The sequence below is a fragment of the Quercus robur genome, chromosome 4 (genome assembly GCF_932294415.1).
Source record: "Quercus robur chromosome 4, dhQueRobu3.1, whole genome shotgun sequence".
Taxonomy (NCBI): domain Eukaryota; kingdom Viridiplantae; phylum Streptophyta; class Magnoliopsida; order Fagales; family Fagaceae; genus Quercus; species Quercus robur.
In genome coordinates this window covers 7,107,384-7,179,472 of record NC_065537.1, presented here as the reverse complement: position 1 = coordinate 7,179,472, position 72,089 = coordinate 7,107,384, and the positions used below count along the sequence as shown (strand labels likewise).

Sequence of the window (72,089 nt, the reverse complement as noted above, 5' to 3'; positions counted from 1 at the left end):
GGGGAGATCTGGAAGCATTTGTTAAATACGCTTCTTTCCTTTATCCTATGATTCCTATCCTATCCGTACATTTTTCTTCCCAAATTCAAATAGTTTTATAATAAATTAAATAATAGTCCGAATAGGTCAAACAATGATACCGATGATTGAAGCATACATATATATATATATATATATTATTTTTGCATTATATAAGTTTTAAACCCAACTTTTATATATAATAGTATTATGCCCATGTGATGAATGACTTAATCAAAATTCATATGTAAATAGTTTTTATTTAATAATTAACTTAAAATTAGATAATAGAATAGGTAAAGAAAATAAATGAGTATTTTACTTTTTAAGTTATATAATAAATGCATATTATGTGAAAGTAAGGTATTATGAAATGCATATATATATATATATATATTGAGGTTTAGGGCTCAATTAATCGCCACCATATATTTAAATAGAAAAACATTGAATTGAATAAGTAAAAACTATCCAAAATAATGGTTTCAAAAAGAACTATCCAAAACAATAATTGAAATCATATTTAAGTGGAAACCTCAATTCAATAATTAAGAACAATCTAAATTATAAAATATTTTAAGTAATGACAAATTTTGAAAAAAAAAATTAATGAAGTAACTTAAATGAGGCATCGAAAATAAAGAAATTTAAATCAATACATAAACTCAAAGTTACGAAGAAGTTATTATTTAAAATAAAAAAATAAAAAAATTTATAGAGAAGAAATTGAGAGAATGAAGTCTAATATATGTGCAATGTTAGGAAAAAAAAAAACTAATTTTTTGTACTTATCTAAAAAATTGATAGAGATGTGTAGAATAAAATCGATAAGAATAATTATAATTTTGTGTTTATCTATGAGGTCTTTTTAAAAAATAAAAAATTAAATTAAATGTTGATATTAGATATTAAGAAATGCTATATCCACAACAAATCCTATATGGCATGTTGTTACGGGTTATTATTGGTGGGTTAAAAAAGTAATTTCATTAGCAGGTTCAAATTAGAAACAATAACAACTAAATACCTATAATTTGTTGTGAAAATGTTGTAGACGTAGCACCTCTCTAGACTATTAGTAGTTGTATACATGTACTATGATTGTTTTTTAAAAAACAATTAATGTTTATATGAAATATTAATGTGAAACCAAAATTCAAAATAAAGTAATAATAAAAGGATTATTAACTAAAAATTTATTCTATAACAGAAATCCCTAAGGTGAGTATTTGAAATATACTTCTTTGATAAAAAGGTTGTACAATTTTGTTGATTTCAATAACCAAGAGAAAAGGTTTGGATTGCTATATACATCTTTGAAATGTAAATTTTTTTCTTGATTTTTTAAGGACTTATAAATTATAATAATAAAAGGATTAAATAAAATTGAATTATCAACTTATAGAATTGTATATGAAGAATTTGGACTGTAATCAAATTAAAATTTTTATCAACTTAGAAATGATAGGAGAAGAAGATAGGGACATAATATGTGTGTGTGTATATATATATATATATATATATATATGTAATGTTGTGATTTACAACTATATTTTTATATTAGCTTTAATTCCGTATCAAATTTGATTATATTTTTGTTCAATAATTTTCCTGTATTTTCTGTGGGATTTAATGTAAGAGTTGTGTGTAAAAGATTGGTGAAGTTCTATGAAGAAGAAGATTTCGCGACTAGCTTACGATTGGCTCGCAAGTGCCAACCCATGAAAGGCCACTTGAAAAGCACATGTTGGAATCTAAAGAGTCTCTATGCCAGGCTGGATTTCACAAGTTACTTTGCGACTCAGACCAAGTCTCGAGTGACCCGCGAAACTCTCTGCCTAGAGCTTTTTAAGTGTGCTTTTTTAAATATTTTTACCAACTCTATATAAGCCCTCATTACCCACGAAATTGTAAAGAGTTTTTCTAAGGAAATTTTGTGAGAGAAAACCCTATCTACACACTTGAGAGATAGAGATTGTATACCCACAATCATCTACACCATTTCTCTAAAGTTTACCTTTACTCTTACCTCTCCATCTACACATCCTTAAAAAGTTCTTAGTCCAAACACTTACCTCACCCAATCTAAGTGTTGAGAGAAGTTTTGGTGCATATGGGAAGCATCGGAAGAAGTCATTGATTGGTGGATGCAATTTGGAACTAATTGCAGGATCTAGATAACTAGTGAAGACATGGGTCCATGAAGTCTGTTGGTAGTTGGAACTTAGAGGGTCCAAGTACATTGGGTAGATTTGGCTTAGAAAGCTTTTTTGATATTCTTGTACTCCAACTTTATTCACTAGTGGATTCATTTTGGCTTGGAGGGCTACAGAGAGGTTTTTCGTTGAGTACTTCGGTTTCATCTTTGATAACACGTCTCAATGTTATCTTGTATTTACATCTCTCTTCCCTACTTTTTAAGTTTTACATTTATTGTTTATTGTACATGCTTATACCTTAGAGTAGTATTCTAGTTTTATTACGACTCATTTAATTTTGTTTCGCATTTAGTTAAGTTAGAGTAAAAGTAATTAAGTCATAATTTAAAATTGGGGGTCTAAATTAGCTATAGTATTTCACACTATTTGAGCTTCCAATATATATATATATATATACATATATATAAGTTGGGTGGATTTACCAAATTGTTGTATAGACTTAGACACCTTGCACCAAGTGTATGTATGTTTTTTTTAATAAACATGCATCCTACTTGGTTGGTGCCTATACAATACCTAATGGAAACCATTTTAAATTATATTTTAATTTTACTATTAACTTTTAATTAATAGTTTTTTCATATAAGACTTTATTCTTCAACTTTTAAAAACCATTTATTTCTCTATTTGTTTATATCATGTTAGCTTCCTTTAAAGTATTTGTCGAGGATGGTAAACAACATGAACAAGGCAGCCATGGTGAAATATTCGGATTCTAGATTGGAGGTGGAGCTGGTGGTCATTAGGACTAGCCATACGGCATGCTTTTGTACTTTCTTGGATCACAATTGTTTGGTAGGTGGTCTCAGGCACTCTTAGTTATTGTAAGACAATGCTTTTCCTATTCCAAAACTTCACCAACCTTGCTCATCCAATGCGGGCATCTCTGTCTTGTTTTTTATTCTTTTTGCATGAAGCTCTTTTGTATTGTTTTGTTATTTTTTCATGGTATGCTGCTAAAACAATAAAAAGCATAAAAGGCTCCCTTAGTCTTACTCTAAAAACAAAAACAAAAAATAATAAATAAATAACAAAAAGGAAAAAACTCACTGCTTTAAGCCCACATGGCCATGGGTCCATGACATATAGACCTTTCTGTTTTTTATTGTATATATTTTTATAAAGCATCATTGACAGTTAAAAATACTGAATGATTGTATTGTATTTCCCAAGTAATAAAATATACAAGAGTATCTTTATATAAGCAGCAAAGTGTGTAGTACAAGTATGTGTGTAGTACAAGTAAACAAGGTGGGCCTAAAGCCCACAACCTATTACACATTAACAGGCCCCCTCTTACTCAAGGTGGGTATAAGACCAACTTGAGGTTGTTAACCAAATTACAAAGGTGTCCCTTAGGATGTGACTTGGTGAAGATGTTTGCAAGTTGATCTTTAGAGAAGACCGAGAACAGCTTGAGAGCACCATGGACAAGATGATAACAGATAAAATGACAATCGATCTCAATGTGTTTAGTCCGTTCACGGAAGACATCATTATGAGCAATATGAATGGCACTCCGGTTGTCACAATAAGAGAAGTAATAAAGGATGTGGACACACCTAAGTCATTAAGAAGCCATCGTAGCCAAAGGAGTTCAGATGTAGTATCAGCAAAAGCATGATATTCTACTTTAGTACTAGAGTGAGCCACAAGGGTTTTTTTTCTTACTTTGCCAAGAAATCAGAGAAGAACCAAGAAGAAAGAAATAACTAGTGGTGAACCTGTGATCAATGGGATCTCTTGCCTAATCAGCATCAGAGAATGCACGAAGAATAAGAGGAGACTGAGCAAAGTAGAAAAAGGCCATGGAAGAAAATGCCCTTCATTTATCGAAGAATGCGCAAAACAGCAGCATAGTGAGTCGATCGTGGAGTAGACGAACACTAGCTCACCTAGTGAACTACATAGGAAATGTCTGGATAAGTGACAATGAGATAAACTAGGCTGCCAGCCAATCGTTTGTAAAGAGAAGGATTAGACAATGGTTTTTCCTCGGAGAGAGTCGGATATGCATTAAGTTCAATTGGAGTATCAACAACCTTGCTATTAGTGAGTCTAGCTCGAGACAAAATTTCAAAAGCATACTTGACCTGAGTAATATAAAGACTATCTGTGGAATGAATGATTTCAAGACCCAAGAAGTAGCTGAGATGTCCAAGATCTTTCATATCAAACTGCTGACTGAGAAAATCCTTAAGTTATTGAATGCCACTAAGGTCATCACCAATTATGATCATATCATCCACATATAGGAAAAGCAAAATGGTGCCTTTGTCAGTACAACAAAGAAATAAGGCAAAATCATAATAATTGGCAATGTAACCCAAGTGAGAGATGGTAGAGTTAAACTTGGCAAACTAAGCTCCTGGAGCTTGTTTAAGGCCATAAAGTGCACGTCGACGGTGAGAAACCTTGTTCGGTTCAATAGAGAGACCTGGAGGAGGTTGCATATAAATTTCTTCACTTATTTCCTATTAAGGAAGGCATAATTGATATCCATCTGAAAAATGACCCATTTACTAGTAGCGGCAACAGCTAAGAGGGCACAAATAGATGAGATTCGAGCAACCAGAGCAAAGGTCTCTTCATAATCAATCTTATACTCTTGTGTAAAACCTTTTGTAACAAGATAAGTTTTATATCGCTCAATGGACTCACTAGAGCAAATCTTGATCTTGTAAATCTACTTACAACCAGCCACAGATTTCCTAAAGGAAAGAGTCACCAAATCCCAAGTATGGTTTTTAGATAATGCATCAAGTTCCTCTTTCATTACAATCTACCATAAATGGTTAGTGGAGGCCTTACAATAGGTGTGAGGCTTGTGCAATGTAGCAAGGGTAGTATAACAATGATAGTCAAGTAAATGTGCAGGAATAGATCTTACCCGAGTTAAGTGATAAGGTGGAATGTCTTGTGCAAGATCTTCAGGCGAAACAGGAGTAGGGGACCCAAGCTTAGGGTTTGGTGGCTCATCTTCGACCTATTCATCTTTGACCTGTTCTTTAAAGGGTGATCTAGGAGAGGCATAAAAAATATCTGGTGTTAGAATAGAGAAGTCTATAGGAGGATCAAGAGTAACTATAGAAGGAATACGTGGCTCATCTAGAAAAAGATCTAAGACATAGGAGGTAGATAAGGAGGCATAGAAGTGAGAGAGCTCGACAAAGAAGCGATGTTCCCAAAAGATAACATTGCGGGAGATACAAAGAAGATGAGAGACGGGATCATAACACCAATGCCCCTTTAGAGTTTCGCTATAGCCAAGAAAACAGTAAAGTCTAGAGCGAGACTTAAGTTTGTTATGCTCATGTGGTTGAAGAAGAACAAAACAGGCAGAACCGAAGGAGTGAAGGTGGTGATAGTCTGGAGGTGACCCAAAAAGGTGCTTATATGGAGTTTTATTTTAGATGAAAAGACTAGGAATGCGATTAATAGCATGAATAGCATGAAGAGCAACTTCGCCCCAAAAAGGAACAGGAACTTTGGCAGAGAGAAGGAGAGCACGAACAGTGTCAAGAATATGATGAAGTTTTTGTTGGGCTCTACCATTTTGTTGAAAGATACCTGGACAAGTTAGTTGATGAACAGTGCCATAAGAATGTAAAATAGCTTGGAAAGCATATTGAGTGTATTCAAGAGCATTATTAAATCAAAATTTTTGATACATTTGGAAAATTGAGTTTTAACCATTTTTGCAAAATTAGAATATATTTGCAATAATTTAAAATAATATTTCATATGAAAAATCTAGCTGTAGAGGGAATAATTATCAACAAAGACAACAAAATATCAAGATCCACCAATACTAGAGATAGAGGAAGGCCTCCAGATATTAAAATAAATTAGGTCAAAGATATCTGTGGACATTGATTCATTAGTATTGAAAGGCAAAGATGGCTGTTTTCCTAACTGACATGAAACACAATCAAAATTTTCTACGGACATTGAACTTAACAAACCTCTAGAAGCCAAGTGTTGTACCTGAGAGGAAGTTGCATGACCAAGTCGGACATGCCAAAGTGCAAGGGAAGGAATAGAAGAAACTACAATAGTAACAGAAACAGGAGCAACAAGTGGAATACGAAGGTTGTCCACGAGAAACATATGCCCAACTCTAGGACTAGTCCCAAGCTCTTGTCCCGTCCTCGAATCTTGCACAATACACCTAGAATAATCAAAGGTAATGCGATAATCCAACTCAGCTGATTGTCCTACAAAAAATAAATTGTAAGAAAGGTTAGGAACATTAAAGACCTTATGAGCCGAGAGATTGGAGGTCGAGATAGAAACTATATTACGACCCTAAGCTCCTATCCCGTCCTCGGATCCTACACAATACACCCAGAATAATCAAAGGTAATGCGATAACCCAACTCAGCTAATTGTCCCATAAAAAATAAATTGTAAGAAAGGTTAGAAACATTAAAGACCCCATGAACTGAGAGGTTGGAGGTCGAGATAGAACCTATATTATGACCAAACATTGTAGAACTATTAGCTGTGCGAATATTAAGAGGCTATGGTGCAGGTTCAAGTTGAGAAAATATGGATGAGTGAAGTGTCGTGTGGTTACAACAAGTAGAATCCATAAGCCAAGAAGAAGGAGACATACCAGATGTAACTGAAAGAGAAGATGAATAAGATGTATTACCAACCATATAAATGGTATTAGAGATGATGTTTTGAAGGTTAACTATTGAAATGGTGATAATGGATCCATAAAACTTAGACTTTACAGAGACGGGAGTCATTAGTTGGATACTCTCAATGTTAGCAACAGTAGTAGTAGAAATGGAAACAGTTAATTTGTTACGTTGATAGCAAGTCTCAATATTATGGCCAAGACGTTTGCAAAAATGTTTGTTGGATTGTCGGCGATGATTGTTGCAATAAAAAGAAGACCTATACTTATTTTTCACTTAGAAGCAAAATATGCAAAAATGGACTGCAAAAATGAAATCTATGTGAAAAAATGGACAAGGAGCACCTGGACTGCAAAAAGTCGACGGTCAAACCTACCTCAAAAGCCAACGGTCAAAGTCAACCAAGGAGCGATGATGTCAGCAAGATGACGCGGATGATGACATAAGCTAGGGCTGACGTGACGGTTGACGTAAGCAGGATGACATCATAGATGACGTTAGTAGGTTACTGGAAGCGTATGCAGTGTGTGTGGCGTGTGAAGCGCATGGATGAAGCGGAATTTATGGTGGTGACTAGTGGTTCGAAGCAGAATTTATGGCGGCGACTAGAATGGCAATGGTCTTCAGTATATAATGGCAATGGCGACGATGATTCTAACGATGACGTCGATGGTGGAGGCAGCAGAGAGCACTAAGAAGATAGGACTGTAGATTGCACACCAAAAAATTCAGAGGAGTGGCTCTAATACCATGTTAGAAATATTGAATGATTGTATTGTATTTCTCAAGTAATAAAATATACAAGAGTGCCTTTATATAAGAGGCAGAGTGTGTAGAATACAAAGCATGTATAAAGAGCAAGTAAAATGAGAACAAGATAAACAAAAGATATAAGAACATATAGCATAACTTGATCAAACATGAACAGTTATTAAAAAATGACCACAATGAACATTTAACTAGTAAATGATCATCCAGACACGCAAGCAATTAAGAGCAATGCAAAAATTAATTGCATTTCCAACAAGCACATGATGCATTAAAGAAACTAAAGAAAGAAGCAATAGATAACTAAAAGCATCAAGAAACTGCTATAAAAACCAAGATACACATAGTGTCCGCACGTTTTGCTCTTTCTTCTTCCTCAAGACCATAAAGACGAGCTTTGCTCTTCGTCATCATTTGAGTAGAAATCTGGTCTTCCTTATTCATCACTGGCAACCCGGGGGGAATCTAGACCCTCTCATGTCACATGATAGACATGATCAATCCTGAGAAAGGTAGAGTCATCCGGGATGTCTTCTTACTGACACGCTTCTCAAGAAGATGGTAGATGTGAGCATAGATGTCTATGTCCTTCTTCTGGAATAATTCATGAAGAAAGAATGCTCGTGTTTGGGAGAGATTCGTCAAATTCCTTACTGGGAAGAGGTTGAAGAGCATAATGTACTCCAATGTTCTCATGTCAGGAGAGAAAATGGTGGTGAGCAAGCACTTTTTCAACTGTTCTCCCCCAAGAACTGGTACTATCACTAATACTGGAGTTGTCCTCTTGTCATATCGAAGAGAAGACTCTAGGATTACCAGCCTAATCTGAAGGAAGTTCTGAATTGACATGGCAGAAACTATGAACTCCTTCCCTCTCACCCAACAATTTAGGTGATTTCCCTCCACAATCGCATTCGAGAAGAACTTCCAAACCAAGATATGGTGCACATCCAAGGAGCCTGTGAGGAGTGGAGCCCATGTGTGATCTCTAAACACATTGGGGATGAAGGTGCCCTTAAGAGATGGAAGATCCACCTCTCTCTCCACAATTATGATAGCATTCTTGTAGTACTCCGAGAATGCCTCAAATGCATCTCTATCCCAAAAGCGATCCTCTTCATAACATTGACGCTTAAGAGGTTTCTTGACAGTGGTTGTCTTGCGAAGAGACATCTACAAAAGTGAGCAAACACAAAAAACATACAAATAAATGGTAACAAACTTGATTAGATACAAGTTAGTTCAAAAACAAGCAAATATAGAAGAAAATGCTCTAAAATAAGATCAAACGAGCATAACAGAGACACCTGAACATGTTATATGTGCTATTAGGTCTAGAAAGACTCAACTAGCATGAATGTATGCAGAACATGTCAAGTGGCAGGATGTGTGCATCAAGGGTGCACCAAATGTGCATATGCAATGCATGATCAATGCATGAACAAGCACTCATGGGGAAAAGTGTGTAAAACACACAACCAATGATCAAAACATGTTAAACATGAATAAATATGTTAAAACCCAAAATTTGATACTTATTGGAGTGCAAAAAAAAAAAAAAAAAAAAAACACCAAAGAGGCATTCTATCAAAAACCTAATGTGCACACACTATACACATATGATAAACAATGCATGAACATGTGAAAATCTTGCCTAAATACATGTTAAAATGCCACATGGGGCCAACACAATCAACAAGAAACAAAATGGGACTAAGTCTAATCAACAAAATTGAAAAATTTTGCAAAAATTAAGTTTTCCTAACCCAAACACAAAAAATAACCCCAACCCTAGGTTTTAAGAAATTTAAAACAAATTAAGGAATTGAAAGATTAAAAGAGATAAGAAATACCTTGAATGAGTCTTAGAGATGAAATCCAAGAGGGTTTTGATGGTTTTTGAATGAAAATATGTGTTTTAAAGGGTGGGAGTCGCAGAGTCCAAAAAGACAAAGCACTTTGAAAACTAACATTTCGAACCCTTTAAAAACTATCCTTTTCTACATTTCGTGAGTCAGTGACTTGTGAGCCAGTCACGAGCCTACTCACGAAATATGCAGATGCATAGGGTAGATTTTCGCGGGTCAGATCTAAGTCGTGAAGTACTTGCGAGGGACTCACAAAACTCTTTGCCTGAAATTTTTAAGAAATTGAAATTTTTTAAGAATTTCGCGACTAGAGGCCACTCGCGAAAGTAGTCGCGAAATGGCCAAATGGAAAGTTTTTCAACACTAAGAAATTTCACATTTTGGGAAAAACTTTAAGGACCAAAGTTACAAAAATCACTTCTAGAAACACATGAAATACTCAAAAATCTTTTTGAGTTTGACCATCAAGCAATTGAGTATACAAAAATCACATTTGAACACATACAATCACACAAATGAAATAGGCATTCATTGAACATTAGATTTGTGTGCAGTGTGAGGGAATCAAGTATGAATTAGCTCATAGTCTAGTATGAAACTTCAATGATTAATTTAATCAAGTCATACACAAATAGCACGAAGTTAGGTGACCTATCTCACTAGTAGAAATGAACATATATGACTCCTCACCAAAATGTTTACATTGATTGAAAGTTTTTCATTTGGCTTCCATTTTTCATATTTTTTGATCAATACAACTCAATTTTTAAGCAACGATGCCATGAAATTTTTTATATTTCTTTAAAGAATAAGCCTTTGGTTTTGGCATCATACATTTTGCTCCACCTTTTCCTAGTGAAACTAGTTTTCTCCTTTTAGAGATTGACATTTGAAAAGCTTTTTGACATAAAAATAAATGTGAGAAGATATATAGGAGTAAGTCTACGCATGTATCAAGATCAAATAAAACTATTGGCTAGTCATTCATGACAAGCTTGAAGATCTATTTACTACAATCAAACATAAATTTTTAGATTTCACTCACACTTAAAATGTGCATACATAACAAGCTAAACTCATAAATGCACTACGCCATTAGTATGAAGGTACTAAACCAAACTTAACATATGATATGACACTACACAAGTGATCAAACTTTTTGAGACTCAATACTTTTTATGATTTTTTGGATTTGTACTCACTCAAAACAAAATCAATAAAGTAAGATCAACAAAAAAAGCAAAAAGCAGTAAAAGAGATATCATAATTGCATGAGTGACCCCTTCTACATGAATGCACTAATGATAGAAATGTAAGGGTCACATCAAGGAGATGAGTCAAAGAATGGTACCATAACCGATGGTCTTACAAAGAGACTCAAACCTAGGACCATTAAAGGGTTTAGCGAAGATGTTAGCCTTTTGATTTTCGGTGTTGATGAACTCCAACCATACTACTTTCTCCTCCACCAAATCACGAATGAAGTCATATCCAGTTTTGATATGCTTTGACTTTGAGGTTGAACAAGATTCTTGGATAAGTTAATGGCACTTGTATTATCACAGAAAACGCACATGGTGTCTTAAGAAATCCCATAATCATGAAGAAGCTTCTTCATCCATAAGAGTTGGGCACAATAACTACCTGTAGCAATGTACTCCACTTTAGTAGTCGATAATGACACTGAGTTTTGCTTCTTGCTCATCCATGACACCAAATTGTTTCTGAGATGGAAACATCCTCCAGAAGTTTTTTTTTTTTTTTTTTTTTCCTGTCATCAACACACCCAGCCCAATCAGCATCTAAGTAACTGGCTAGGAAATCATTTGAATCTCTAGAATACCAAATCCCATATTTGGATGTTCCCTTGACATAATGAATGATTCTTTTAACTGCTGTCATATGGGACTCCTTTACTGCTGCTTGAAAGCATGCACAAACTCCAATACTAAAAGCTATGTCCGACCTACTTGCGGTGAGATATGAGAGGCTGCCAATAATGCTCCTATATTGGGTTGGACCAACTTCCACGCCATATGGATTTGAGCTAAGTTTGGTGGAAGAGCTCATTGGTGGATGCATGTTTCTTTGAGTCTAAACCAAATCTTTTAACTAGATTTTTGGCATACTTCTCTTGAGATATGAAAACCCTATCTTTTTGTTGCTTCACTTGAAAGCCAAGAAAGTAGTATAGCTCCTCCACCATGCTCATTCCGAATTCTTTCTTCATTTCTTCAGAAAATTCTTGAGCAAGTGCATCCATTGATGAACCAAACACAATGTTATCAACATAAACTTGAGCTACAAGAAGAAATTTCTCATCTCATTTGACAAGCTATGGATCGAAGAATCCGAATGGACTCAAGTCTTGCTACCAGAGCAAATGACTCATCAAAATCTATACCTTCAATTTGAGTATATCTTTGAGCCACTAATCTCAATTTGTTTCTCATAACCTTACCATCCTCATCGATCTTGTTCTTGAAGATCCATTTGGTGCCAATCAAATAAGTGTCTTTTGGTCTTGGAACCAATTCCCACACATCGTTTCTAACAAATTGATGTAGTTCTTAGTGCATGGAATCTACCCAATTTTCATCTTGCAAAACTTCTTCTGCCTTCTTTGGTTCAAATTGAGCAAGGTAACAATGATAACTCACATGATTTACACATCCAAATCTCCAATTATATTACTTTTGGGATGATTTAATCTCACTTTTAATGATGGTTTCTTTGATATAGAAGGCTGATCATCATGAGATATTGGAGGTTGTACTTTTGGTGGAGTGAGCAAACTTAATGGCGCTTGGGATGACTTAGTTTCCCTTCTTGATGTGATAGGAGTAGTTTCCTTTTCCAATGATTTTTTTTCAACATCACCATTTTGAGAGGAATTACCATCATCATCATTCTTCTTGAGGCTTGAAGCATCTCCACTTTCATCAACACTCTTTTTTGGAATGGCATCATCTATGACCACATTTATTGACTCCATAACCGACTTGGTTCGTTTGTTATAGACTTTATATGCTCAGCTATTCATAGAGTACCCAAGAAAAATTCCTTCATCACTCTTGGCATCAAACTTCCTAAGATTTTCTCTATCATTGAGAATGAAACATTTGCCACCAAATACCCGGAAGTATTTCACCTTAGGATTCTTTTCATTCCATATCTCATACGATGTTTTCTTGGTACCCGCTCGAAAGAAGATTCTATTCCTAATATGGCATGATGTGTTCACGGCTTCACCCTAAAAATTTTGAGGGATATCCTTGTTAAGAAGCATTACCCTTGCCATTTCTTGTATAACGCGATTCTTCCTTTCAACAACCCCATTTTTTTGAGGGGTTTTTGGAGCCGAAAATTCCTTCTTTATTCTATGCTCATTGCAAAATGACTCCAACTTTGCATTCTCAAATTCCTTCCCATGATCACTTCTTATTTTGATGATTGGAACCCCCTTTTCATTTTGAAGCCTCTTGCAAAGTTTCTCCATCTTCTCACATGCTTCCAATTTCTTTCTAAGGAATTCCACCCAAGAGTATCTTGAGAAATCATCAACTACAACCATGATGTACCTCTTGCCACCCAAGCTTTCCGTCCTTGTGGGACCCATTAGGATGACTTAACTTGGTTTGTTTTCCCAATTGACATGGTCCACAAACGTTCTTTTCAACTTTTCCAAACTTTGGTAAGCTAACTACTGCTTCAAGCTTGGAGACTTTTGCCACTTGCTTGTAGTTAGCATCACTAAATCGTTGATGTCATAGCTCTAACAAGTTTCCTCAAGCACTTCGGCATGACACATTTGATTTGGGAACCACACTGTCAATAGTTCTAAGTCCCTTCAACACTTGAACACAATCTTCATTAAGGATTACACACCCTTTCTTTGAGAATTGAACCAGAAAATCCTCATCACAAATTTGAGTGATGCTTAACAAGTTTTCCTTAAGTCCCTTGATGTACAACACATCGGTCAACAATGGTAACCCCGAAATTTCAATCATTCCTTTTCCAAAAACTTGAGAATGACTACCATCTCCAAACTTGACATATCTATCTTCCTTTTCTTTAAGATTTTTGAAGAGGGATTTGTCACCTGTCATATGCCTTGAGCATCCACTGTCAAGATACCACAAACAAGAGTTAAACATTTTCAATGCGGTATAAACAAAAAGGCAAGCATGAGATAAGCATTCTTGTTTTTCAAAACAAGATTAATCTTCCTTTTTATTGTGATTGAAAAGTTTAGCTCAGTTGTTGCTTAGCAGGGTTTCACTTTGAGTCCTCATGACACTACTCTCTTCGTTCGAAGATCCTTTGCTGGTATCACTCTTATTCGTCTTTATGCTGATGACATGATTATTACTGGAGATGATTCTACAGGTATCCGCTTTCTTCAGTACTTCCTTAGTTAGCATTTTGAGATGAAAGATTTGGGCACTCTCAGCTATTTTCTTGGGGTTGAGGTTACCTCATCCTCTAATGGATACTATCTATCCCAAGCTAAATATGCTTCTGACCTTCTCTTCCAGGCTGGTATCACAAACAACAAAACTGTTTCCACTCCCTTCAAGCTCACACCCTTAGATGGTAAACCTATATCAGATGCTACTCGTTATCGTTAGCTAGTTGGTAGTCTGATCTATCTCACTATCACTCGCCCGGATATTTCACATGTCATAAGTATGGTTAGTAAGTTCATGGACGCCCCTCGTTTTGTCCACTATGTTGCTGTTCTTTAGATTCTCTGATACATCAAGGGCACATTTTATCATGGTCTTCACTACTCCTCTCGATCTTCTCTTAAGCTCCATGCTTATTTAGATGGGGATTGGGTAGGTGATTTGACTAATCGATGCTCCATCACAGGTTTTTGTTTCCTGTTGGGTACTTCTCTGTCACATGGCGTAGTAAGAAGCAGGATGTGGTTTCCCATTCCAGTACCGAGGTTGATTATTGTGCTCTTTCTGACACCACCTGCGAGCTTGTTTGGCTTCGATGGCTTTTGGCTGACATGGATGCTCCACAGCCTACTGTCACTCATCTTTATTGTGATAATTGTAGTGTTATCTACATTGCTCATAACGATGTCTTCCTTGAACGCACCAAGCACATTAAGATCGACTGCCACATCAATCACTAGCATCTCAAGAAACGTAATCTCAAGTTATTCTCCATCTCCTCTACCAACTAACCTGTTGATATCTTCACCAAAATTCACTCGCCTGGTCGTCTTCAAGATCTAATATCCAAACTCCGATTGGCTTCCTCCTTGCCACCTTAAGTTTGAGGGGGGATGTTAGTATGTAGGTTAGTTTACTCTAGCCTATCAGGCTTAACCCAGTATACTGTACTTGTAGTACACTCATATTATGTGTACTTCACACATACTTAGCCTATATAAGGCTCTCTATTGTACAGTGTTATTTACACAGAATATACAAATTATTCAGTCTTTCTCTCTCTCACTTTATATTCTTAACATCCCCAACAAGGAAGGCATCCTAATTCTTCGAACAATTCTACGATTTCTATCCATATTGGGCTATCCAAAATCCAAATTGCTTTACATTAAAATTTTTATCAAAATAACTTTTCCATCTCACTTTATTTCTCTTCTTTTACTAACATTCTCTGATCTTCATCTTTGATGCACCAAACACTGCTCAAATCTCTTGTTTTCAATGTCCAATAATTGAGTAGAAATACAATGTCCGATAATTGAGATGACTAGGGTTGTTACCGGTTCGGTTCAGTCAGTTTTTTTTTATCTGGCCAACTGAAACTGAAATTTTCGATTTGCAAAGTTCTCAATCGAAATTGACCGAAATAGTTGAAACTCAATCGATTTCGGTTTGTTTCAGTTTCGGTCGATTTTTTGGTCGGTGTTCGATTTTTGCGCCTTGAGTTTGGGCCAGTTGGGCCTTTGGTTTTTTTTTTTTTTCCAAAAATTTTCAGTTTGGGCTTTTTTTTAAAAAAAAAATGTAGTATTCAAGCCAGTTGTTTTATGGCCCTTTTATGCTTTTTGTAATTAAGCCTTTTTTAGAAACCTATTTTAGGCCTTTTGTAGGAACCAGTTGTGGCCCAGATTCGGGCCTTCTCAATTTTGGCCAATGGCCATCTTTGGGCATTTTTTAGCTTTTTGTTTTGGCCCTTTTGGCCCAGATTCAGGTCTTTCCTATTTTGGCCTTTTTACACATCCATAAAGCATTTTACAAACAAGAAAAAATCACAACTTACTTTGCATTTTACATTTTTCAAAACTTGCTTTTGCTCAACATAAATCCAGAAATACACATTATAGCAGATTCATAAAAAAAAATAAAAAAAAATAAAAATCACAACCTGTTACAGATTCATAAATCCAAAAATACAACACATATAGCAGATTCATAAATCACAAGCTGTCATAGATTCATAACCTGCTTAAGAGCTTCTAATATAATCATTAAAATACACATATCACATATTCATAAATCCAAAAATAACCTGTCAACATGATATACTGTCAACAATACATTTGCACAAGCACAACCTGTCAACACAGATTCATAAATCCAAAAATAATCTTGAGCAAAAAATTGCTCTAGTGCTCAAAGCCTCAAACTAATCTGTAACTTGTTATAGGCACCCATCAAATACAAACAAGATTAAAAAATAACTTGTACAAGTCAAAATAAAATAACTAATGTAGATTTCATTACTTCATTAGTAATATGTCAATGTCTACATATTGTCCATATGTCAATATCTACATAATAGCATTATAGCCAAAGACTCAAAATAAATTGGCCATATGTCAATGTCAACATATACTATCCATATTTAATATTTGGCCAAAGACTCAAAATAAATTGGCCAATATCTATATGTAGGCCACTATCAACTAGTGTCTAATAGGAAAAAGTGTACATATTAATATATCAAGTTGTTGTCAAAATAGAAACTAACAAAACCTTACGTCATCATCAATACCGACCGTCCAAAGAGCAAAGAGCAATCTTCAATCATCAACTTCAATAGGTGTTGGTGTGGACATGTCTAGTTCCGATGTTAATGCAGCATCACTCACGAGTTCTACAAACAAAAAATGAAAAAAACATAAAAGTCACTTGTACAATAAAACAATAAATATGCCAAGAATCCAAGACATTCGGTTTTCTTAAATAAAGAAAGAAATAGACATGCAGAATGTACAATAAAACAATAAATATGCCAAGAATCCAAGACATTTAGTGTTTTTTTTTTAATTTTATTTTAATAAAGAAAGAAATAGACATGCAGAATGTACAATAAAACAATAAATATGCTAAGAATCCAAGACATTTAGTTTTATTTTTTTATTTTTTTATTAATAATAAACATGCAAATTTTTTTTAATAAATAAAGAAATAGAAATTCATATTTTTTTTAATATAACAAATAATAGTCACACCTCCATCAAGCTTTTCAAACTCCTCAACATCATCCACGGTAGCATAAAGGCTGATTGGAGCCGATGAAAGACGGAGCCATTTTTGACCACAAATGAGGGCTTCCACCATAAGTGGAGACAATGAACTCCGGAAGGGATTAAGGACACGACTAGCTGTACTAAAGGCAGATTCTGAGGCCACAGTGGATACCGAAATTGCAAGAACATGTCGTGCAACTCTTGAAAGCACACGGTATCGTGGAGAATTAACCTTCCACCAAGCCAAAATATCAAAATTCTCATCCATGACATCTTCACAACTCTCTAACAAGTATTTATCAACCTCTGATTTGGTATTTGAAGAATCAATACCCTTCAAGTGCTTCTTAAATCCCATCATCCTCATTGCCTTCACATCAACCACACTAGAATCATCTCCCTCCATTGATCCACTTGGTTTTTGGCCTTGGACTTGTGTAGTAGCACTAGCACTACTACTCCCCACTTGATTTTGAGCATAAGCATTATACAAATCCACCAAAACAGCCTTTACTTTTTTTTCCATATCAACAACCTTTTGGTTCTTATACAAAGTACCAAAATAGTACTCAAGATACCTTAACTTGTATCGAGGATCAAGAACTAACCCTACATACGGCAAGTGATTCATATTATCAAAGTTCCCCCAATACTTTCCAAATTTGTTCTTCATGTAATCAACCATTTTTCTCAACAAATAACTATCTTTTTCATTCTCCAAGTCAATTGTGTCATGAATTGACATGAGCTCCAAAAAGAAAGAATTGCTAGTGACATAATTAGCACCTGAAAACCGCAAGGTTGCATCATAGAAAATTTTAAGAAATTTCAAAAAGATCCTAATCTTTTCCTAATCCACATCATCCATTCCCCAAGCAACCTCATGTCTATCATTTCCTTCTTCCTTTGCCTTCTCTCTAATTGTCCTAAGAGAATTTGGATCTTCTTCCTCCAATCTCTCAAAAGCCTTTTGATACTTCTCAGCCTTCTCCAACATAATATAGGTGTAGTTCCACCTAGTGGGCACATCTAAGCACAACTGACTTTTAAAGTCAACTTTCTCCTTCTCCGCACATAACTTAAATGTCCTTTGTCTTTGTGGAGATGATCTCACATATCGCACAGATTTCCTCACCTTTAGTATTGTCTCATCCATTTTAGCTAACCCTTCACAAACAATTAAATTCAAGATATAAGCACTACACCTCACATGCAAGTATTTATGCCCTAAAATTGTTGCCTTCCTACGCTTAGTCTTTTTTTGAATAAAAGAAATCAACCCACTATTAGAGGCAACATTATCGATTGTAATAGTTAGTTACTTGTCTATCCCTGAATCAAGTAAACACATTCAATCGCCTTCCCAAGTGTTTCACCCTTATGATTTTCCACTAAACAAAAACTAAGAATCCTCTTGTGTACTTTCAAATCATTATTTATAAAATGGGTAGTGAGACACATGTAGTTCAAATTTTGAACGGATATCCATGTATTTGTGGTAAGGCAGACCCGTTGATCTTCTAGGGCTTCTTTCAACTTTTGTTTCTCATCTAAAAACACCCTAAAGCAAGTTTTGGCAATTGTTGTGCGACAAGGGATTGGATTGAACCTAGGTTGGGTAACAGACATAAACTTCCTAAAACCAAAACCCTTCACAAACCTAAAAGACAGCTCATCCAGAATAATCATCTCTGCCAGTGTTTTCTTACATTCCTCAAAATTAAACACCCAAGGCACAAGTTTACCACTACTTTCTCCTTCTTCTTTAGGTTTGAATGCTAGGGTTGATTGGTTTTTTTTTTTTTCTTCCCTATAAGGATATTTCAAACATTGTAATTGTATATGAGTTCTCATGGTTGTAGTGCCATTCAACTTAGTATCACAAGCATAGGTTGTGCCACAATAGTTACAAGCTACCCTAGGTTCCCCCCCCCCCCCCCCCCCCCTTCAATAACAGTGAAATGACCCCAAATAATAGATCTTTTTTTTACCAGTATTACCTGCATTTGTTGGGAGTGGGGGTTTGCCTTTGTCTTCATGCACATTGGCTGCCCCTTGACCCGCTTCATTGTCTTGACCCTCTGGGATTTCTCTTGTCTCATTTATCTACAATATAAAATAAAACAATAATAAACACAATAAGTCAGCAACTATAACAAGTAAAAAATAAAAAATAAAAATTTAACACCAAAATGAGTCTAGTCTACAATAAAAAAAATAAAAAATAAAAAAAGAATGAAAAGGACTCTTCACTCTTCTCTAGTATACAATAACATAACAAGTCAACAAGAAAGAAAGAAAAAAAAGGAATGAGAAGAACTCTAGTATACAGCAACAATCCGACAATAAACACGTCAATAAGATAATGATAAACACATCAACATCAAGGCAATAATAAACAAATACCCCAACATCACAAACAACTATTAATAAATACACCAATAAGAAAATAACAACTCAACATCACAGTCACAGATTCACAGCATGTCAACAACAATAAACAAAAATATATCAACAATAAATAAATAAAAAAGCAGCTAACTTTATATATCAGAACTCAAAGGAAATCAGCTAACTTTAATTAAAAAACCAACCAGCACAAGCAGCCAAGCACATGGGTTATCGATTTTTTCAAAACCCTAACTTTATTTGCATATAAAACTTGAAAAAAAAAAAATCTTGATCTTATGCTGTTACTACAAAACAAAGATTCAGTATTTTAAAAATCCTACCTTTATTGATTCAGTATTAAACTAAACCCAAAAGACAAAACAAAGAGAGGGTTATCGAGATTTTCAAAGAGCACATGAGACAAAGGCAATCAGCTAACTTTAATAAAGAAACCAACTAGCACAAGCAACCAAGCACATGGGTTATCCATTTTTTCAAAACCCTAACTTTATTTGCATATAAAACTTGAAAAAATAAACATCTTGATCTTATGTTGTTACTAAAAAACAGAGATTCACTATTTTCAAAGCCCTAACTTTATTGATTCAGTATTAAACAAAACCCAAAACACAAAACAAAGAGTGCATATCGAGATTTTGAAAAGAGAATCACTGTGAAATCAGAGATGAGAAGCTGATGATGAAGCCGGTGTGGGGAGGGTGGTGTGTGGAGGTGACAACAAAGGCAGATTTGGCATGAGAAGGAGTGTGTAGTGTGCAGTGGAGGCTATCTAAAGACCCTAAACGTGAGAATGGAAAGTGTGAGAGTGAAAAGTGTGGGGTATGTAGGTTAGGGTTTCTAACTTTTGCTTTTATAGTCTAAGTAGTTTTAGTTTAATTAGATATTTACTTAGTTTAATTATGATTAATTAATCTAATGGGTTTTAAAATGCTGTGTTTAAAAAGATAAAATGAAAAGGCAGAAAAGCCATTAAGCTAGGGTCGGATTAATTTGATGATTGATGTTTGATCATATAAACAAAAAAGGCCCAATTGTTTTAAAATAAGATGGAGGCCCAAAGTATATATAAACCAAGGGAGGCCCAACGCAAAGCATATATAATAAGTCAGAGGCCCAAAGGTCAAATATTTACAAACTTTATATTATATCTTTAATATAAAATATAATATAATAATATATTTTGGTTCGGTTTGGTCGGTTCAGTGCATTCCAAAATATTGAACTTTAGATTTAAAGATTAAATATTCTTGCTGAAATCTAAAATATTGAGTTTTAGCAAATGTGAACTTGAGTTCTTATCTATATACCGAAACCTCTGAAACTCCCACAATTTTCCACGTCAGTACAATATTTAAAAAATAAATTATTATTATTTTTTTAAAATAAAATTATTTTTGTTTAACAAAGAGTAAAACTCTATCTCTCTAACTAGTTCGACTTAAACTCAAACTCATCATTATCATATATATATATATATATATATATATATATATATAAACTAGACGGAGAAAACAAACCCTAAGTACCCTTCAACAACCCGACCATATAAACCAGATGGAGAAAACAAACCCTCAGTCCAAACTCCAAACTTAACATGTCCAGGGGACCTCCATGGCCGGAGATAAATTCAGAAATTGCTCTGTACCAAGCTCTGGTGGATCGGTTCCAGAGTTTGGAGGCAAGTCTCGAGAGGCTGAGAGAGCAGTTTGATGAGCTGGTTCAAGAAAATAATAAGATAATAAAGAACAAGGAGGTGGATGATGATATGGTGGGCTCAGACTCAGATTCGAGGTGGGTTTGCTTCCCTAGGTTCTTTGGGGTTGGGGTTCTGTACAGAAGTGTGTTGGAGAACATGGGTCATGCTGTTCACGGGAGATCATATACTGGTATGTATGTGTGTGTATATATATATATATATATTTATTTATGAGTTTTTTTATGCAAAGAGATTTCATGAAAGTTTGTCTGTTCGTGAACTTTATTTATTGGTTGACCATGTTTGGTTGTGAATTATACTGTGAGTGTACTGTTGTGGTTTCGATGGAACAATTATGGAGAAAACAAACCCTCAGGCCACTACAACCCCTCAGCCTACTACCAAGCCAAGTCTACCACCGTGGGTATGTGTTTCGAATTTGTTTATATTGTTATTATTATTGAATTTCAATTCAACATATGTGGATATTTGTTTATATTGTTATTAATTAATTTTATCTTTTATGTCGAATTTTTTATTTGCTTTCGTATGTGCCTGAGTTTTTCTTTCTATCTTATTCTTTTGTTATATTTAGAATTGATTTTCTTTTGAGTATTTGGGTTAATCTCTATATTTATATTGACATTGTTTTCGTGGGTTTGGTTTTTGGTTTGAAATTTCTACGAATTATTTTATATTGTATATGGCATATGAAGCATCTCTATTTTTTTGAAAAAAATCAAAACTACAACCTATGTCTTTTAGTCCAGGGATAAATTTTTATTTGGTATGTTATATATAAAATTGTTGAATTTGAAGGGTTTTATTTGGTTTTGAAGTAGAATTTGGGGATTCTATAAATTTGGAAGTTTTAAGTCTTGGGGTTTTTGGTATTTACATCTCAGTAAGTTGATCTTAATTCTTTACCTTAAATACTTTTTATTTGGGTTCATGTGATTTTTTGTTTTCTTAATTAAAGCTACAATTTTTGGTTGATTGATTATTTGTTTGGATTCAACATAAAAGATAATGGAATTAGGTGTTATAATTTTAATATTTGAATTGTCTATATTGTTATCACTAAAACTAAGTAGGATTGAGAAAAGCATAGAAGTTAAGTATTTCTTCATTTTTTTTTTAAATACTAACTAGCAAAATGTCTATAATATGCATATTATTAACCCAATATTCTATTTCTAAATTTCTTAGATTTTATTATAAATAATTTTTAGTGCATAAGCAACATTCTACTACTACTACGTCAAAGTTGTGGCAAAAAGTTGTAAATTTAAATTCTTTACTCATTATTGGATTTTTTTTTTTTTTTTTTTCTGTAGTCAATAGCTTTCCCGTGCATCGCACGGGTTAACGACTAGTATTTTATATTGTTGATATGTAGTTTTCATACTTCATATGGTTGGGTCTTTGGCTGATTTCATAAGCTTTTTCATTGCAATTATCACATTACTGGACTGTGTTGAATTCCTGAATTCATCATCTACGCCATTATGCTTCAATTGATTCATATCTCCGATTATTTTGCTCTCTACTTCTTCCAACCAGTTATTTTCTGGTGCATTTATTACAACTCATGTACAGATTTTCCATAGATGTAAATGTGTTTACTTTCTAATGATTTTATATAGATGGAAGGTTGCCAACCCAGTTACATGTGTACTGTGTATGCACAGTGTTTCTCCATCGGACATTGTGTCTAAATGGATGGGAGAGACTGAAGCAAGTCTCAGATATTTTTTCAAAAGGCTCGTAAAAAAGCTCCGTCCATTATTTTTATTGACGAAATTGATTCCTTAAGTGGTTGAAGAGGTGAAATCCATGAAAATGAACTATCTCGAAGAATCAAATCAGAATGTCTTGTACATATGCAGGTATTTTGTTTTCCCTGGAAATAGATTTAGAGTGACTTGTTACAAGCTTCATTTTTATATATTATAATTGACATGCTTCGACTAACATCAGTGGCGACGCCACATTTAGGCTAGGGTGTTCCCAAGAACACCCTGACCTGAAAAAAAAAAATTATATATAATAATTAAAATTTTTTTATTTGTTTACCCTTAAAAAAAAAAAAAAAATTAGGAACACCCTCAGAAAGAAAAAAAATTCATTTGTTCTAAAGAAACCAGAGCATGAGCAACAGATTCATCAAGTAAAGCAAAACCATTTATAAAAAAAAAAAAAAATAAATAAATAAAAGCTCAATGACAACAACCAACGGCAATGGAAACCTCAGGTCCTCTGCAAAAGCGACTTAGCAACGCTGCAACAGCCACACCCAGAGCAGTCGACGGCAAGATCAGAGATTCCCTTGCCCAGATCGGAGATTGGTGACACCGCGACGGCGAGATTGGGATAAGAACCTCAGGCAAGATCAAGGTATTTTAGCTCTTCTTTATCTCATCTCTGCTCTGAGCCTCACTGAGAGCGGTGTTCTCTCTCTCTTTTTCTTTTATCTCATCTCTGCTCTGCCTTGTCCTTGTGACTCTTTTTTTGTCTTTTGAAATCTCTCTTTTTCTTTGCTCTGACTTAGACTTACGCTTTCCTCTAGTTCTCTTTTGGCTAAATTGGCTTTTTGTGTAAGTGTATATATGTAAATATGTAATTGTGTATTTCTGTTAACTATTGATTGGCTATTGTCTCTTGTGTGGGGTATGGGAATGGGGCTGTGGCATTGGATTGAGGTAGTGGTCCTGGTCCACTTAAAAGCAACACCCAGAACAACACATTATTAAAAGACAAAAATAAAAAAAATAAAAAATGAACTATGTTAGACAGTGGGTTGAATTAGGTGGATGATGCATTGTATTTGTATTCTTTACATTGTGCAAAACCAACTAAACAGTGAGGTGTGTGCTAGATTGCTAGTGGTTAGTAAAGAAAAATAATTAAACAATTAAATAAAAATAATTAATAATTTTATTAATATTTCAAATGAATTTATAATTTATTGTTTATTATTTTGCTAGTTATTATTGACAAATATTTGATAAAGAAACCATGTACCTAAGATTTATTTTTTGTGAAAGATTCATCTTCATCTTCTAAGCGGATTTGTATTAACTTTAACTTAGAAAATATTCGTTCAAATATGAATTTGTGTTTTTTGGTTGTTGTTGGTGTCAATATATGAATTTCTTTTTTTATTAAATTGTCTAAGGAACACCCTGGAAAATTTTTTTGGAGTCGCCACTGGTTGAGTTCGGTACGTGGTGGTTACCATTGGTTGGCAATCTTGGGTGGCATGCTTAGAAAGAAAGGCGACTTCAAAATAAAGTTGTCCACGTCACTAGTTTTTTATTATTATATAATTTCTAATAACTCATAAAAATGAAAAGAAAATTATTAATTTACATTCTACTATCAATGTAAAACAATAATTGTTTAAAAGGAAAAAGCCAACATTTTATCTAGAAAGAGATTATAAAAAAAAAAAAAAAATGTTGATTTTGCAAGAACTTATTCATTTACAATACAAACTAACTTTAATTCCTAAATGCCGAAAAGATATCTCATGCACTGAGCGCATACAAGAGTTTTGCTCGATCCCATATTCAATACAATCCATTTTATTCAATGAGAGAGTCACTTTTCGAATATAGCTAAGGATATGGCCAAGCATAACAAACAATCTTGTTAAAAGCATTTTTCAGGCAACACATGCCATTGAAAAGCTTTTTCCTCTTTGTTTGATTTATTATCAAAACAAGCGCAAAATACTAACCTCCAAACTTCCACAAATACCACTAACCTTATTTATAAGCCAAAATATTATAATTCCAAATTAAAACAACTATTCCAAACCATACAAGTACATCACATCAAAACCAATGTTCAAAGCTCATAGTAAACCCACGATTGAATATAGCATTTGTAATATTCAATTCAAAACTTTGACATTAGTCTTTGTTATTAGATGATGGCTGATTCCACAAGATTCGCACATGCCCGTCAGTTACCAAGGCCACTGTAAATGTAAAAATAAATTCAAAAAGAAAGTCAATGGTTAAATAGTTATTTGGGGGGGGGGGGGGGGGGGAACAGTACACAGAAGAATAAAATCTTGATGAAAAAGAAAAAAATTGCTCTACAACTTTGTCGAGAATTCATTATGCCTTCATTTTCATCATTTTTTTTTTAAAATACACATCTATGGACCGCATAAGCACCTGTACTCATCGGCCATATTCTTTGCCATAAAAGTTTTAGATAGATCAGTCATGGTTGTGGAGTGGAAGAAGGAAACTAATCTAGAGTTTTGAGTGAAAAAGACCTCTATGGAGAGACTTAAGGTCACTAAAAATACGAACCAATGCGATTGAACTTTTGGATTTCAAAGTTAGTTCAAGTTTTTGAATCTTGCATTTATATAAATTAAATTTATTTGTGTTTTTCGAATTAATTCTTTTTTTTTTAAAAGAAAAAAACTAGAGTTAAATTTATGTGGTTTTGTTTCATTTTTTCATTTAGGAAGTTGAATTAGAGTTGTTTTAAATGTGTGGCCTTTTATTATTGGTTGGGACTACTTGAGACCTAGGTCCTAATAATTTCTACTTAGAGGGACCTAACAACATATACAAATTGAATAGAGATTCTCAAGAAAGAACTTACTTAATGAGACAAAAGATTATTCAACTTCTACACATCTTATCAAACCCATATAATGGTTTTTGAAATCCGGACCGTTTGAAGAACCGGAGAATGAAGGGGTTTAAAATTTTTATAGTTGAAATGAGGTTGAACTGTGATGATATTATAATTAATTCAAAAATTATTTGAAATATAAATAAATATAATAAATTAGTATAAATAGAAAAAATGACTAAAATAGTTCAAAAAATAAAAATAAAAACTATCTTTCAAATGTATTTTTTATATCAACGAAATATTATTAATTGTTAAAAAAAATAAAAAATTATTAATTTACATTATATTATCAAGATAAGATAGAATTATATTATAGAAAAAACAAATGTTTACAACATTATATATTTTTATGCAAATATGTATAATATTTGCACTTGTTTAATCTATAATATAAATTTTAATTTACAATAACACATGAATTTAATATATGAATCAAGGGAGTCAATTTCGTACCAGATGCTTTATCAATTTGGCCAGACGAATGATATACTTTGATATCGATCAATACCGATGTACCATTTCGGAATTACCACTAATTCTATAATAATAGTAATAATATCAATAAAAAGTATACAATATTTTTTAAAAGTTTTTTTTTTTTTTTTTTTGATTTACATATTTTTTTAAAAGCTCAAGGGTTCTATCCCCCTACATAAACACTTACCCAACAAACAAAAAATTATATATATATATATATATATATATACTATTGTATTTTTATTTTATTTTTTTGAGTTAAAGACTAATACTATAACACAGTTAAAGATAACAAAAAAATACATCATATATAGGCCACGTGAGTGACATGACCATTTGGGTGGGTAAAAAGTGAACTTGAAGACTTGTCTTTTTCACTTCACATAACTCACCACAAGTTTCAAAATTTTGCACTGAGATTCACAACCGGATAAAACAAAGAAAAAAGAAAAGGTGGGGAAGAACGAACTTGCTAGAAGTAAAAGGAGAAGAAGTTCATGAGGTAGCATCAGAGAAATGAGAAGAAGCAGTAGCCTGATCGATTTGCAACGACAGGTGAGGAAATTTTTCAAAGACCTTCAATTTTTATTCTATTTTTATGCTTCTTCAAAGACCTTCAATTTCTTAGAAATCTACAACAAAACAATGTAGTTTTTGATTTCGACCCGGGATCCATTTTCTGGCCGAAATCCAGTATTCGCTTTGATATTGCCGGAATGACTCTGGTACGGTCGGTATTTAAACCGGAATGAAATACTAGCGTTCCTGTACCGACCAAGGTTTCGGTACGATATGAAATCAACTCGATTGATATATATATATATATATATATATTTTTTTTTTTTTTTGAGGAACAACTCCATTGATATGAATTCGTGGGTCTGTAGTACCAATAAATAATGCAATTAGATATTTAACTGTCTTATAAAAATGCAATTAAATGAAAATCGTTCAAAAAAATCTAAAAGCAAATGAATGGTGGAAACATGGCTACATGTCCAACCTTTTCATTGGGAAGGGGTAGTATCTGCCATAATGGTAGACTACTTTATTGGAAAAAGAAAAAAAAGATCTTAGGCTGGCTTTTGATTTCTTTTGGTTTTGCCGCTTTGGGTACCAGTGACAGAAGAAGAAAGGAAACCCAAACAAGCAAGAAGAATAAACGCAGAAAGCAAACACAGAAGATTGGAGAAGAAGGAAAACTGGAAAATGCAGAAGAAGTAGGGTAAAGATAAGGTTTGTGCTTTTCATTTCTATTTTATTTTGTGGACTTGGTGTGTTTTGGGATTGCATTTTCAGATTTGTGGCAAGGATGAGAGATAAAAAGCCAGAGTTCAACGGAGAAAATAGCATAACGTCAACGCATCTTTTTTTTTTCTAGCTTCAGCCTAACCCGTGAGACCGGCCACGGCTCTCAAACCGGGCAGTTCAATTGCGGTTTGCACGGTACAGGGTGGGTTTTTCTAGTATTATTTGTATTTTTTAGAAATATGAAAAGTGTGTGAAAATATAAAAACACGTGTTTAACAGTATACTAAACAGGCACTAAAAAAAAAAAAAAAAAGAAGGCGCCATTACAGAAACTCTTAACATCAAAATACTCAGACCGAACCAAATGGGTAAAACTGGGGGGAAAAAGAAATATATAAAAATCCAAACAAATAGGAAAAAAAATTACTGTTATCTTTTCCTTGTAGCTAACAATTGCACTCGCCGCAGCCGTGGCGGCACTTGCAGCCTGGATCCCCTTTCTCCCCTTTCGGCCCCTTCTCCCCTGGCGGCCCCTTCTCGCCTTTGTCACCTTTGTCCCCTTTGTCCCCTTTGTCCCCTTTAGGCCCTTGCTTCCCTTGTTCCCCTTGGTCCCCTTTGTCCCCTTTCGGCCCTATTATTTTTAGGCGGCAAATGTAAATCGTCCATGCGATTAAGCTAATTCCTATTATTAGAGCCAAGATCCACCCCAGCACGAACCACACGGATACTGATTGTGGTTCACTTCGTGCAGGCCATATGTAGTCATCTGGTGGTGATGGAGTGAAAGGGGGACAACATGGGGGAAATTGTGGGATTGGAGGATTCTCAAATGCTGGCACTGTCGGTGGTGGAGGCTGAGTAAGGGAGGGTAATGTGGGGAGGGGGGGTGGTGGTGGTGGTTCTGAAGAGAGGGTTGGAATTAGTAGTGCGATGATGGTGGTAAACAGCATGAACAACGGGGCAAACATGGTTGAAATATTGGGATTTTGGAGTTGGAGGTTAAGGTTCGTCTGCTCTGAAATACCCACAAAGCCATGCTTTTTATAGTTGCTTGGATCACCATCGCTATCTACAGGCAGTCTCAGACTTCACCATCGTTTGGTTACTTTGGTAAGTTTGGTAGATAGTCTCAGGCAGTCTCAGACTTCACCATCGTTTGGTTACTTTGTGTCACAGGGTCAATTTTTTTTTCTCATGCCATCATCAGCAACTTATAAAGCTTCTAACACTTCGGTAAGTTTGGTAGATAGTCTCAGTCCCTGTCTCAGGCAGTCTTAGACTTCACCATCGTTTGCTGCTAAAATACTCCGAAAAACAAAAAATATCCCCAAAAAAAAGAAAAAAAAGAGAGAGCTTGCATTAAGCCCACATTGGCAATGGGCCCATGCAACATGGGCCATTCTATTTTTATTAATTGGAAAGTGGGTGCATGTACAATAATACATGCACCAATGCATGCACCCACTTTCCTGTTGAATTTTCTAGACCGTACGTAATGGATGTTAACTTCTCAGTTGTGGCTTGCGTGGCAGTCCTGATAGTGTGGTGTTTCAGGTAGTTGATTTCCAGTTGTGTTGTATTTCGTGTGCATGTGTTATGTAAACTCTTTCTTTTAATAAAATCCGCTCGTTCATACAAGTTCACTTGGTGTTACTTGAAAAAAATTACACCTTTTTAATACCATAGTCATAGTAGCAGCTCCATGATATTTTTTTAAGGATAAGAGATAAACATTGTAATCTACTAGCTTATTTCAAATTTTGTCCATAGGATGGACTAGCATGAAAATAAAAGATGAACTATAAGTTTATTAAACATATTGTTTCTTTAGATAATGAACATACTAATTATTGTTGTTAAAATTAAATCTTGAAAATCATTTATCGTTTTTAAATAAAATGAATATATAAATTATTGTTATTAAGTGAACTATAATTAATACTACCTATAATACTTTTATTTTTTAGTTTAGGACAATTATATGTTTATATTGTACTATCAATATAAGATTTATATTGTAGATTAAATACTATCAATGTAAGATTTGCAAAAGTGTATAATGACTGTGTTTGGATTGCGCGTTTGCGCGTCCATGTTCACTATTTCTGTGTTTTCCTTTTTTTTTTTTTTTTTTTTTTTTACAAGCCGCAATTGTTGACCAGATTTTCCATGAACAGTGCTCAGATGCACTGTTCATGGACCCACAAATTACACTTTTTAACAACTTTTTCATTAAAAATTGGGCCACAGCACTATTTACACATTTAAAAATTATTTAGCTATAGTGTTTTCAGTTTCAGTTTTCAGTTTCAACAAAAATAAGCTCAATCCAAATGGACCCAATATCACTTTTGCATAAAAATGTATAATGTTCTACATATTTGTTTAGAGACAATGTAATTTTTATACTAAAATTTGTTAAGATCTAAATGAGCATTTTTTGAGGTTTAAGATGAACAAATTTTTCTATTATTGTTGGACTTAACTATTTTTTACTCCCCCATATTTTAGATAAAATTGATTTGTTGTTGGGATTTTTTTTTTATTTATTTAAAAAAGAACAAAATATTCTTAAGAGAATCATATTTAAACTTATTTCAGTTAGGCTTAAAAATAAATTTAAGGTCAAGGGGTTCAAATTTTTATTAAAGGAGTTAAATAAAAAAACATTAAAAAAAATATTATATATATAAAAAATATGTTAGATTTTTAGACCCCTTAACATAATATGTTTAACCTAAAATTAAGCCAACTTGATTAACAATTTAGTTATTCAAGTCTAGGTTAAACAATTATGAGCAAAATAGATATAATGCGAAAAGTAAATAACACAAAGATCTGATGACCTAAGAAAACCAAACCAGTAAAAAATCTGGAAATGATTTGACCTAGTTATCCTCAAGGTGAAAACAGATCCACTATGAAAGAATTGAAGTTTTACAAATGGACTTAGACTACTAACATCCTAATGTTACTTCGAGTAGAAAACTTACTATTACGACCACGTGACAGCTCCGAGTCCATGGAATACTTTTTTCCTTGAATTTGCACCAAACACAAGTTCTCCTACTTGTGATTTTGAGACTCCACTCAAAGGTTTCGTACTTTGAAGGATCTTTGCGCAACAACTGAATCACCACCATAACTTGATTTTAGATCTAGACTTTGGTAGAGCTTTTCACGTGTTTTAAGATAAATACCTCTCAAATCTCACACGAGAGAAAACACAAAACTCTCCAGAGACTTTTTAAAAACGTGGTTAAGGTTTTTTCTTTTATACTAGGAGTAAAACACTTAACCCTACACGTCATAGTGTTATTATTTGCCATGTCAACTAATTTTACTTAAATTAATTCTCCACACTCCACCATCATCTTCAAGACTTCAACTCTCCACCACTACCCATCATCATCTGTTTGTTGCATATTTTATGTTATGAGTGTTTGATATGCCTTTGTCATTAATTTGTTGCCACCAGTGAATCGTGGCATCACCAATGACGAGCAGCAAGCACTGAAGGCATCAACATCACATGACAAAAATAACAACCTCTAATTATACAATTGTTAAATTGTATACCCAACTAATATATCTAAAGGCAAATCACTTTAGAACACGAAACACAAATTTGCCGAGCTAACCCCAAATTTCTTTACATAAACTGGATAGATATGATGAGCTAGAGAGTTGAGAGTTAATGTTGTTTTTTATTTTTTATTTTTCATAAGAAGTGTTTTAATGCCTTAATTTTTAATTTCTATAGAGAAATTATGACTCCCTTGAATTTTTATTTTTACCTTTTAGATCCATAAATCAATGATCCAAAAAATGTAAAACTCTCTCTCTCTCTCTCTCTCTCTCTCTTTATATATATATAGATATATAAATAAAGATATTCTTATACATATTATTCCTACAAAGATAAGCCTAAAAAAACATATTAGCTATTTAAGAGATTTGAGATTTTGGTGTGTTTTAATTAGTTCAATAATAAAGTTTGTTGTCGTCGAATTAATGAAAGATTTAGAGTTTAAATCTCATCAACACCAAAATTCAATGGGTATCTGAGTTTGATAATAAGAGTAATCATTATAAAGTGAATATTATAAGTTAACCTTCTATCATACTCGCATGCATACACTTGGGCGGGCCATAGGGACAATTGTCCTTCCGATCCTTCACAGGCTGCGCCCTTCGCATCTAATAATGTTGAATTATTTGCAACAAAATACTCCAACCGTTTTGGATTTAGGGATTAGGAAAAAAGCCTACATCTGTAATTTGCATAGAGAAAAAAATGCCTTTAATCTTGTATATTCAACTTTTTAACTTTTATCCCCCTTTCCACCCATTCATGATTCCACTTCAACCGATTTGCTTCGACAGATTTTTTTTTTTGTTATTGTTACGTGAACTGCTTGGTGTCCACCCATTCATGATTCCACTTCAACCGATTTGCTTCGACAGATTTTTTTTTTTGTTATTGTTACGTGAACTGCTTGGCGTCATGACAACTAGTCATAGGTCTATTTTGAGTATATTCTACTGATTACTGGATATGAATAACCCGCTAAATTTGCGCAACCATAAAAAATACTTTTCCTAATTTCTTGGACCCCCATTGTTTGGTAAGTGGTCATCAGGACTAGCCATAAGGCATGCTTTTTTAATTTCTTGGACCACGTCCATTGTTTGGTAAGTGGTCTCAGTCACTCTCAGCTACTGTAACGAAATACTTTTCCAATTCCAAAACTTCACCAACCTTGCTCATCCAATGTGGGTGTCTCTGTCATGTTTTTTAATGAAGCTCTTTTGTTTTGTTTTGTTTTGTTATCTTTTCATGGTACGCTGCTAAAACAATAAAAGGCCTAGAGTACTCCCTCAGTCTTACTCAAAAGACAAAGACTAACCACCAAAAAAAAAAAAAAAAACACACTGCTTTAAGCGCACATGGCCATGGGTCCATACCCCATAGACCTTTCCATTTTTTATTATATTTTTATAAAGCATCGTTGACTTTTTGTGGAAAATAAAAGACTCTGATGATCATAGTTACTTTATCCTAGCTAGCTAATTAAGAACATGCAAAAGTCCTTTAAAAAATGTAAATAGAGTACACCATTCACCAAAATACACAAAAACCTCTCCATCTGGTGAATCAGTATTCAAAATATTTTACAACATACCACTGTTACATCTAAATATAGATGTTACTGTAGCAACATTTATATCATTTTTTTTTTTCATTTGTTTATTCACTCTTCTCTCTCTAGCCTCCTCGCTGTCACTACTTGGCTCTCTCTTCATTGGATGGTTGTCACTTGTCATTGTTGGATTAGGGCATTTTTGTTTACATTTGGGTGGTGGTAGTGGGGACAATGGTTATTGTAGCTAGGTTGGGTTGTTGGCGCTGTTGTTGCTAGGCCCTTTTTTTTTTTTGTGTGGTTGTCATCGTGGCTAGGGTTGATTGTCAATGTTTGTTGTGGCAGCAATTTTGGGGTTGTCATGACAGCGGTCTTAGATCTTGAAATCCCTGAAGCTTTACTCTTCTTGATGACTTGGCTTATCATCCGTTGCTCTCTCTATCTCTCACCATGATTATACTCGCTAACTTTATTACTCTTATTTCAACATTCTTATTACTTTTAACTTTTAACTCCTATTAGTAACTTTTTGCATTTTCATTTTGTTAGTAAAAAAAAATTGTAAAATTTCATGTGTTTACAAGTTTTTTATTATTTTATGTCATAATATTCAAGTTTTTTTTAGTATAATTTAAGTTTCTTAATTACTATTTTCAGGAAAAAAAAAAAATCCTAAAGCCACTACTATAAATAACAAATATTTAACAATGATGGATAATGGGAATTTAGATCTTGAAATCATTGAAATTCATAAGCGCTCACAAAGGATTGCAAACTGTAAAATGAATTTGAATTAATCATTGTCAAGCATAATATCTAACAAAAATTTGCGAACAAAACAAATTAAACGTTGGGATGTAAGTTAAAAGTTAAAATGATAAATAAATGATCTCCAGTTGTATTTCTTATGCTTAGTTGTTTGTAGTTGGAAGTTCAATCTGTTTTTGTCGAATAGTTTGTTTCGTGGTTGTAGTTGGTAGTCTGGCTCCAGTGTTTTGTTGTAATGTCTTTGTTTAACCTGTGTGTTTTTTCCTTTATTTCAATAAATTTACCTTCTCATGCAAATAATAATAAAAAAAAAAAAAAAAAAAAAAAGAAAGAGTAAAAAGTAAAAACGACAAAAATGCCCAAATCTAGGTCTTGTTTGGTTTGAGCAAAAAATGAGTGTATTTTATATTCATTTTCAGTTTTTCGTGAAACTCATCACTATAAAACTTATTTGACTTTATATTTGTATTCAGTTTTCAATTTTAGTATCCCAAAAAATGGGATTTGAATACAAAAATTAAATACAATTTTTTGGTGTATTCATTTTCTCTCTCAATTGTGTTGAATTTTTAATTGAAAAATATTAAGTGAAAAAAAAAAAGAAGCAAAAACTATACTAGAAAATAATACCAAACATGAAATGGGTTAGGTAGAGAAAATGAATATAAGATTTGTGAAACAAAAAATGAGTATAAAAAATAAAAAGAGAAAATGAATCCACCCTCAATGATAACCAAACAGGGCCCTAGTTATTGGGTCCTCACGGGTGCGCATTATCTTATAAAATGGGAGTCAAATTATTTGTCAAGTCATCAACTCCATGAAGTAAAGTGGCTATCAACATTTGTTATTTTGCAAGAGAAAAGATGAGACTTGGCATAGCCATAATATGAATCTCTTTTTCTTGAATTGACTTGCAATATATCTCTCATTCTAAATGGAAGTAAAGCAAAACCATTTATAAAAAAAAAAAAAAAAAAAAAAAAGCTCAACGACAACAACCAACGGCAACGGAAACCTCAGGTCCTCTGCAAAAGTGACTTAGCAACGCTGCAACAGCCACACCCAGAGCAGTCGACGGCAAGATCAGAGATTCCCTTGCCCAGATCGGAGATTGGCGACACCGCGATGGCGAGATTGGGATAAGAACCTCAGGCAACATCAAGGTATTTCAGCTCTTCTTTATCTCATCTCTGCTCTGAGCCTCACTGAGAGCGGTGTTCTCTCTCTCTTTTTCTTTTATCTCATCTCTGCTCTGCCTTGTCCTTGTGACTCTTTTTTTGTCTTTTGAAATCTCTCTTTTTCTTTGCTCTGACTTAGACTTACGCTTTCCTCTAGTTCTCTTTTGGCTAAATTGGCTTTTTTTGTAAGTGTATATATGTAAATATGTAATTGTGTATTTTTGTTAACTATTGATTGGCTATTGTCACTTGTGTGGGGGATGGGAATGGGGCCGTGGCATTGGATTGAGGTAGTGGTCCTGGTCCACTTAAAAGCAACACCCAGAACAACACATTATTAAAAGACAAAAATAAAAAAATAAAAAATGAACTATGTTAGACGGTGGGTTGAATTAGGTGGATGATGCAGTGTATTTGTATTCTTTACATTGTGCAAAACCAACGAAACAGTGAGGTGTGTGCTAGATTGCTGGTTAGTAAAGAAAAATAATTAAACAATTAAATAAAAATAATTAATAATTTTATTAATATTTCAAATGAATTTATAATTTATTGTTTATTATTTTGCTTGTTATTATTGACAAGTATTTGATAAAGAAACCATGTACCTAAGATTTATTTTTTGTGAAAGATTCATCTTCATCTTCTAAGCGGATTTGTATTAACTTTAACTTAGAAAATCTTCGTTCAAATATGAATTTGTGTTTTTTGGTTGTTGTTGTTGTTGTCAATATATGAATTTCTTTTTTTATTAAATTGTCTAAGGAACACCCTGGAAAAATTTTCTGGAGTCACCATTGACTAACATCAGGGTCAAGTAGTTTGTCAATAACTTTATTTTAGTTTATTACTATCCTGTTCTGTTCGGTATGAATTTTTTACATTTTATGATATGAGTTGCACGGTATCTCATTGAACATTTTTCTACTTTTAAAATAGAATTTAGGGGTTTGATGAAAATTTTGAACTGATTTGTTTAATATGGGTGAGCTAAGGTATTTAAGCTTAAGTAACTTGAAATCATGTATGTGGTCCAAAGAAGGCTATATTTTCTTTTGAATTTTAGGTTTCAATTTTTCTTTTTGGTTTTTACTCTTGCATTTGCCTAATGAGTGGAGAAGAATTACTTTAATACCTATTTGCAAGAACAACGATAATATTTAAAACTATTCAAATTGCTGTGAAATTAAACTTATAAGTCACACTCTAAAACTTTGGAAAAGAGTGATTGAACATAGGTTAAGACATAAAACAACAATATCAGATATTTGGTTTTATGCTAGGACAGTCTACCATGAAAGTCGGTTTCTTACTTAGATGTCTAATGAAAAAATATAGAGGTTGTAAAGATCTTCATACGGTCTTTATTGACCTAGAGAAAACATATAATTAATATTGTCCCTAGATAGGTTATGCAGTGGGTTTTGGAAAAGAAAGACTTTCTTCTAAAGTATATTACGTTGATTAAGTGTTTGATAAAGCTATAACTAGTATGAGAACAAGTGGAAATATCACAAGTGAGATTCTATCGCTATATATTTGCATCAAGGATCAATATTTAGTCCATATCTCTTTGCACTAATGAATGATGAGGTCACTGAATCAATAGCCAACCCTGACTAATTAATTTACTGAGGATCTATAGTCGACCACAGAAAGGGACTAAGGTCTTTTTGTTGTCGTTGTTGTTGTTATATTCCTGTTGTATACATCCCATGTACTGGGTTGTGCTATTATTTGTGATTTTTTTATTAATTATTTTATTTTATTTTATTTTATTTTAAAGGGAATCATTAACATACAATAGATGAGAAGATGAACAGCCATTTCCTTGTTGGCCTTAAAATGGCAGGCTAGTTTGCAATGTTGTTCATAATAACTTTATATTTTATTAAATAGTAAATACATGGCATTATTATTAATTGTTTCCTTCCACTTATCTACATGTAATCTTGAAATGGAAATTTTCTTCAATACATTTCAGGGTGTATGCGATGGTGTGGAAAATGTTCTGATTCCAGCAGCCACAAATACTTCTTATGCTTTGGATCAGGTGAGAAAAAAAATACCATCCTTCTAACCTCTGGCCATGGAAGAAAAGAATCATGTTTATTGGACCAAAAAAAATGATTAGAAACTTTTATTAAACACAAAAAATCATGATTTGAAAATTGGAATCATGATTTTTGACCCTAAACACGCTAACTTTAAACTTAATTGTCACGTAACAATCTCACTAATGATGTGTAACCTTAAGGGTCACAATCTAAAAAATTTTAATTTTGAAAGATGGAAAATCAAAATTTCCAAAATTTTAAGATGTAGTCTATTAATTTTGAGAATATGTCAGTTGCAAATTGTTAACTAGTCTAACTTGGAGGTTTAGAAATTCTTAAAGTATCCCATGAAGCACCCAATACAAAATTGGGTCTATTACATAATCATTTTGTTAAATTCTGTTAAACTAATACTGTTAACCCCCCATTTTAAGCTAATTTTTCATTTAAAAATTCATCAAAAAAACCCACCAAAAAAAAAAAAAAAAAAACTTCACTATCAACCAAATCCCAAATCAAATGATAGACCCAAAAATAATCAGGGCTTAGTTGAGTTCGGTACGTGGTGGTTACCATTGGTTGGCAATCTTGGGTGGCATGCTTAGAAAGAAAGGCGACTTCAAAATAAAGTTGTCCACGTCACTAGGTTTTTTTTTTTTTTTTTTATATAATTTCTAATAACTCATAAAAATGAAAAGAAAATTATTAATTTACATTATACTATCAATGTAAAACAATAATTGTTTAAAAGGAAAAAGCCAACATTTTATCTAGAAAGAGATTAAAAAAAAAAAATGTTGATTTTGCAAGAACTTATTCATTTACAATACAAACTAACTTTAATTCCTAAATGCTGAAAAGATATCTCATGCACTGAGCGCATACAAGAGTTTTGCTCGATCCCGTATTCAATACAATCCATTTTATTCAATGAGAGAGTCACTTTTCGAATATAGCTAAGGATATGGCCAAGCATAACAAACAACCTTGTTAAAAGCATTTTTCAGGCAACACATGCCATTGAAAAGCTTTTTCCTATTTGTTTGATTTATTATCAAAACAAGCGCAAAATACTAACCTCCAAACTTCCACAAATACCACTAACCTTATTTATAAGCCAAAATATTATAATTCCAAATTAAAACAACTACTCCAAACCATACAAGTACATCACATCAAAACCAATGTTCAAAACTCACAGCAAACCCACGATTGAATATAACATTTGCAATATTCAATTCAAAACTTTGACATCGGTCTTTGTTATTAGATGATGGCTGATTCCACAAGATTCGCACATGCCCGTCAGTTACCAAGGCCACTGTAAATGTAAAAATAAATTCAAAAAGAAAGTCAGTGGTTAAATAGTTTTTTTGGGGGGGGGGGGGGGGGGAAACAGCACACAGAAGAATAAAATCTTGATGAAAAAGAAAAAAATTGCTCTACAACTTTGTCGAGAATTCATTAGGCCTTCATTTTCATCATTTTTTTAAAAATACACATCTATGGACCGCGTAAGCACCTGTACTCATCGGCCATATTCTTTGCCATAAAAGTTTGAGATAGATCAGTCATGGTTGTGGAGTGGAAGAAGGAAACTAATCTAGAGTTTTGAGAGAAAACGACCTCTATGGAGAGACTTAAGGTCACTAAAACTAAATACGAACCAATGAGATTGAACTTTTGGATTTCAAAGTTATTTCAAGTTTTTGAATCTTGCATTTATATAAATTAAATTTATTTGTGTTTTTCCAATTAATTCTTTTTTTTTTAAAAAGAAAAAAACTAGAGTTAAATTTATGTGGTTTTGTTTCATTTTTTCATTTAGGAAGTTGAATTAGAGTTGTTTTAAATGTGTGGCCTTTTATTATTGGTTGGGACTACTTGAGACCTAGGTCCTAATAATTTCTACTTAGAGGGACCTAACAGCATATACAAATTGAATAGAGATTCTCAAGAAAGAACTTACTTAACGACACAAATGATCATTCAACTTCTACACATCTTATCAAACCCATATAATGGTTTTTGAAATCCGGACCGTTCAAAGAATCGGAGAACGAAGGGGTTTAAAATTTTTATAGTTGAAATGAGGTTGAACTGTGATGATATCATAATTAATTTAAAAATTGTTTGAAATATAAATAAATATAATAAATTAGTATAAATAGAAAAAATGACTAAAATAGTTCAAAAAATAAAAATAAAAACTATCTTTCAAATGTATTTTTTATATCAATGAAATATTATTAATTGCTAAAAAAAATAATAAAAAATTATTAATTTACATTATATTATCAAGATAAGATAGAATTATATTATAGAAAAAACAAATGTTTACAACATTATATATTTTTATGCAAATATGTATAATATTTGCACTTGTTTAATCTATAATATAAATTTTAATTTACAATAACACATGAATTTAATATATGAATCAAAGGAGTCAATTTCGTACCGGATGCTTTATCTATTTGGCCAGACAAATGATATACTTTGATATCGATCAATACCGGTGTACCGTTTCGGAATTACCACTAATTCTATAATAATAGTAATAATATCAATAAAAAGTATACAATATTTTTTAAAAGTTTTTTTTTTTTTGGTTTACATATTTTTTTAAAAGCTCAAGGGTTCTATCCCCCTACATAAACACTTACCCAACAAACAAAAAATAATGTATATATATATATATATATATATACTATTGTATTTTTATTTTATTTTTTTGAGTTAAAGACTAATACTATAACACACTTAAAGAGAACAGAAAAATACATCATATATAGGCCACGTGAGTGACATGACCATTTGGGGGAAAAAACTTAGGTGCTCCGGGAAAAAATTTTCCTCACTAAAATTCGTCACTGAAACTACATTTTCTTGTAGTGTTTCTCCAAACGGAAATTCAACTTGTAATAGGATTCTTTGACCTATTTAAAAGCTCTTTAGGGCAAAATTCAGGAGGGAGCTGCCATAGAACATAATTTAGGTTTTTGTAAATTTTTTTTTTTTTTTTATACAGTTTTTAGAGTTTTATTTGTGTTATAACTTGCTAGAAGACTTGTTAAGGCAAGGGGGTGAAACCAAACCATTTATTGGTATGTTCTTAAAAATAATTTATTGGTTTTAATGCTTATGCTTTTTTGTTTTTGATTGATTTACTCATCAAGAAAAGTGTCTATTTCTATATAATTATTTGAATATTTATCATAGACTTTGGGTACGTTAAATGCTTAGTATTCCCTGAGAACTAATTCACTAGTTTTATTTTGCCTAAAATCAATCAATTTTCATGAAACTACCTTAAACAATTCATTCTTGAGTTTTTATTGTTAAATCATCCAAATAAAATCATCCTTCGTATGAATTTTGGTTGAGCTATAAAATAAATATTGTTAAGACCACCAATAGATGTGTTGTGTATAGATCCATAAACCTTTGTGCCTTAATATATTGTTATCTTCTTTCAATTTAAATTAATTTTACTAAACCATCAAAAATCTCTTCAATTAAACTTTATTATTTTAGTTTTATTCTCTTGTGGTTTGCTAATTAATTCCATTTTTCCTGTGAGTGCCTTAATATATTATTATCTTCTCTCAATTTAAATTAATTTTACTAAACCATCAAAAATCTCTTCGATTAAACTTTATTATTTTAGTTTTGTTCTTTTGTGATTTGCTAATCAATTCCCTTTTTCCAGTAGTTTTGACCTCGGATTTATCGAGTTATTACTTCGTGACAATTCTACACTTAGGAGTTATGTAAGTCACAGTAGTTACATTCACAATTGTATATCTAGTCATGTACAATAATAAAGGGAAGTTGAATTGGTTTTGGATTACAGGTCTCTTCTAGGTCGACAATGGCAAGTCTATCCTAGCCATATATGGAGAAAACCAAATTCATGTGCATGCCAATCTTTTGGTGAAGCAGGGAACATCTCTACATGAGCGAGACAGATCTTCTTATATGATCCATTTTGTTCCTCGCACTTGTTAGGGTAGTTTTTGTTGTAATTGGCTAATTCTTTGACAAAAAACTCTTTATTTGTATTTGGGTAGATTTAGGATGGTTTAGTACTTCAAGGAACCGATGTTCAAGTCTAGTATTGAAGCCATAAAAGTCTGACCAAGAAACAAGTGAAGATGTGCTGCTTATTAAAGCTTAGCAGAATCCAATCTATCGAGATTTAGTTTTGAAGCTCGATAGAAGCTTGACAGCAACAGTATCTGTCGAGAATTATGAAATCAGGATTTCCAAATATGATTACACGCATATCCTTGAGTATTTGTGTAGGGTTTCTTTTCTCACAACCCTAGACATATATAAGGATTATTTTAGAGTCGTCTCAAGGTTGCCCAAGTCATTCCAAGCACATATGCATATTGTGACCGGAGACATATTGCTCTAAGTTCATCTTTCTCTTGTGAAAACTGCTGCATTTGTAAGCCTAGGGTTTTGTGACTAAGAAGCTTTTGATCTTCATGTTGATGAACTGAAGTACTTTGTAGCCAACATCTTTCTCAAGTTGGAGTGTTAGTCACGTACTGTGATTCGTGCATTAAACGGAGAGATTGTCGCTACATTACAAGTCCAATTAGGTATTGGGATAAGGGTTCAACTGTAAGTTGGTATTAGGTACTGAGATTCTTTTTACTTGTAACCACTTGTTTTGATAATAGAGGATTCTAGATAGTGGTGACCTAAAAATCATCCGGTAGGGTTTTGCCTTAGAGGTTTTCCCCATTCATAAACAAATCACCATATCAAATTTAATTTTTGCTGCACTTAGTTTATTTGGTGATTTGTTTATGCTACTACGTGATTGCATGTTAAGTTGGATTAATTAATTAACTCGGATAATTAATTAATTAATTTACCTCAAGGGTATTGGGAGATGTTTAATGAGATAGATGGAGATTTCAAAGATGTGGCCATAAGGATGTTCAAGTTCGGACTCCCTACGGACCATGAGCTGAGGAAGTCTTTAACTAGAAAGCCTGTATGCAGCATGTGCCAGTTGATGGATCGTATTGATGAGTACAGGCGAGTCGAGGAAGACCAACAGTAAGGGGCCAAAGTGAATACTCCTGACCGAAGAGATTACAAGGTGGATAGGTACAACAGTAGTACGGTGAGAAGGGATTTTCTAGGGTTTGGAGGACAGTCCACCATGCAAGTAGTTAATACAGTTTTTAGGGAGCCTGTGCATCAGATACTAGAAAAAATAAAGAATGATCTATACTTTAAATGTTCGAATAAAATGGGAGGACATCCATCTCAGTGCAATCAAAGTTTGCATTGTCAGTATCATTAAGACCGTGTGCACACTATTGAAGACTGCAAAACCTTACAGGATTTTCTAGAGCAGTTGGTCAAGGCTGAGAAATTAAAGCAGTTCTTGTCTTAGTCATTTGCACAAGGGGGAAAGATCGGGCCAACCCCTCATCGGGAGAACTATCTACGGCCATCCTTGGGGACAATCAATGTGATTATGGCAGCTCCAGGTCGAACAAGTATATATCAATCTGAGGTGATGTCTGTATCAAACTTGCACAGAGAAATTCTCACCCCTAAGGCTAAGCGAGGGAGGATGCAAGCCCAACCAACTCTTAGTTTATTGGATGAAGATAAGGCTGGAACTCATCAACCCCACGATGATGCGTTGGTAGTAACGATTCAAATTGGGGGTTATGATGTGAAGAGAGTCTTAGTAGATCAGGGTAGTGGGGCAGAGATCATGTACCCTAATCTATACAAGGGACTAGGGGTTAAGCCAGAGGATTTGGACAGTTACAATTCACCCTTGGTGGGATTCGATAGGAAGATGGTTGTCCTTAAGGGTATGGTTAAGTTGCCTATTCAGATGGGTTCTAGAGTAGTGGAAGTGAATTTCATTGTGGTGGAGGCATATTCACCTTATACAGCCATTTTGGCGAGACCATGGCTTCATGCCATGAAGGCTGCGTCTTCAACTTTGCATCTAAAGGTGAAGTACCCCTCTGGGGAGCAATTTGAAGAACTTGTTGGGAGCCAGGCCATGGCACGGTAATGCTTGGTCACTGCTATCAGGCACCAATCCGGGGGCGAACCTTTAATGTCCTTGGATAGGGCTTTGTAGTAACCAATGAATGTGGAAACTCCCTCATGCGTTGTGGGTGAGGAAGCCAAATGTGAGGGGTTGGAAAGGGTGATGATATGTACTGACATAGAGAAGTTTTTTCAAGTAAGGGTACAACTGCCTCTTCAAGAAAAGGAAGAGCTACTGCCTTTCTTACTCGAAAACATGGATATCTTTTCTTGGAGCGCTTATGAAGCTCTTGGAGTGGACCCTAATTTTATATGTCGTCACCTTAATGTCAATCCAAATGTTGTCTCAAAGAAGCAACTACCTTGGCACTCATCCAAGGAACACGCCGAGGCTGTTAAAGAAGAGGTAACGAAGCTCAAGCATGCAAGGGTAATAAAGGAAGTCTTTTTACCCATAATGGTTGGCCAATACAATAGTTGTGAAGAAGAAGAGTGGGAAGTGGAGGGTGTGTGTAGATTTCACAGATCTAAACAAAGCTTGCCTTAAGAATCCCTTCCCAATGCCCTAAATAGACCAATTAGTAAATGCTACCATTGAACATTCTCAGATGAGCTTTTTGGATGCCTTTCAGGGGTACCAACAAATTCCACTAGCTTTGGCCGACCAGGAGAAGATTGCTTTTCTTACACCTATTGGGAATTATCATTATAAGGTGATGCCTTTCAAATTGAAGAATGTTGGATCTACCTATCAAAGGATGATGACAAGAATGTTTGAGTCCCAACTAGGCAAGAATATTGAGGTTTATATTGATGATATGGTTGTGAAGAGCAGGGTGGTCGCTGAGCATTTGAAGGACAAGGAGATATTTTTAAAGTGTTGAGGAGGCACAAGTTATGCCTTAATGCTTCTAAGTGTTCTTTTGGTGTTAACCTGAGCAAGTTTTTGGGTTATATGGTCACGCATCATGGAATTGAGGTTAATCTTGATTAAATCAAAGTGATTAATGATCTACAACCACCTTAGAATCCGAAGGAAGTGCAAAAACTAACAGGGATGATGGCTGCCTTTAACAGATTTATATCTAGGTCAACAAATAGATGTAGACCATTTTTCTAGCTGTTGCACAAATAGAAGGGGTTCGAATGGAATGAGGAGTGTGCTCTTGCCTTCCAACAGCTGAAGGATTATCTTTCTTGGCCACCCATTATGTCGAGACTCAAAAGGGAAGAAGTCCTCTTCGCTTATATTGTTATGGCTTCACATGCAGTCAACTTAGTACTAGTGAGAGTGGAGGAAGGAGTACAGAGGTCAGTCTATTATGCGAGTAAATCTCTGCACGAAGTTGAAATTTGCTACTTGCTTTTCGAAAAGGCCATCTTGGTAGTGGTGCACACTATGAGGAAGCTTCCCTATTGATAGGCCACAAACTGAATGACCCATTGTGATAGAAATTAATTAATTAATTAGCCAAGTTATTAATTAATCAATTTATCATGCAAACGCGTGGTAGTATAAACAAATCACCAATAAAATAATTATGCAGCAGAAAATAAATAACACGATGATTTGTTTACGAATGGGGAAAACCTAACGACAAAACCCCCACTGGTTGATTTTCAAGTCACCACTCCTGAAACTCTACTATTATCACAACAAGCAGTTACAAGTAAAGGAATCCAAGTACCTTATTAACCTACAGTTGAACCCTTACCCCAATACCCAATTGGACTTGTTCTGTAGTGACAGTTCCCCTTTTAGATGCACGACTCTCAAGTACATGACTAACCAATTGCGCGGATCCCAGTATACGACTTCAATCACCAACTAAGAAGGATGTTGGTTGCAAAGTTCTTCAGTTCATCTACACGATAAAGATCAAGAAGATGCTTGGTCACAAAACCTTACAGTGCACATACACAGCAACTTCTTCAAGAGAAAGAAATGAACTAGGGTAAGAACTTCGTCTCCGGTCACAATTTGCTTGAACAGAGTTTGCTCAAAACTTGTGCAACTTGTGAACACTTTGACGGCCCTTAAACTGATCCTTTTATATGTCTAGGGTTAGGAGAAAAGAAAACCCAAAGACACATTCATGAATCCCAAGAAAATCATATTGGAATTCTGACAATCTTAAATCTCGACAGATAGTAGGTGTCGAGCAGCTGTCGAGCAGGTGTCAAGCACACCGAATAAAGAACAACTTCCTTAAGCTCGATAGATACAGTTGTCGAGCCAGCTGTTGAGCTTTAATAATTTTGCACTCTGAACTTGTTTTCTTGAACAGACTTGAAAGTTTTAATACTTTATCTTGAAACAAAGTTTCTTGAAGTATTTAAATCATTCTAAATCTACCCAAATACAAGTAAAGTGCGTTTTGTCAAAGGATAAGCCAATTACATAGAATCATGACATCTGTTCTTAACATGTGAAACACATATGTCCTAACACCCATTACTTTCAGGCACCCACCATTGTAGTTCTAAGTCAACTCCCCTTGCAGTCTTTATTGCAAAAAGTTGATTATACGGGGAGAGTTGCCAAATGGGGGACAATCTTGGGGGCCTTTGATATAATGTACATGCCACGTACTTCAGTTAAAGGAAAAGTTCTTGTAGATTTAGTGGCTAAGTTGACTAAGCCTCCAATGAGGGTAGAGGTTGAAGAGCATAGATTAGAGGGAAAGCTAGCTTAGACAATTTCTCCACAGTGGCTTACACCCTAGATGTTGTATATTGATGGAGCAGCAAATCAAAAGGGATCCGGGGTGAGGCTAGTAATAGTGTCCCCGGATGGAATCACTATTGAAAAATCTTTAAGATTAGGCTTCTCAGCCACGAACAATGAAACTGAGTATGAAGTTCTACTGATAAGGCTAGCTATGGTTTTAAAAATGGCAGGAAAAGTTGTCGAAGTGTTCTCGGATTCCCAGCTCATCGTGGGGCAAGTAAGAGGAGAATTAGAGGCCAAGGATTTAAGAATGCAAGGGTATTTAGGTCGAGCTCAGTGCTTGTAATCAGATTTTGAGTTCTTCACCATACAACAAATTCCTAGATGTAGGAATACATATGCTGACTCTTTAGCAACCCTTGTGACCTCTTCTGGCAAATATCTACCTCGAGTAATACTTGTTGAAGATTTGCATAAGCCTGCTGAGGACCAGAAGGAGAAAGTTCTGGTTCACCAGATCAGGGTCGGACCTTGTTGGATGGATCAGTTGGTCTTATTCCTTAAGGATGGTGCCTTACCTCTTGATAGGGGGAAGGTAGAGAAGATAAGGAGGAAAGCTCCTCACTTTTGGTTGTCTGAGGGGTAGAAGCTGTACAAACATTCTTTCTCTAAACCTTATTTGCTTTGTGTTCACCTTTAGGTAGTGGAATTGCTTCTAGAAGAATTACGTGAAGGGATATGCAAAAGTCACACTGGGGGCAAATCCTTATCCCATAGAGCTTTTACTCAGGGGTATTGGTGGCCGAATATATAGAGAGATGCCCAAGAATATGCAAAAAAGTGTGACCAGTGTCAGAGATTTACTCCAAACATTCATCAACCTGGAGGTGTACTCAATCCTTTGTCCAGCCCCTGGCCATTTACTTAATAGGGCCAAGATATTGTAGGACCATTTCCTAAGGCCACAGGAAATCAAACATGGGATTACTTTGCAAAGCGGGTGGAAGTTGAGCCATCATCTAATATCAGAGACGTAGATGCCAAGAAGTTTGTTTGGAAAAACATAGTTACTCGGTTTGGCATCCCCCATACTCTCATCTCGGATAATGAGCTTTAATTTGATAATAAAGCTTCTAGGATTTACTGTTGTGAGTTAGACATCAGGAACCGATATTCAACTCCAGCTTATCCACAAGGAAATGGACAAGCTGAAGCGGTCAATAAAGTCATAGTGAATGGGCTCAAGAAGAGGTTAGATGAAGCAAAAGGAAGGTGGGTGGAAGAATTAACGCACGCTCTTTGGACATATCGGACTACTCCTCGTTGGTCAACCGAAGAAACACCTTTTTCAATGACATATGGGTCTGAGGCAGTAATTCCTTTAGAGACTGAGTTTCCAACATTAAGGACAAGCTTATTCAATCTAAACAATAATGATCGGCTATTGGAGAAAAGCTTAGATCTAATAGATGAGCAAAGAGAAGCTGCCACAGTACAATTGGCACATTATCAACAAAAGCTTAAACAAAGGTATGATACAAGTGTGAAGGAGAGACCACTGATACTGGTTGACTTGGTGTTAAGGAAAGTAGTAGGAACTGCGAAGAACCCATCTTGGGGACAGCTTAGACCAAATTAGGAAGGGCCCTATCGCATCACCTCAGTGGCTAGTATAGGGGCTTACTTTTTAGAAGACTTAGATGGAAATGTTGTACCACACCTGTGGAATGTAAATAACATGCAAAAGTACTATTATTAATGAAAAGGAAATTTGGCCCTTTTTCGTTTCTTTAACTATGTGTGTTGCTTTCCGGTAGTACATATTTCATTAAGTATTAAACAGAAGCTTGGTCATGCCTGGTTCCTCGGACCACATATCTTAGGTAAATTAATACCACATATTTCATTAAGTATTAAACAGAACCTCCGTCATGCTTGGTTCCTCGGAATACATACCTTGGGTAAATTAATACTCCATATTTCGTTAAGTATTAAATAGAACCTAGGTCATGTCTGGTTTCTCGGACCACATACCTTGGGTAAATTAATACTCTATATTTTGTTAAGTGTTAAACAGAATCTCGGTCATGTTTGGTTTCTCATATCACATACCTTGGGTAAATTAATATTCCATATTTCATTAAATGTTAAATAGAATCTTGGTCATGCCTGGTTTCTCAGACCATATACCTTGGGTAAATTAATACCACATATTTCATTAAGTATTAAACAGAACCTTGGTCATGCTTGGTTCCTCGGACCACATACCTTGGATAAATTAATATTACATATTTCATTAAGTATTAAACAGAACATTAGTCATGCCTGGTTTTTCGGACCACATACCTTGGGTAAATTAATATCACATATTTCATTAAGTATTAAACAGAACCTCGGTCATGATGGGTTCCTCGGACCACATACCTTGGGTAAATTAATACTACATATTTCATTAAGTATTAAACAGAACCTTGGTCATGTTTGGTTCTTTGGATCACATATCTTGGGTAAATTAATACTACATATTTCGCTAAGGGTTAAACAGAACTTTGGTCATGTTTGGATCCTCAGACCACATATTTTGGATGAGTTAATACTACCTACCCCTCTAAATAACAAATTGAGTTTTAGTCTTATGGGGCTCCCCGGTCCACTAACACTTAGTGGGATGATGCTACTTATATGGTTAAGTGGTGAACAAAGGCCTAACTATGTCAAATCCAAAGGCCTAACTATGTCAAATCTCTATAGCCAACTCCTCACACCTGATTACAATTGGGAGTGGAACCTTGGTCATACGCAGCTCTTTGGATTGAATATTTCAGGTATATTGGTTTATCTTCAAGTTTAGTTATTATTTTTCTGACCATACAAAGGTTAGTTTTCCTTTTTGTTACCAATTGCATAAGAATTAATTACGCTGCTGAGTTAACACTCGAGTAAACGTTTATCTAAGTTAAAGGCAATGTTCTGCCCTTATAGTGATAATTTGAGATTGGAATTGACAATTAAACTATGTTCAATCAGAAATGATACTATTAATAACATGGGAATATTAATCACATAAACGAACTTGATACTTTCATTGAATAAAGCCTTGGAAAGGCCAAGGAAGTACAAAAAAGGGGGGGGGGGTCTTTTTAAGTTTTTTTACTAAATATAATTATTTATATTTTAAATAATTATTAAATTAATTATGATGTCACTACAGTTCGACCCCAGTTCAACCTCGATTTGATCTCAAATACCTTGAACCTCTCCCTTTTATGGTTCAATGAATGGTTGGGCTTTCAAAACCATGTTTAAAAGCTGGAATCGCATTTAGCATATAGGTTAATTCGCCAAAAAAACAAAGTTGGCAAAAGTCATCGTGGTTGGTAGAAAGTGGAAAGTCACGAAGTCTTCAACTATTGTTAGTCTAGCTATCTCTTATCAAATAATGCAAGGATTATCCAAGAAAGCCTAATATAAGGTGCAGGGAAAGCACGATTGACCCCAAGTCCTTGGCATCTTTGTTAAGTTTAGTTGTTAGGTCTTCCTAAATAATGCAAAATTGGTATATTACTAGTGGCGGATGCAACATTTTTGCCTGTTGAATGAAAGACTATCTTACAAAAAACAAACAAGAGGGTAATCAACTAAGAGAGAGAGGAAAAAGGAGAATGATTAGAGTCCTTGAAATACTGACATATCATCTAATAAAAAACTTATAGATCTCTGACAATGCCAAAGAGAAGCAAATGAGTAATATTTAACTTTCTAAAAACCTCAATACATATTTAACCATTTATATAGTAAAAAATAAATCTAAGATTTATCCCAAGTGAGTTCTAAATCTCCTCGTTGGCATTATGTAATAAATTATTAGTTTATATTACACTATCAATGTAAAACAATAATTGTTTAAAAGGAAAAGGCCAACATTTTATCTAGAAAGAGATAAAAAAAAATGTTGATTTTTGCAAGAGCTTATTCATTTACAACACAAACTAAATTTAATTCCCAAATCCCGAAAAGATATCTCATGTGCCGAGCGCATACAAGAGTTTTGCTGGATCCCATATTCAATACAATTCATTTATTCAATAATAGTCACTTTTCGAATATAGCCAAGGATATGGCCAAGCACAACAAACTGCCCTATTAAAAGCATTTTACAGACAACACATGCCATTGACAAACCTATTCGTTTGGATAAAGGAGAAATTTTATTATCAAAACAAACACAATTTACAATGATATCCAAACACTAAAACAAAATTAATCCCTGAAACACAAATCATTTGCAAATACTAACCTCCAAACTTTTGCAAATACCACTAACCTTATTTATAAGCCAAAATATTACAATCCCAAATTAAAACAACTATTCCAAACAACACAAGTAGATCACATCAGAACCAATGTTCAAAGCTCACATCAAATCCACGACCGAATATAACATTTGCAATCTTCAATTCAAAACTTTGACATCAATCTTTGCTATTAGATGATAGCTGATTCCACAATATTCGCACATGCACATCAGTTACTAAGGCCAACCCCTATGGTCACACTGTTAATGTAAAAATAAATTCATAAAGAAAGTCAGTGGTTAAATAGTTATTTGGGGGAAAAAAAACACACACACACACACACACACACACACACACACACAAGAATAAAATCTTGATGAAAAAGAAAAAATTGCTCTGCAGCTTTTACCAAAATTCGTCATGCCTTCATTTTTATCATTCTTTTTAAATACACATCTATGGACTGTGTAAGCACCTATACTCGTTGGCCATATTCTTTGCCATAAAGTTTGAGACAGATTAGTGATGGTTATGGAGTGGAAGAAGGAAACTAATCTAGAGTTTTGAGAGAAAAAGACCTCTATGGAAAGACTAAGGTCACTAAAACTAAATACAAACTGATGAGATTGAGCTTTTGGATTTCAAATTTATTTAAAGCTTTTGAATCTTGCCTGTTTATAAATTAAATTTATTTGTGTTTTTCCAATTAATTTTTTTTTTAACTAGAGTTAAATTTATGTGGTTTTGTTTTGTTTTTTCATTTAAGAAGTTAAGTCAGAGTTGTTTTAAATGTGTGGCTTTTTATTATTGGTTGGGACTACTTGGGACCTAGGTCTTAATAATTTCTCCTTAGAAGGACCTCATAGCATATACGAATTGAATAGAAATTCCCAGGAAAGAACCTACTTAACAACACAAAAGATCATCCAACTTCTACATACTTTGTCAAACCCATATAATGGTTTTAAAACTCAGACTATCCAAAGAACCGGAAAACGAAGAGGTTTAAGGTTTTTGAGGTTGGATAGAGGTCGAACTGAGGTCGAACCATGATGATGTTATGATTAATTTAAAAGTTATTTAAAATATATATAAATAAATATAATAAATTAGTATAAATGGAAAAAATAACTAAAATAGTTCCAAAAAGTAAAAATAAAAACCATCTTTCAAATGTATTTTTTATATGAATGGAATATTATTAATTGATAAAAAAAATAATAAATAGAAAAATTATTAATTCACATTATACTATCGGGATAAGATAGAATTATATTATAGACAAAACAAATGTTTACAAAATTGTATATTTTTATGCAAATATGTATAATATTTGCACTAGTTTAATCCATAATATACACATGAATTTAACATATGAATACCCTTCAAAAAAAAAAAAAAACATTAACATATGAATACGTGGGTTTGTAGTACCAATAAATTACTGAAATTAGATATTTAAATGTCTTATAAAAAAATGCAATTAAATGAAAATGGTTTAAAAAAATTTAAAAGCAAATTAATGTAGAAACATGGCCACATGTCCAACCTTTTCATGGGTAAGGGGTAGTGTCAGCCATATTAGTACACAACTTCATTGAAAAAAAAAAAAAAAATTTTTGATTTTTTTTTTTTTTTGGTTTTGCCGTTTTGGGTTCCAGTGATAGAGGAAGAAAGGAAACCCAAAGAAGTAAGAAGAATAACTGCAGAAAGAAAACACAGAAGATTGGAGAAGAAGGGAAACTGGAAAACGCAGAAGAAGCAGGGTAAAGATAAGGTTTGTGCTTTTCATTTCTACTTTATTTTGCGGTCTTGGTGATGGGGTGTCTTGGGACTGCATAACGTCAACGCCCCCATCTTTTTTTTTTTTTTTTTACCTTCAGCCTGACCCGTCAGACCCAGCCACTGTATTTTTTGTGTAGAGCGGATTTTGGGTTTAAAGAATAACAGTATTCTCAGAACCAAATGGTAAAAACTGGGGGGAAAAAAATACAAAATTCCAAACAGATGGGAAAAAAATTACTGTTATCATTTCCTGGCAGCTAATGCGGCACTCGCAGCCCTTGTAGCCCTTGCAGCAATAACAACAGTCCCCTTTCGGCCCTGGCGGCCCAGGCGGCCCAGGCGGCCCTTTCGGCCCTGGCGGCCCAGGCGGCCCAGGCGGCCCAGGCGGCCCTTTCGGCCCTGGCGGCCCAGGCGGCCCAGGCGGCCCTGGATCCCCTTTCGGCCCTGGCGGCCCAGGCTGCCCTTGCTTCCCTGGAGGCCCTGGCGGCCCTATTACTTTTAGGCGGCAAATGTAAATCGCCCATGCGATTAAGCTAATTCCTATTATTAGAGCCAAGATCCACCCCAGCACGAACCACACGGATACTGATTGTGGTTGACTTCGTGCAGGCCATATGTTGTTATTTCGTGGTGATGGAGTGAAAGGGGGACAACATGGGGGAAATTGTGGGATTGGAGGATTCTCAAATGCTGGCACTGTCGGTGGTGGAGGCTGAGTAAGGGAGGGTAATGTGGGGAAGGGGGGTGGTGGTGGTTCTGAAGAGAGGGTTGGAATTAGTGGGGCGATGATGGTGGTAAACAGCATGAACAACAGGGCAAGCATGGTTGAAATATTTGGATTTTGGAGTTGGAGGTTAAGGTTCGTCTGCTCTGAAATACCCACAAAGCCATGCTTTTTATAGTTGCTTGGATAACCATCGTTTGGTTGGTAGTCTCAGACTTCACCGACCTTATTTTTATCTTTTGCACGAACCTCTTTTTTTTTTGTTTATGATATTTTTTCATGCTCTGTTACTAAAAGCCTTAAACAATAGAAAGCTACGTCATATTAAATATTAAACCAATGTTTTTAGTTTTGAAATAATATTATATATATATTTTCACATATTTTTTATTTATATATATTTTAAAAGAATAAAAACAATATTATTCAAACCCACTTTAAAATACTCAAAAAAAAAAAAAAAAAAAAAAAAAAAAAAAAAAAAAAAAAAAAAAAAGAGAAAAGGGCTCACTGCTTTAAGCCCACATGGGCCATGGGCCCATGCGACATGGACCTTTCTATTTTTATTAATAGGAAAGTGGGTGCATGTACAATAATACATGCACCCACTTTCCTGTTGAATTTTCTAGACCGTACGAAATGGTTGTTAACTTCTCAGTTGTGGCTTGTGTGGCAGTCCTGATAGTGTGGTGTTTCAGGTAGTTGATTTCCAGTTGGGTTGTATTTCGTGTGCATGTGTTATGTAAACTCTTTCTTTTAATAAAATCCGCTCGTTCATACAAGTGAACTTGGTGTAACTTGAAAAAAATTACACCTTTTTAATACCATAGTAATAGTAGCAACTCCATGATATTTTTTTAGGGATAAGAGATAAATATTGTAATCTACGAGCTTATTTCAAATTTTGTCCATAGGATGGACTAGCATGAAAATAAAAGATGAACTATAAGTTTATTAAATATATTGTTTCTTTAGATAATGAACATACTAATTATTGTTGTTAAAATTAAATCTTGAAAATCATTTATCCTTTTTAAATACAATGAATATATAAATTATTGTTGTTAGGTGAACTATAATTAATACTACCAAGAATACTTTTATTTTTTAGTTTAGGACAATTATATGTTTATATTGTACTATCAATGTAAGATTTGCAAAAGTGTATAATATCACTTTTGCATAAAAATGTATAATGTTCTACATATTTGTTTAGAGACAATGTAATTTTTATACTAAAATTTGTGAAGATCTAAATGAGCATTTTTTGAGGTTTAAGATGAACAAATTTTGCTATTATTGTTGGACTTAACTATTTTTTACTCCCCCATATTTTAGATAAAATTGATTTGTTGTTGGGATTTTTTTTTTTTGTTTGTATTTTAAAAAGACCAAAATATTCTTAAGAGAATCATATTTAAACTTATTTCAGCTAGGCTTAAAAATAAATTTAAGGTCAAGGTGTTCAAATTTTTATTAAAGGAGTTAAATAAAAAAACATTAAAAAAATATTATATATATAAAATATATGTTAGGTTTTTAGACCCTTTAACATAATATGTTTAACCTAATATTCAGCCAACTTGATTAACAATTTAGTTATTCAAGTCTAGGTTAAACAATTATGAGCAAAATAGATATAATGTGAAAAGTAAATAACACAAAGATCTGATGACCTAAGAAAACCAAATCAGTAAAAAATCTGGGAATGATTTGACCTAGCTATCCTTAAGGTGAAAACAGATCCACTATGAAAGAATTGAAGTTTTACAAATGGACTTAGACTACTAACATCCTGATGCTACTTCGAGTAGAAAACTTACTATCACGACCACGTGACAGCTCCGAGTCCATGGACTACTTTTTTCCATGAATCTGCACCAAACACAAGTTCTCCTACTTGTGATTTTGAGACTCCACTCAAAGGTTTCGTACTTTGAAGTATCTTTGCGCAGCAACTAAATCACCACCATAACTTGATTTTAGATCTAGACTTTGGTAGAGCTTTTCACGTGTTTTAAGGTAAATACCTCTCAAATCTCACACGAGAGAAAACACAAAACTCTCCAGAGACTTTATAAAAACATGGCTATGGTTTTTTCTTTTATACTAGGAGTAAAACACTTAACCCTACACGTCATAGTGTTATTATTTGCCATGTCAACTAATTTTACTTAAATTAATTCTCCACACTCCACCATCATCTTCAAGACTTCAACTCTCCACCACTACCCATCATCATCTGTTTGTTGCATATTTTATGTTATGAGTGTTTGATATGCCTTTCTCATTAATTTGTTACCACCAGTGAATCGTGGCATCACCAATGACGAGCAGCAAGCACTGAAGGCATCAGCATCACATGACAAAAATAACAACCACTAATTATACAATTGTTAAATTGTATACCCAACTAATATATCTAAAGGGCAAATCACTTTAGAACACGAAACCCAAATTTGCCGAGCTAACCCCAAATTTCTTTACATAAACTGGATAGAGATGATGAGCTAGAGAGTTGAGAGTTAATGTTGTTTTTTATTTTTTATTTTTCATAAGAAGTGTTTTAATGCCTTAATTTTTAATTTCTAGAGAGAAATTATGACTCCCTTGAATGTTTATTTTTACCTTTTAGATCTATTAATCAATGACCTAAAAAATGTAAAACTCTATATATATATATATAGATATATAAATAAAGATATTCTTATACATATTATTCCTACAAAGATAAGCCTAAAAAAACATATTAGCTATTTAAGAGATTTGAGATTTGAGATTTTGGTGTGTTTTAATTAGTTCAATTGATAAAGTTTGTTGTCGTCGAATTAATGAAAGATTTGGAGTTTAAATCTCATCAACACCAAAATTCAATGGGTATCTGAGTTTGATGATAAGAGTAATCATTATAAAGTGAATATTATAAGTTAACTTTCTATCATACTCACATGCATACACTTGGGGCGGGCCATAGGGACAATTGTCCTTCCGATCCTTCACAGGCTGCGCCCTTCGAATCTAATAATGTTGAATTAGTTGCAACAAAATACTCCAACCGTTTTGGATTTAGGGATTAGGAAAAAAGCCTACATCTGTAATTTGCATAGAGAAAAAAATGCCTTTAATCTTGTATATTCAACTTTTAACTTTTATCCCCCTTTCCACCCATTCATGACTCCACTTCAACCGATTTGCTTCGACAGATTTTTTTTTTTTTTTGTTATTGTTACGTGAACTGCTTGGCGTCATGACGACTAGTCATAGGTCTATTTTGAGTATATTCTACTGATTACTGGATATGAATAACCCGCTAAATTTGCGCAACCATAAAAAATACTTTTCCTAATTTCTTGGACCCCATCATCTTTTCATGGTACGCTGCAAAAACAATAAAAGGCCTAGAGTACTCCCTCAGTCTTACTCAAAAGACAAAGACTAACCACCAAAAAAAAAAACGCACTGCTTTAAGCGCACATGGCCATGGGTCCATACCCCCATAGACCTTTCCATTTTTTATTATATTTTTATAAAGCATCGTTGACCTTTTGTGGAAAATAAAAGACTCTGATGATCATAGTTACTTTATCCTAGCTAGCTAATTAAGAACATGCAAAAGTCCTTTAAAAAATGTAAATAGAGTACACCATTCACCAAAATACACAAAAACCTCTCCATCTGGTGAATCATTATTCAAAATATTTTACAACATACCACTGTTACATCTAAATATAGATGTTACTGTGGCAACATTTATATCATTTTTTTTCATTTGTTTATTCACTCCTCTCTCTTGCCTCCTCGCTATCACTACTTGGCTCTCTCTTCATTGGATGGTTGTCACTTGTCATTGTTGGATTAGGGCATTTTTGTTTACATTTGGGTGGTGGTAGTGGGGGCAATGGTTATTGTAGCTAGGTTGGGTTGTTGGCGCTGTTGTTGCTAGGCTTGGTTTTTGTGGTTGTCATCGTGGCTAGGGTTGATTGTCAATGTTTGTTGTGGCAGCAGTTTTGAGGTTGTCATGGCAGCGGTCTTAGATCTTGAAATCCTTGAAGCTTTATTCTTCTTGATGACTCGGCTTATCATCCGTTGCTCTCTCTATCTCTCACCATGATTAGACTCACTAACTTTATAACTCTCATTTCAACATTCTTATTAATTTTCATTTTAACTCCTATTAGTAACTTTTTGCATTTCATTTTCTTAGTAAAAAAAAATTGTAAAATTTCATGTGTTTACAAGTTTTTTATTATTTTATGTCGAAATATTCAAGTTTTTTTTAGTAAATTTTGTATAATTTAAGTTTCTTAATTACTATTTTCAAAAAAAAATCCTAAAGCCGCTAATATAAATAACAAATATTTAACAATGACGGATAATGGGAATTTAGATCTTGAAATCATTGAAATTCATAAGCGCTCACAAAGGATTGCAAACTGTAAAATGAATTTGAATTAATCTTTGTCAAGCATAATATCTAACAAAAATTTACGAACAAAACAAATTAAACGTTGGGATGTAAGTTAAAAGTTAAAATGACAAATAAATTATCTCCAGTTGTATTTCTTATGTTTAGTTGTTTGTAGTTGGAAGTTCAATCTGTTTTTGTCGAATAGTTTGTTTCGTGGTTGTAGTTGGTAGTCTAGTTCTAGTGTTTTGTTGTAATGACTCTGTTTAACCTGTGTGTTTTTTCCTTTATTTCAATAAATTTAGCTTCTCATGCAAAAAAGAAAAAGAAAAAGTAAAAATGAAAAAAATACCTAAATCTAGGGCTGTTTGGTTTGAGCAAAAAATGTGTGTATTTTATATTTATTTTCAGTTTTTCGTGAAACTCATCACTATAAAACTTATTTGACTTTATATTTGTATTTAGTTTTCAATTTCAGTATCCAAAAAAATAGGATTTTAATACAAAAATTAAATACAATTTTTTGGTGTATTTATTTTCTCTCTCAATTGTGTTGAATTTTTAATTGAAAAATATCAAGTGAAAAAAAGAAGAAGCAAAAACTAGACTAGAAAATAATGCCAAACATGAAATGGGTTAAGTAGAAAAAATGAATATAAGATTTGAGAAACAAAAAATGAGTTTAAAAAATAAAAAGAGAAAATGAATCCACCCTCAATGATAACCAAATAGGGCCCTAGTTATTGGGTTCTCACGAGTGCGCACTAACTTATAAAATGGGAGACAAATTATTAGTCAAGTCATCAACTCCATGAAGTAAAGTGGCTATCAACATTTGTTATTTTGCAAGAGAAAAGATGAGACTTGACATAGGCATAATACGAATCTCTTTTTCTAGAATTGACTTGCAATATATCTCTCATTCTAAATGGAAGTATAGTGCCTATCAACATTTGTTATTTTGCAAGAGAAAAGATGAGACTTGATAGAGCCATAATAGAAATCTGTTAGGTTCTAAGACTTTAGAAACTAATGTATTAAAATTTCAATTTGAAATATGTTGGCAAACCATAATCAAAACATAGAGTCTAAGTTTAGGCTAAAGTGTGTTTAATTGTAAAATTGGAATCGAGTGATTGCAGAAGTTATTGGACAAAATCTGCAAAACTCGATCAATCGAAAATTAGACTCGATCGATCAAAACTTGTGTAGATTTAATTTTCTGCAAAATTTTCAATTCAGCCCAACCCCATATGATGTGTAGGGTTTTTTATTTCACTCTAAGTATAAAAGGGAAAATCTTAGCTACGTTTTAGAAGTCTTTTGGAGAGTTATGTGTTGAACTTTCTGTGAGATCTAGAGGTGTTTACCTTCATACACACATAAAGAGTTGTCAAAATCAAGATTTGCATCAAGAACTTGATGATCTCTTCAGTTGTTGCATAAAGAACTTTAAAGAAGATCTGAAACCTTTGAGTGGAGTCTCAAAGTTACAAGTAGGAGAACTTGTAGTTGCAATAGATCAAAGAATTGTGGACTTAGAGTTGTCATGTGGTCATGGTAGTAAGTTTTCTACTCAAGGTAGCAATAGGATGTTAGTGGTCTAAGTTCTATTGTAAAAATTTCAATTCTTTCATAGTGGATCTGTTTTACCTTGAGGATACCTAGGTTAAATCTTCCCTAAGTTTTTTACTGATAGGCCAAGAATGTATTGACCCCTTGTGATGAATTAACCAATTAATTATCCAAGTTAATTAATTAATTCAATTAGCATGTAATAAGAGTGGTAACACAAACAAATCACCAACTAAGTTAAAATACATCGGAAAATAAATTGACACAGTGATTTATTTACGAATAGGGAAAACCTACACAGCAAAAACTCTACTAGGTGATTTTAAGGTCACCACTTCCGAGAATTCATTATTATCACAATAAGTTGTTACAAGTAAAGGAATTACAGTACTTTATACCAACCTACAGTTGAACCATTTTCCCAATACCTAATTGGACTTGTTTTGTAGTGAAAATCTCTTTTTTTCAATACATGGCTCCCAGTACGTGACTAACCAATTCGATATACGGATCCCAGTACGTGGCTTACACACCAACTTGAGAAGGATATTGGTTGCAAAATTCTTCAGTCCATCAACACGATGAAGATCACAAAACTCCTTGATTACAAAACCCTATGGTGTACAGACATAGTAACTTCCTGAAGAGAAAGATGAACAAAGGCATATGTCTCCGGTTCATAATATGCTTGTGAAAATTTTTTGCATTGAGTTGCATCCGCTGTGACGGCCCTTAAAACAATCCTTATATATGTTTAAGGTTGTGAGAAAAGAAACTCAAACATCTATTCACGGATTGGATTGTAATTAGATTTGAAAAACTGATTTTCTTAAACCTCGATAAATATCCTATCTTTCGAGCAGTTGTCCAGTATCGGGTTTAAACAGTCTTTTAAACATCAATAGATACTAGCTGTTGAGTTTTAAAATCCAGCACTTCTTTACTTGATTCTTGGACAGACTTGCATGACTTTAACACTTAAACTTAAAACCTTATTCCTTGAAGCATTAAACACATCCTAGATCTATCCAATTACAAGTAAAGTGCATTTTGTTAAAAGATTAGCCAATTCTATATTGACATATATTCCTAACATGATTCACATACGTCCTAACATTTATCAGTTAGGTTTTCCTGGGTTATCATACCGTTGTGTTCTTTATATTTCCATATTATTTACATGATATGATTTTATTGTATTAATCTAGAACTAAATAATTTATCTAAGTAATCACTTGGCTAAATAACTAGGCTAAAAAACTTGTGTTAAGAGATCTAAAAACATACAAGTGGTATCAGAGCGAGTTAGCACTTGTGTTTTAGATCTTTTGATCTAAGAGTTGATCCTTGATCCTTGTTATCATGGAATACGGTTACTCTCTTATGATCTCACCTCATTTTGATGAGAACAACTATGCCTATTGGAAAGTAAGGATGAAAGCATTTTTGAAATTTATTGATGATAGAAAGTGGAACTCCGTTGAATACGGATGGGAGAAATCGACTATTGCTATAAGTGAGTGGTCAACTTCTCAAAAAGAGGCAGCCGCTTTTAGAAGAAAAGCCATGAATGCTATTTTTAATGCTGTTTCTATAGAGGAATTTAAGAGAATCTCAAATGTTGAGGTTGCTCATACTGCATGAAATATTCTCCAAACTGTGCATGAAGGCACAAAGACAGTTAAGATTAATAAGTTACAGTAGTTAACTACTAGATTTAAATGCATTAGAATGTCTGATGATGAGTGTTTTGATAAATTCTATACCAAACTTAATAATTTTGTTAATTTTGCTTATAATTTGGGTGAAATTTATGATCAACCTAAGATTGTTAGGAAGATTCTTAGATCCTTAACTGAGGACTTTAGACCTAAAGTGACTGTCATTACTGAAAACAAGGATGTGGACTCCATCCCTGTTGATGATCTTGTAGGATCTCTCCAGTCATATGAGCTAGACCTACCCAAAACAAACAAATCCAAATCAATAGCTCTTAAGTCAGTTGATGATATTAATGAGAATGGATTTGATAATGAACTCTTTTCTACAGAGATTGCATATCTTGCTAAGAATTTTAGAAATTTTCTTAGAAACAACAACAGAAAGGTAAGAGGTAAAAATAATGTTGAACTTAGGAATTTTAAGAGGAATGAACCAACTAAAGTTAATAATACTGATAAAACAAAAGAGAAAGTTGGTCAAACTTTTAGTAATTCACTAGGTCAACAATGTTTTGGTTGTCAAAATATCCTACATTCTTGAGGTCAAAGGGAAAAGCTATGGCTGTAACCCTTAGTGATGATGAAGTTTCAAATCACGAGTTTATCATAATAACTGAACAAATGAAAACAAACCCTAGCCAAACAGTGATTCAAGTAAGACAAATTAGCCTATTATAATATAATTTAAGCAAGAAAGCTAGTTCTTGAATACTCTATACTAACAAATCAGTATATAAAAGGTTCGGGAATTCTAGGCTTTTGCTCTTATTTTTTTTAAAATTTAGCAATACGTCCTCTTTTGAAACTATGTAGGTCCGTGTCCCTGTTTTGAAACTCAATTTTCTTAAAATCGAGTTATGCCAAATGAAACTAAAAAAAAAAAAATTGTAGAACCGGAGTTCCATAAATTATTATTATTATTATTATTATTTTAAAGTTTATGATAGGCCAAAAATGTATTGACTCCTTGTAATTAAATTAATTGATTAATTAGCCAAGTTATTAATTAATCAAATTAACATGCAAAGCGCGTGGTAGCACAAACAAATCATCAATTAAACTAAGTGTGCAGTGGAAAATAAATGACACGGTGATTTGTTTACGAATGGGGAAAACCAACACGGCAAAAACCCCACCGGGTGATTTTAAGGTTACCATTTATGAGAATCCACTATTATCACAACAAGCGGTTACAAGTAAAGGAATCTCAGTACCTTATACCAACCTACAATTGGAAACCTTACCCCAATATCCAATTTGACTTGTTTTGTAGTGACAATCTCTCTTTTTAATACACGGCTCCTAGTATGTGACTAACTAATTATGCGGATCCCAGTATGCGACTTCAATCACCAACTTGAGAAGGTTTTTGGCTGCAAAGTTCTTCAGTTCATCCAGATGATGAAGATTAAGAAGATGCTTGGTTGCAAAACTCTACGATGCACAAACACAACAACTTCTTCTCATGAACGATGAACTAGGGCAAATTCTGTCTCCGGTCACAATTTGCTTGAACAAACTTTGCTCAACACTTGTGCAACTTGTGTCCACTTTGACGGTCCTTAAAATAATCATTTTATATGTTTAGCGTTGTGAGAAAAGAAAACTCAAACACATAATCACGGATTGGAAGAAAATCAGTTTAGAAAATCTGAGTTTCTTAAACCTCGACAGATAGCATCTATCGAGTAGCTGTCAACAGACTCGCATGATTTTAACACTTGATATTGAAACAAAGTTTCTTGAAGTATTAAACACATCCTAGATCTACCCAAATACAAGTAAAGTGCATTTTGTCAAAGGATTAGCCGATTACATAAAGTAGTGGCATATGTTCCTAACAAGTGAATCACATATGTTCTAACAATCTCTCTCTTTGGTAATCTGTGACAAAATCACAACAAACAAATGAACATATGAGAGAAGTCATAAATCACTCAACTCATATTTACTTGTTGAATACAATAAAATCTATCCTAATACAAACTCTTGAAAAGTTTTGCAAGAAAAGAGTTTATGACAAGTAGACTTTGACAACCTATATTTCTGAAACACTTTAAACAAAACTCATCAAGGCATCTTTGTATGAAATAGAAATAATAGATTGCATACAAGTAATAAGAAGCATATGCATAAAGAGAGAAAAGGAACAACACATGTAAGGGTAGGTGAAAGAAACATACATCAACATATAAAGAAAATAAGTACAATGTATGTCAATAATGGTCACAAGACCTAAGGTACAAGAATAATTGTATCTAAAAAGGAGAAAAGAAAAAGTTACAAGTAATCCTTACTACATCCTTCAAAAATCAACACTCCCCCTAACAAAAATGTCCTACACTAACTCTCCCTCTAAGAATGACTACTCGCATATCCAAAACTACCTCACCTTTTTGTCACGAGTGACAAAGGGTAAGAGTGTCAAGTAGACATCTCATCGATAGAGCTAGCATCATCATCATCATCATCATTGGAAGCATCATTGTCATCACCATCATCATCATTCTCAGCCTCAAAATCAGAAGCCACTAGAGGAGGTGGAGGAGAAGCCTCAAGAGCGAAGCCACCCATGATCGCTTGCAGTCTAGCAATACGGACTGCACGAACATTCACCTGATAAAACTCAGTAGATAGTGTATCAAGGTGAGCATCCATGCGCTGAAGCTGCATCATGATGTCTTCGAGGGACACATCGCTCGTAGAAGAGGAGGGAGCGAATGTGGATGGAGCAGATCAAGATGGAGGCGAACGGGAGGGAGGGGCTGCTGACTCAGACTGTCTCGACCTAAACTGCGCCTCGCTACGTTTAACAGTAGCAGTGTCTATGTCACACATGACAGAGAAGTGGTTCGAAGAGGGAAAAGGAACAAAAAAATGGCATAAAATCTATGTGATAGCCGAAGGGAAAATGAGCTTATCACGGGTAGCCGTATCCCTATACACATCTATAATAGAAAGAATAAAATGTGAAGGAAAATCTATAGTGAGATGCTCAAGAAGAGAAAGTAAAAATTAAGCACGAGGCTCTGTGATAGAGTTATAGTGAGAGAGAAGGTGCAAAACAAAAGTTATCACCATGTTCATGAATATAGGACCTTTAGCAAAGGCCTTACATGGTGTAAACTGACGATCACCCGAATCAGAAAGGCACTCGCAGAAAGCAGAAATCATCTCGTCTTTGGACACAGTCCTCAGACATTCACATCCGGGGTAGTCAGGATGCTTTACCCTCGGAACACGTAGCACATCGAATACTAATTCCGGTGTGACAACAATGCGCATACCTCGAACACAAGTATGAAAGAGAGGTACTGAAGAATCAAGTCTATGCATGTTAGAGTAAAACTCCTGGATCAGCACGGAAGGACATGTGACTGGGATGTCACATAGTGATTCCTAACCCCGACTATGAATGACATCGGGTAGGTCAGTGTCAGCGAAGTTCGCCAAAATGACTCGGCGTTCCGAATGAACACCTCATCGAGAAAAGTTCTCCTAAAAGTCCTTTCGGGCATCCTCATCAAGGAACCGAATAGAAGAGGGAGTAGGATCAAACGAAGACGATGCCCCGGAACGAAGAGGGTTCCGGAACGGAGCATATTTACATTTCGGTGCCATATACATAGACTAATGTAAACAAAAAAAGAGACAGAGAGAAAGAGACAATCAGAAAAGTCTCAAGCAGTTCAAATATATCAAAATATATTGAAAAGAGAATACGTATGCATGGGAAATGCATGAACATGTGACATGCAAAAAAAAAAAACATCATGGGCTCAGCCCAATCCAATCCTACTAGCACACAATCACTTTTTACACATCTAAATGCATGATAATACTGTTATAATGCTTATGTGATGCAATATATGAGATTCTAAACTCATTTAAGCAAAAAGCCATCCCAAATTTCAACAAAAACTTATCAATTTTGAAAAACCACAAAATTTTTCAAAAGCCCCAAAACCTAGGTTTCAAAACATGAAATGAATGAAAATGAGAGAAAAGAAACTTACCAAGTGAAGAGAAAAACTTGAAAGAGCTTGAAAAACGCTTGGATTTGAGGTTTGGAGTGTGAGAGAGTGTTTAGGGAGGTGAAAGGACGGATCTGTTGAGAGAGAGATCGAGAAAAGTGAGAAGGAAATCGCGCTGAACCTTTATATAGAAGGTTAGTAAATTTCGACAGATAGAGGTGTCGAAACAAGTGTCGAGCCAAGTGTCAAGCAAAAAGGCTTCGACAGATTCAGCTATTGAGGGTCTTTTGAGGGACAATTCAACAAAGGCTAAAAAGAAGCTCGATCAATCCACCAACTATCAAGAAGCTATCGAGGATCAAGAAGAAATCTCGATCGATCCACCTAACTGTCGAGAAGGTATCGAGGATCCAAAAGAAATCTCGGTCGATCCACCTAGCTGTTGAGAAGGTGTCGAGATTGCGATAAGAAACAGCTTAAGAGCTTGACAGATAGCCAGGTGTCGAGAAAGTGTCGAGATTGCTTAAAAACAGTTTTTCAAGAAGGGAAAAATATAGATATGAATGCAATCAAGCATGCAACTCAACTAAGGATCTAATCAACATTTTAAACTCTTAAAATCATCTCTCAATCAACAATTTTAAGCACATAAATCCAAAACACACACACACACACACTAAACAAATTTAACCAATTTTATATTTTAAAAACAAGTCAAGACAGTTTAGTGAGCATACATTAACACATGTAAATCTTGTGATGGCCAAATCACATTTATACTTGCACATGTATCAAGAGTGGCAAAGAATATTGCGTGTTGTGTGTGAAAAATATCGCAAGATTACATAAGTGTCTACATGTTATGACGATTTGAGATATGAGAAGATTACTTTAACTCACACACAATCATAACTGTTTGATGGGGACTATCACCTTTGAGGTATATTATATAACTCCCACATCTCTTAGAAGACACGCTTATAATCATATTTAAAGCATTTTCTTCTTTTTGCTTTTTATTTTTCTTTGCATAATTTTTCTTTTAAGCAAACCATACATGGACATATAAGAGATGAAAAAGAAATACCCAATGATGTTAAGCTTTTGACATTACATTTTTGCTATGCTGAAGCATACAGATGTCATTGACATTGCACTTTTGTTATGCCAAAGCATATAGATGTCATTTCATGATTGGCGGGTAACAGTGGTGAGATGGTTATTTATGCATTTCTTTTAGGATTTTCTAGTCTTTCCCGTCAAAAAGAGTGATACAAGTGTTAAGTACAATACAAGTGTTAAGTACAAGAGATAACTTAATTTTACTCATCACAAACACGAGCCACAAAACTTACTTGCTTAGTTATGCATAAAGATGTTCATCTAAGCTACAAAAAATACAAAGTTTAGAAAACTTTGTTTCAATGGCCATCCAAGGTACACAAGTACCAATGTACACAAAACACACAATGTTTTTGTATGTTTCTGATTTTTCAAATTCTTTTATTTTATTTTATATGAAAAACAAAAATAAACCAAAACTGAAAATAAACAAACAAAAACATGTTAAGCAAAACAAAGCATAAAACTAGACTGACTCAAAATGAAAGCAAAACACACAAGTTATGCAAACAAAAAAAAAAACAAGAAGAGAGAGAAGAAAGTGATAGAATCACTTGGAGCCCTTTTCCTTCCACACTTTGGAAGAACCTTTCCTTTTATTAAACCCGTGAATCGGCGGTGAGGGGGAAGAATTAAAACTGTAAGGTTGAATTTAATCAACCATCTTGTTGGCTTTATTCCGTGCCAAATTTGCTTGTATTTCAACAATTAGTAACCATGTAATTAGGTGGGATTCTTGTAAGAGTAGTGAGTGAGATAGTGTGAAGAAATGCTCAAGAGTGTGCAAGAAAAACAGGGACTCGCGACTGGATCTCACGGGTGACTCGCGGCTGCAAGCCGCCAAAATCTGCACGTGTCAGGCATGCCAGAAGTTGAAGCATTATGCTAGCTGAAGCACTACTGTATAAAATAGGACAACTGGCCATTCAGTTACCTCGCGGCTGGAACTCGCGACTTAATCAAGCCGCGAGGCCAAGCCGCGAGCCAGCCTTGTTTTGATAAACCTGACTCTTTACATTCCATTCTCACCCCAGTATAAATACCCCTTATACCCACGAAAGAAAGAGAGCTTTCAGAGAGAATTTTGAGAGAGAAACCCTAGAGTAAAACAAAATTGATTCATTCACAATCTTCACATAAGAGACTCTTCAAATTCCTCTACTCTCTTCCTCTTCATTGTTAAATCCTTGAGAGGCTTTTTACCAAAACCTTTTCTCATCATATCCATTACTGTGAGAGGGTTGTTTGGTGTTTTTGGGAAGCAATTAGGAAGGAACCAATTTAACATTGGTTGATGCTATGGTCAAGTAGCAGAATTCGGGAAGCTAGAAAAGAAATAGGTTCGGCGCAACCTCGTTGGAGCAAGAAGCTTGGAGGGCTTAGGTACACTGGGTAGATTAGGCTTGGAGGGTCTATTGTTTTTCATGTATCTCAACTACATTTTCTAGTGGATTACTTACCGCTTTGAGGGTGGTGGAGAAGTTTTACGCCGAGGGTTTCGGTTTCCTCTTCGATAACACATCGTTGTGTTGTCCTTGTGTTTGCATCTCTCTTCCCTTAATCTTTGCCTTTTATTTTCTGCTGTAGGTGTGATTTTATTGGCTTAGATTGTTTACCAATTCTGTTTATAACTTGTGTTCATTTTCCACACACTTATTGTTTGTCATAAAGCTTGAATTGATACTTTTGTTATTGGAGGTCTAAATGTTCAAGGATGTTTTATGCATAGTTAGTGCCATTAAATAAAGGAGGTACAATAAGAGACTGTCCTCTCCCCATGACAAACAAAGGTCAATGGATCAACACAGCAAAAATTAACCCTAATCAGAGTGTGTCTACTCTGATATCATTTGATAGGCCAAAAATGTATTGACCCATTGTAATTAATTAATCAAATTAACATGCAAAGCGCGTAGTAGCACAAACAAATCATCAATTAAACTAAGTGTGCAGTGGAAAATAAATGACACGATGATTTGTTTACGAATGGGGAAAACCAACACAGCAAAAACCCCACCGGGTGATTTTAAGGTCACCACTTCCGAGAATCCATTATTATCACAACAAACAGTTACAAGTAAAGGAATCCCAGTACCTTATATCAACCTACAGTTGAACCCTTACCCTAATACTCAATTGGACTTGTTCTGTAGTGACAATCTCTCCTTTTAATACACGGATCCCATTTTCTGCTAAAAGGTTCAATTGTCAAACACTAAAATTGATGTTATCAGAGAACCAAATATCATAGATTAACTTTACAATTTAAAGATAGATATTTGTGATAAACGATAAACCCACAGATTCCAAACCCAGTTTTTTCAAGTTTTTCCCAGTATATAAACAATGGTTGATTAACGTATTTCAACAAACACAGAATTCCTTTCACCATAAATCGCAAAAATAAATTAAAATATATATATAATTTGCTTTAGGATTATTGGATATATTTCAACAATTTACTTTTGTGATAAAGCAAAAGGAACAGCAATGAACAATATGCAAATCTAAATATAAGCAATAACACAAATAGATGTGATAGACAAATACAATAAATAGATACTATATATATATAAGAAGAAATTTGCAAATAATTAAAAAACTTACAGACCAAATGCGTGGAGGATGAATGATTCAGATCAAGTGTTATGTTTAACACAATCTCCTTAAAGCAGATTTCGCCCTTCACACAATCACTGTGGTGCTTTGAGACTCACGGACGTTTGCCTCCCAGGATAAAATGATCTGCAGCACGGAAACGAAGCATACAAGGCCGTGCTCTGCGAACTACTCAATGTCTCTTTCTCTCTCTTTGACGTAAAATGAAAATGCACAAAATATTCTCACTGGGAGAGTTTTTTGAAAAGTATTTTTTTATGAATGAGAGACTATGAAAAATTATACGTTGCTGAACAGATACACTGTTTTAGTAATAACTGCTGTGCACAGACTAACGTACTCAAAAATTAAAATAATAAAATATTATTATTTGGACAAGTAAACCCAGTCCACATATGCCAAAAGCCTAACCCAATGTCCAACTCATAAGCATATAAACTCATATCTTATCTCTTTCTTTTCCTATGTGGGACTCAGGATTTTTACCACTTTTAATAACATCTTCAAGTGAACATAGAAAACTTCATTTTCTTATTTACTCAATGCTATTTTTCCAACACTCTTCAGTATGGTGAAATTGAGAGAACTTGGTTTATAACATCCTTTAAATACCAGTTCGAATGGATCTCAATTCGGGTTTCAAACGGATAAGTTATGGGCTTTTTTGCATTGCTGATTTTTGCTGAAACACAAAGCTCGATAGAGAAAGAGGTATCGAGACAACTATCAAGAGGTATCGAGGAGTTATCGATCTAGCTATCAAGAAGACAGAAAAGAATCTCAATAGATTGAGAGGTATTGATGAGGTATCGAGATAACTATCGTGAGGTATCGAGACAACTATCAAGGTACAAACTAAAAATATAGGAGCCGTTTGGTAATGTTGTTTTAGTAACATTGTTTAAGTGTTGTGGAAATACATGTAGGTGTAAAAGTGTTGTGAAAATATGTGGTGTTGTTTAAACAATGAAAACTGTTGTTTAAATAACATTAACAAATAGCTCCATATTTTTCTTGAGTTTTTCTTGGGAAAACTTTGTGTTATCAACTTGATTTCTAATTACAACTTTAAGACATATTAAAACTCAATAAAAGAATAAAATTTTGGCATGATTTGGCAGTACCAAAACACATGAACCTTACAATCTCCCTCTTTGTCAATCTATGACAAAACCTCCAGTACAAAAGTAAACCCAATACAATAATAACCCAATTACAAAAAATGATCCCATATTCAAATAAGCTAGCCTAATCTAAAAGCAACCAGTCTTGAGAAAATCATAGCGTAAACTAGGATCGACTGTCTTGATTGGCTCCATACCTATCTTTCCTGAAAACACTTAACATACACGTTATGTGTATTATGTGAAAAACAATGATATATGATAAACAAGTAAAGCTCAAGAATATGTATACCAATTAAAAAAAAAAAGGGCACAGAATCCCAAAGTACATAATACCCTCTCCCCTGAGCAAATAAAACATATCTCCCCTTTACACACATATGTGCTACTCCGTTTAACATGTAGAATCTCCAAAAATTACATTTTCTTCCCCTTTTTTTCTTGATTGACAGGGGGTACAAAATTCTATAAAAGCTTCACCAGGGAATCCATAGACAAATATGAATAAAATAACAAGAAGCTGCTATAGATACTAAGGGGACAACATATGCATAAAAATATGAATGACACACACAATAATAAAATCTTCATTGTGGATAATCGTATATTTGATGAAGACCTTCAATTGTAATATATGACAACATTTATTATGAAAATTTAAATATTATGACAATATTTTAGCAAAACTCAATTGCTTATTGTTGAAATATGATAATATCCATTATCATTCTTAGAAGTTTTTAGTGATATTACCTAGCAAATAGCTTCTAAGAAACTATTATTGCAAATAAATATTCATGTGTTGAATAGTTACTCTAAGTTTAAGGGACAGCACATGCCTTGCATATGCCACTAAAACTAGTGTGTGAAAATTGCAAGTTTTTATTTGGCAAAAAGATATTCATATGTTAAATACTACTCTAAGTTTAAAGGACAAACCTTGCCTTGCATGGACCACTCAAACTATGTGTAAAAATTGTAAGTTTTGGCAAGCATAATTTAGTTGTAAAAAAAAAACTAATAGACCACTCAAACTATGTGTAAAAATTGTAAGTTTTGGCAAGCATAATTTAGTTGTAAAAAAAAACTAATATTTAGCAGCAAACCACTTCCAAATTATGTATAAAAATTGCAAGTTTTGCCCAGCATAATTTAATTGTAAAAAAAAAGTAGTAATAAAGCTAATAATTAGCATAAATCCACTTCCAAATTATGTGTAAATATTGCAAGTTTTGCGAACCATAATTTAATTGTTAAAAAAAAAAAGCTAATATTTACCAACAATCAACTTCCAAGTTATGTGACAAAATTGCAATTTTTGTAAAGGAACTCTTACTTTGTAAGGATTTACATATGATGCTTTATTTTGTGGTTTTATTTATTTTGCATTTTACTATAGCACCAATTACCTAAAAAAATCACCCACATTATTTTGTCAATTAGTATTGAGACTTTTGCATTTTGCTACAATAACATCAAAACTCAAAGGTTTACTGTACCAATATCTATATCTTAAACACTATCATTTTATTCCACTTACAATTATTTAAAACTAAGAAAAACAACAGAATATGAGATGTTGGCGTCAATACAAGAATTTTGGTCTTTTGTGACCAATGTTTTAGCGACGACTAAAAAATTTTCACTATTAGGCACACATTAGTGACGATAATATATGGTCATCGCTAATAAGTGCATAGTAGCGATGACACAAAGGTAGTCGCTAATAAGTCGTTGCTAACGCCATGGAGGGAATTTTATTTACTTTTGGAAAATGGAGGGAAACTTTTAGCAACGACAATAAATTTTGTAGCAATGACATTTACGTCGCTAAAATAAGGTTTATTTTAACGACAACATCTATCGTCACTAATAATCATCTTTAGTGACGACCTTGTGTATTGTCGCAGATATGTGGCCAAAAATATATAGTGAATATATTATATATATACTTTATTTATTAGCGATGACAAATCGGTCGTTGCTATTAGAAGGCTATTAGTGACGATATAATTTGTCGTCTCTGATAATTTTAGCAACGACACAACATGTTGTTGCAAATATATCTACCAAAATATAACGGAGGGAAAAATTTTCACTATCAAAAAGTGGAGGGAATTAATGGAGGGAAGCAGATTACATATTAGCAACAAATCAGGTCGTTGCTATACGAGATCTTTTAATGAAGACAAAGATTGTCGTCACTAATATGTGGCTAAAATAATTTTGATATATTTTTTTTATTTATCAAATCCTCCAAATGCCTCTTAAAATATTTAAAATGACATAAATTCCTTTAGTATATTTGAAATTATTAAAATACCATTGGCCTCGTCAAAATGACCAAAATGCCCCCAAACTTAAATAATGACCAAAATAACCTTGAAACCTACAAAGTAATTTAAAACTCTCAAATTGATAAAGAGAGAGAGAGAGAGAGATAAAAGGGAGGGCTTGTTGCTTCAGAATACTCTCAAACTATAATGTTACCCATTTGAAACTCGAAATTAATAAAATAACAAAAATCGAGAAGGTTCTGATTCCATTCAAAATACTGACTAATACCCATAATTATCAAAATGTAAATCGTATCGTGAATCAATTTTTGATTTTTCTGTATCATATGTCATAAGAAAGGTATTAGTCAATATTTACCAAACTACTAAATTCATTATAAATATTATGAATTTATAAATTCATTATAAATTCATAATATATTCAACTAATAACCAATTCAATCATTAGTTATGCAATAATATTTACCAAAAGTAACTAAATAAATCAAATTAAAATATATTTTTAACATACATATTCAAATTAATTAAAATTAGAAGTGATAATACATGATATATGAGCTAAAATAATAAATTTTTTCATCATTTTGCCTAATCAACTTTACCTAAGTCAATGTTAACATGATGGTCATCATATTTCAAAATTATTTCTTCATTGAAATTTTCTATCAACAATTCCAATACCTAATAATCCACTAAAAACCTTCCCATGAACCTAGTTTCACCAAGTACAGTGGTCTCAGGACCATCTATTAAGTTTGACCGGGTTTGACCAACTTTAACTAAACCTTGACCGCACCTTTCTCTAAATCTAACCGTTTGATTGTGACCATAATTTATAAAAATTAACCTTTCATTACACTCTTCAAATCCAACGATTAGATTTCAAATCTAAGTATGACGCGTGATGGACATGTATTGTGTACCTGTATGGATATGTTCTCTCAATCTGACCATCCAATTGGTCTTAAATTTTACCAATACTAATATGTCACCATACTCTTCAATCCCAATGGTCGAGATTTGAAAGTGAATTTCACCAAGTCTAGTGATCTTAGGAACATCTATTAAGTTTGACCGGAAATGACAACCTTTAACTAAAC

The 72,089-nt window shown here is 33.9% G+C and overlaps 2 protein-coding genes and 1 long non-coding RNA gene across 4 annotated transcripts; 1 reads left to right on the top strand and 2 right to left on the bottom strand.

The window, feature by feature from the left end:
* Window positions 1–24,661: 24,661 nt before the first annotated feature.
* On the bottom strand, window positions 24,662–28,989 carry LOC126720473 (uncharacterized). Its single transcript, XR_007653421.1, has 2 exons — window positions 27,913–28,989; window positions 24,662–25,077 (listed from the first exon to the last, which is right to left on the bottom strand). It is a non-coding gene; the product is annotated as an uncharacterized LOC126720473 (long non-coding RNA).
* A 13,152-nt stretch (window positions 28,990–42,141) lies between these two features.
* On the top strand, window positions 42,142–42,699 carry LOC126721277 (uncharacterized). Its single transcript, XM_050424331.1, has one exon. It carries the CDS (start codon window positions 42,142–42,144, stop codon window positions 42,697–42,699), a length of 558 nt encoding a protein of 185 aa, XP_050280288.1.
* A 6,838-nt stretch (window positions 42,700–49,537) lies between these two features.
* On the bottom strand, window positions 49,538–52,311 carry LOC126720472 (uncharacterized). Of its 2 annotated transcripts, XM_050422973.1 has the most exons (3): window positions 51,804–52,311; window positions 51,667–51,767; window positions 49,538–49,903 (listed from the first exon to the last, which is right to left on the bottom strand). In XM_050422973.1, exons 1-3 carry the CDS (start codon window positions 52,249–52,251, stop codon window positions 49,880–49,882), a joined length of 573 nt encoding a protein of 190 aa, XP_050278930.1. In that variant the 5' UTR covers window positions 52,252–52,311; the 3' UTR covers window positions 49,538–49,879. The 2 variants fall into 2 exon arrangements, with proteins under 2 accessions (XP_050278930.1, XP_050278929.1); XM_050422972.1 differs by having other exon boundaries at window positions 51,667–52,311.
* Window positions 52,312–72,089: the final 19,778 nt, after the last annotated feature.

Bases quoted from the DNA above. Each gene is read 5' to 3' on its own strand.
- LOC126721277 (XM_050424331.1), top strand. From the start codon at position 42,142: ATGGCAGCTCCAGGTCGAACAAGTATATATCAATCTGAGGTGATGTCT.
- LOC126720472 (XM_050422972.1), bottom strand. From the start codon at position 52,251: ATGCTTGCCCTGTTGTTCATGCTGTTTACCACCATCATCGCCCCACTA. The intron at 49,904-51,666 runs GTAATTTTTTTC...TTACATTAACAG, and splicing joins GCTGCCAGGAAATGATAACA to TGTGACCATAGGGGTTGGCC.